The sequence below is a fragment of the Ruditapes philippinarum genome, unplaced genomic scaffold (genome assembly GCF_026571515.1).
Source record: "Ruditapes philippinarum isolate M1 unplaced genomic scaffold, ASM2657151v2 ctg1785_1_1_1_1, whole genome shotgun sequence".
Taxonomy (NCBI): Eukaryota; Metazoa; Mollusca; class Bivalvia; order Venerida; family Veneridae; genus Ruditapes; species Ruditapes philippinarum.
This window is the reverse complement of record NW_026854096.1, coordinates 359,960-432,048: the sequence shown is the minus strand read 5'-3', so window position 1 is coordinate 432,048 and position 72,089 is coordinate 359,960. Positions and strand designations below refer to the sequence as shown.

The window sequence follows — 72,089 nt, the reverse complement described above, 5'->3', positions numbered from 1 at the left end:
CTGAAACACAGTATTCACGTTATTATTAGAATTTAATGTTAATTTTCAAACTGCGTATTTTATGCCTTGAGTTTTACAAACATGCAATCTCATTACAATCATAATCCTATCTGTCGCTCAGTTACTCTTCGCCAGGTAGCTGATCGATGGTCTGATTTTCATGAGATTGAAAAACATGTATTTTTTCAACAAAATGACATGACTATAAAATGATTGTTTGCCCCTTTTTAACTTTATACACTTCAAAATTAAACAAGAAAACCTTAATGAGTAGAATGAAAACAAACATTAAAGAAGAAACATTGAAACTACATGACGAGTACATATTTGCTGTTTTGTATTTAATGACCAATGAAATTTGTTAAAGCATATAATAAAACATATTTACCTTGATGCTATAAAGAAGCTATAATTATTTTACAATTATTTCAGAATCACTATAAGTAAAGTATTCAATGAGGTAAGTACGAAAGACCGATGAGGACATTTCAACTTCACGAATTTCTGATTTCATATTCGTGAATTCACAATTATAACTTCCTGAATTCATTTTTTCAACATGTGGAATTCACAAATTCACGATTTTAGCGTCATGAATTCACGATTTTAACTTCATGATTTCACGATTTAAACTTCACGTATTCACGAATTCAACTTTATGAATTCACAATTACAACTTCACAAATTCGTGAAGTTGAATCGTGAAATCACGAAGTTTAATTTAACATTTTAAGAAGTTGAAATGTCAACAGCGGTCTTTCGTAGGTAAGTTCCTCTCAACATCATTTACCTATTCTTTCCATAGTTTTCGATTCTGAGAAACTTTCATCTGAAAACAAAATCATTAGAAAGAAATTTGTAATTTGACTAAATGATATAGAAAATGGCGTGGAATTGAAATATTGAACACTCATTGAATATAGTCATAATAATAAATCCTATATGATGACGAATTTTTATAAAATTGCAAATTTATATTTGTTTATAGTTGCAAAACATTTTAAGTTCATAGAAACCTCGTGCTGAAGACATGATATCCTAAACATTTTAAAACCATTTTTTCTTAATCTTCCTTATCCAATGTAAACTTCATCTAGATCAGTCTAGTTTCGAGAGGTTTTGATTATCAACATAGAATATGCACTGCTAAAATTATTACTTGTTGGAGAAGGGAGTTCCATCATCGACTTATCATATAAAAGTCCAAATTGGTTCATTACATCTGGACTTTACACAGTAGAAATGGTATACACAATAACGTGCACTAACCTGTGTCTCGGAGTAATATTACAGCAATGACAGCACCGGCGGCTGCGATGACGACAATCAGTGCCACTATGAGTACGGTTATCACTATACATGTACGTTTTGACGATGACGTATTGGAATATTTGTTGTCACCAGTCTCTGAACTATTAATAAAAAAATTGATTATTACTAAAAATAATTGTAATAATTGATGATGATGATGATGTTGATGGTGATGATGATGATGATGATGATGATGACGGGGGATACAAATTATTCCTTGAAAGCAGCGACACAGTCTACTTATAACACTTATATATACCATTTTTATGGTGGCTAATTTGGAACGCTTTTGTGCGTCGTGTTGTCGCTAGCGACATCACGACAAAGCGCTAAACGGCACGTTGTCGTACTTTCGTCTTGTCGTCCTGTCTCTAACGATGCACGCCAAACGGCGCGTTGTCTTGTGGCGTGTTGTCGCGATGTCACATTGTCGTTCGGGTCAAATCGAAGGATTGACATATAAGCCTAGCGTTAGGGCGACATCGCGACAACGCGCCGCACAACAACGCGCCGTTTGGCGTGCTTTGCTAGCGACAGGACGACAAGGCGGTCGTGCGACAAAGCGCCGTTTGGCGAGTTTAGCTAGCAACAAGACGAAAAGGCGATAACGATATAGGTTGTTTTGTCGCTATCGACAACGCAACGCGCAAACAGTACCAAATCAGCCACCATACATTTTGCATTGTTTTGGAACTTCATAAGAGTGCAGGTTTTAATAAATTACGTTTACAGATAAACTATCATTTTATCTTGAAAGATTCTTCAATTGGTCTTACCTCGGCCGAAATGTTCCAAACTGAGGATCTTCGACAGATGAACCAGTGTTTGATTTAGGGTACCTGTCACCTTGACCTTGTCTAGAATCATCAGAAACATAGGTTCCGTTGTCATAGGCACCGCCTATGTAAACTTCTTTATCTTTTGACTGAAATAAAAGCTTAAATTATATTTTTTTCTTGTTATCTTGTTTAAGTCAGAAATGAAATCGTACATTCTACTTTAGAAAAGGCAAACGTGTGTTTTGTGTTGTATTAATATATTTAGTGCAATTCAAATGCTTTTCATCTGTAAACGAAGTTGTTTCCGTCCAAAATACTAAATCACTTTATCTACAGAAATTTCCAAAATGCTTTAGAGACAAAAGAGGATTCAATTATATGTCAAATAAGTACTTATTTCGAAAATAGATACCGAAATTTCAACAACAATAAAATAAATCATTTTTCGGGCTTAATGGACATTTGGGTTCATGTTACACGTGCATTTTACTAATGGAGCACTACAGTACATATATGATTTCTTATTTCGTCAATACTGTAATCTTTTCTTTTCGTAGTTAAAAAAAATCATTTTCAAAATTGTTATAAAAGACGTTTAGTCATCAGCGCATGTACCTAAAGAAAGAAAACATGACAAGAATTTTGTTATCGAGTAAAATATTATCCATAAATTCGATAAGAATATCTACAAAGAATATTCGATAAGAATATCTACGATACGAATATCTACATTATCTGAAGAAAATGATTCTTAAAGTAAAAATCATCCTTGAAAAGCACAAGACAAATTTTATTTGCATTGGTTAAGTTGAAAATCACACTGACATTGTCTTTGTCTTATGATATGACATAAATAATATTTCTGAATGAAGATCTTAAATGCCAATCTGTACCTTAATGGGCGCGAGGAAGAACCACTGACCTTCGGAAGCTTTCTCAGAAGGTCCCTGAAAGGATTCGAACCCCCACTCATTTCTATGGGTTAAAAGCAATACATTAAAATGATGATGAAGTAATTATGAACGGAACGATACGTACACTCCAAGCCTTTACATTCTCTATTTGGATACGCTACAAAACATTGCCGATTTATTTAATGCAACTGACAAAAAACTGTGCAAAACGTATATTAAATTATATATTATGCTAATTTTCTTAAGACCAAATAACACTTCTTCAATTATACATGCTCATCATAAAATGTAAATGTTTTGACAACAAAATTCATTTGCATTTCATGCATTATTTGATATGAATGTATGTATGCAATGATTAATGCATGGAAATGAGTTACTGTCACCTTAATAAACAGGAAGTGTTAAAGTGCCATAATAATTTGCAAATTACCATTTTGATGATAGTTTGAAACATTTTCAATTTTGCAGTTTTAGGCGTTTCTTAAGGTTTCTATTTTTGACCGTTTTTAGAATTATTTTCAGAATAATACCTCTAAGTACTTATAAATATAGTCCACCTGTATAATACTAGATAGATAGATAGATTTAATTCGGCAAAGGAAGCATATACATAGTTGACAATATAACATAGGATAAAATAATAAGCATTATTAAATACTATATCACATACGAGTAAAACTATGACATGCTCACCAAAACCAAGGATAACACAAATAAAGTTTCCTTTTAAAAGGAAAGGCTTGCACAGTTGTGCCTTCATCCAAACATATTTATTTGTTTTTATTTTTGTAAAAACGAATATTTTTGTCAAAACGATTTGAAATCTATTCTCTATTGTATAAAACTAATAAAGAAAATAATCAATCGTAAAAATACTAACGTGAAGATCTATCATACTGAAAGGAAACAAGTGTGCACATTTCATTTAATTAATAAGCATGTTCCCAGATACGATGCGCTATCTATAAATAAACACGTGGTAAGGTTAATGATATGCATGGGCTATTTTTAGATTACCTCGATCATGCACTGTGTGATTTGGACCACCCTTTGAAGACGGAATACTACTACAGTCAACATCCTCTATTGTGTAAAACTAATACAGACAAAAAACAATGATAAAAGAAACTAACTTTTGCGTCTTGAAAAAGAATTGAAACGGAACAATTTCGTTTATAATTTATTACGGTTTAAATCAATAAATCAAGTAAAAATACGAATCCTATTTATATAAACAAACTGGGATTACCGAAGTAACTAAAATAGCTTAGATTTCCGTAATATTACTTCGTCTGATTCCGCAGTATGACGGAATCGCCTGAATTGTCACGATTGCAATCGGAAGTACATCGGCTATTATCATTAATCCGAAGAGTGACGGAAAAGGCCGAAAAGTTGCGATTGGCACGATTTCAGCTGGTTTCCCGTTCAATCATGCACTTATAAATGTAAGCAGAAAACCACCTAACCGGAACAGGTTTTCCAAATGAAATGGCTTGCAGCCGCAAGCCAAAAAGGGCAAAAAAGCTCTTATTTCCATTGTGGTCCTTTGTATTAGCGGCATGACATAGAGAGGCAAACCTTAATATAATCATGTTTAAAAATACTAATAAATCATAAAAATGTATATCACAGTCAAATCTTGAGTTAATGATACTCCTGTTTACAGCTAGGATTTAAAACACATTACTAAAATTGTAATAAGATAAATGGCAGACAATTTAAAATCCAGAGCCGAAACATGTAAAAACATGTTTAAAAAATTTTTTTAAATACTGTTCATAAGATGACTTTTGATGGCAACCTTAAAACTTAGTAACCTGTTGATCTCCGTTAACTTTACAGGTAAATCATTCCATAATTTAATACCAGAGAAAGCAAATGATTTAGAACCCTGGCCTTTGACCTTAGGTAGACAATATCCACCCTTTTGACTAAGTCTTGTACTATAATTATGAATGGAATCTTGTGAAATAAAGTGTTCAGACATGTAATCCGGAGATAGGCCATTTTTTATCTTAAAAACATGACACAACATTATCTGTTCAACTCTTTTGTGGACCGGTAACCAGTTAAGGGACTTAAAGTGGGATGGGTCAATGTGGGCTCTAGAGTCCAAGTCAAGTACAAATCTCATTATTTTGTTTTGACAAGTTTGTAACTTATTTTTTAAAGACTGTGTCAAGCTATTATACCAAACAGAGCATGCGTAATCATAGTGACACTGAATAAGAGACATAACCAGAAGTTTCTTGGTATGCTGAGTAAGGAACTCTTTCTTGCGGTAAAGAAATTTTAACCGAGAGTTGGCCTTCTTAAGAACAGACTCGGCCATGGCGCAAAATGACAGATTTTGGTCTATAGTAATCCCAAGATACTTGATAGATGAAGTTGATTCAATGGATGTACCAGAACAGGTTATATGCAGGTTAGATTGTGACCTAAGTTTTTGCCTGGACCCAAATAAAATTGACTCGGTTTTACCCAAATGCAATGACAACATATTGTCCACTAACCATTGGCTGACCAATTCCATATCATCTGTCAATGCCTTTTCAACAACAGATAAACTTTTACCAGATACAAGGATACCAGAATCATCAGCATACAAAAGCAATTTATTTTTGACCACAGCTGACATATCATTTACATAAATTAAAAAGAGAAGGGGTCCAAGGATTGAGCCCTGAGGAACACCACATGTTATTTTGGAATTGGAAGAATAAGTACCAGAGACATCTACAAGCTGCTGTCTATCTGATAAATATGATTTGAACCAATTTAGGACGTCAATACTAAGACCTGATGCTTGCAGTTTCATTAAAAGAATGGAATGGTCGACTGTGTCAAACGCTTTCTGCAAATCCAGCAGCACCATACCAACAACATTACCTTTATCATTTTCATACCTGATAAAGTCTGTAAGGTGAATCAGACAAGTATCAGTAGAGAAGCCACTCCTGAAACCTGATTGAAATTTATACAGCAGATCTTTATCCTTAAAATAAGCTTCAACCTGGTCATAAACCACCTTTTCAAGGATTTTAGATACAACATTTAAAATGGACACAGGCCGGTAATTACCAACAGACAATTTGTCGTTCTTTTTATAGAGGGGAACAACTCTTGCAGATTTAAGATCATCAGGGACTTGACCTTGGATAAGGGATAAGTTTATGATATGAGCTAATGGACTAGCAATAACTGGGGATCCATCTCTGATAAAACGTGAGGGTATACCATCTAAGCCAGTAGCTTTTTTGACACCTAATGAAGTTAAGTATTTAAGAACTTTACTTTCAGAAACAATGGAAAAAGAAAAACTGTTTGCAAAAACACCCTTGTTTGCATAAAAAGTATTAACAAAATTCGTACCAAATTTATGCATACTTTCTGGTAACTTTTCAAAAAGTTTACATGCAACTGTTGTATAAAATTTGTTAAATGATTCAGCAATAAGTTTCTTTTCAAAACACACATTATCATCAATATTTAAACAAATATTTGAACTGGTTGAAGATGAACCCTTCTTGGAAGGCAAACCAAGATTTTTAACAGTTTTCCATAAAGAGGTTGAGTCATTTTTGTTCTCATCCAGTGTATTAGTAAAATATTCCTTTTTTGCTTTGGCAACAAGATACTGAACTTTGTTCTTGAGAGACTTAAATGAATCATAATTATCACAGTTTCTATCACATTTATATTTATTAAAAGCTTTATCCCTTTCATTAATTACACTAAGAATGTCTGAGTCAATCCATGGTTCTGTTCTAATAGTACAAATAAATGTTTCAAATTTTTTTGGTTTCATTTAGTTTAAAATTCTAACAATGCATTTGAACATGATACTAAGAGTAAATATTGGGTTTAAATTCTTTCTTATATGCAACGAATGTAGTATACAGGTTAACCGGGTGAAACTTTGAAACACGCAATAAACTGAATCAATTTGATACAATGTTAATGAAATAATGCATGTAAAATTATATTACTTCATTAAAAGTGTGGCAAAATTTCCACCCCGAAAGTTGTCCCTCTTAAATACGTGTATGCTTCGAAAGCACGAACAATATATTTTTTGATTAGTTTAGTGTATATTTGAATTTAAATGACTCAAAAAATGTAAACTTGAAAGTTCAAAGTTAAAGTTTGTTTACTCACATTTTCTAAAACTGATCATTTCGTTCGTGTCATTTTGAAATACATGTTGATAGAAGTAACACTACATTTGTATAATATTTGAGGGCAACTGTATTTCGATATATATGCACAAGTATAAACGGCTTTTTTGTTAGACATTCGATATAAATAATTAGTTATTTGTAATTACATGGCATGCCCACCTGCTTATTAACAAAATTGATAACAATTAACTTGCTGAATTTATGTCATTGGTTGAAACCCTGCTTTGAATGTGTAACAGTCTATTCAAAGTTAAAGGTTTGTTTTGGGGCTTTTTTTAAATAAAAAAAAAAATATAAATTGAGCTGCCAACGGCTGTCTCCTCATTACTAGTGACAAAGGTTAATCACTCCCGGTTCAAACAATAGAAGAGATAATTTTTAATTATATAATTGCATAGAACTTTAATTCGCCGGGTTATTTTTACGTGAAAACCGCTTTACTATACTTTGTATATCAGTTTTATGCAACAATAAGTATAACAACAAATACTATAGAAAACTGAACATGACACATAATAGTAAAACGCATTTGATGTAACAAAATATTTTCATTTGTGATAACAAGGGCTATCTATTATTAAAATTCATTCAATCACGAAGACCTTCCCGAAATATGAGCATTTGATTGATGCGCTCTGTTTGTCCATCACTCTTTGGACAAAAATGGGTTAAATATACATGTTATATATATAATGAAAATAACACAAGATTATATAAAATTCTTATATGTACACAAGCAAACAAGGACACCGAAAAATAAAATATCGTAATAATGTAAAATTAGATGGATGAAGCTTTTTACTTTTTCATCTACTTTATTGCCTAACTGTCAATGGAATTGAGAGATATAGTTCACTTTCTCTAATACCCAGTTTAATATGTCCTTATGGCCTGGTCAATATTCTGACAGTACATGTATTTATGTTCAAAAACAGTCAACAATTTAGATTTTGCTTTGAATTACTATTATACCATGTGTACACCGACTGTGTGAATAACAAAAGAATTTATTTGACCGACCATTTAGTGTGAAATGCGTGTACAAAACAATCAATAAAATGTCCATCTAAATGGACATATAAATCTAAACTAACATATAAGTGAGGATTCAACCTAAAGTGTATGATTTTCATTATTTTAAAATATATATTGATAAATAAGAAGTTTCTAAGACATTTTAGGATGACATTTATACTTTACTGAATTGCTGTAGTCCATCACAAAGAGATTTTAAGAAAAACTGTATCATCAGATTTCAATAAATTTAACAACATTCAACTAAAGATTTAATTCGTTTTAACCATTTCTGAAACCGGAAGTTATTTTTGTTTGCCACAAGCATAGAGGCAGGTCAGTCCGCATGTCCGCGTAGTTTGACCAGTCTCCATCTTGTTACTTAAATTTCATTTCAATATCCCCTAATTTAATATTCTAACACGACATCCGTGGTCAATTCCTACACGCATGAAAACTCCAAACAAATGTAAAATAGCCGTTAAACGCCGATGAAACCGATATTATTTCTAAAATTGACAGTCGCAAAAGAAATGGAAGCTGGACAAGTGCATTTTGGGTTATACATAAGCGACGCTCTGGTTTCGCTCGTACCACAGGATTCATTGGACAGCCGAGCATTACTTGCGTATATGCATTATTTCTATTATTTTTATTTATTATTATTATTATTATTATTATTATTATTATTATTATTATTATTATTATTATTATTATTAATATTATTATTATTATTATTATTATTATAACAACTAATGAATTATATAGCTTTTAACTGCATATATAATCGGATTCATTTTTAACGAAACGTTTGGGCATTTAAAGAATGCATACATAGTACAATAGGCATGTATGTAATATATACATGTATGCGTGCAATATTCATGTATATACATTGATGGGGTAAACATGTTTTGTACTTAAGAATGTAATGATCAATGTACTACTGTTTTCAACTAAGAAATCACAAATAACAATCAATTCAATATCAAAATAACTAAGCTTTTTTGACAACTTAACTTTACTTTTTAACTGTATATATTAACACACAAAACAAAACGACAAAAATTGTAAATTAAACAGTCAAGACAGCCCACTTTCAATGACACTGCTTTATCACTACAAGAATATTTCATCACAAACTACGAACTGATTTACAATTAAGTGAAATGAACAACATTAAACTATACGACAATGTCATTCAATGTGTAAAAAACGAAAAAAAGGTAATAATATTTACCCGTTTCGGATGATCAAGACTGTATCCCTTCTTTTTGTCCATTTTTTGTTTTTGTCCCTGCTATCCGATTTCTGTTAACATTTTACTATCATTACATATACTAATTCAAACTTGTCAAAAACGTCTTATAAATACAGAATGAGTTATGTTATGATCCATAATTATGCAACTTTTAGTGTTCGTTAACTAAAGTGAAAAAGAATTTCTACCCGACGAACTTATACGTTAAGTAATACTATCTTTTTAAAGTTTAACTACAGTGACATTGCATCTACATGAACTGACAAATGCAGAAACTGTTTTAATAGCTTTATGTATAAAGAATAACTTGTGCACAATAATTCTTTATCTAAAATTAATTATTACTGCTAAATTTACAAGATAATTCGAAATTAACGTCCTTTAAATATGGAATTTAACTTGTATGTTTAAATTTTTGCACTATGTTTATAAGGGCAGTGGAGCGTAAATAAAGGTACAATACACGTTTTTGTATAGTTAATTGGACTGTGCCTAAAAATAGAGGGCATGTTAATCTTTGAATGCAATATAATAAAATCCAATTTTATATGATAAAATTTGTTAATTAGCTAACAAATCCGTTCAAATATGAATCATTACTGTAATATGATATGTGTATAGAATTTGACAGTAAAAATAGACATAAATTGTTCTTTATATAGACTACGATGTCGTACAAAATGAAAAAAATCATCAAATTTTCCTGATAAAACTTGATAAAGACGCAGAAATTTCTTTTAAAACGTGATAGAAAAAAACAATTCAAAAATATTTCAAAAGTCGTTTCCAGGGGCTCTGTAAAATACGATTATGGGGTATATACGTCTAACGTTTCTTTAACGTTTGAATATAAATTTTCCTATATCCCATCACACGAATCTACCCAAGTGACCAGTGCTGATTTAGATCAGCCGAAACACGAATGGATATACCCAAAAGTCCATGCGTAGTTATGAGTTAAGAAATATTAAAGCACCATACCTTCATTCGTATTTTTGAAGTTGTTTTTTTTTAAATATATTAAAAAGTAAAACTATTATCAACAGAGCAAAGAAAGTAATTTACACATTGCAAACAGCACTTTTAAACTAGGAGAATTACAAAAATAGATCAGATTATGCAAAAATTGTCCTATATTTTGCGTTAGTCATGCAGTGAGAAATACTGCAAAATTAGTCAGGAATTGCATAATTCATGTAAATTACATCTTTAATTTTGAATATTTTGTACTTTTTTTAAAGGTCTTAGTACATTTATATCAAGTTTGATTTTCTTGAAATAATTTGGCTCATATGTAGGCATGCATTTTAAGCCGTAACGTACGTTTTTATCAAGGTTGTTTTTCTTGAAACATTGTCCCTCATCTCGAGGCATGCAGCTTTAATAAAAGGAAATAACCTCAAAAACCAAGAAACATAAATTGTTTATTTCTTCTTATAACAACATCACAATGATGTAATAGATAATTTATAACTTTGTTGGGGTACCTGTGTATCTGAAAGCAAACAAACAAATTTATATAGATGTGAATTATTCATTCAGATTAAAGCAGAACTGTTAGGAAACTCAATATGCCTTTAAACCACAGTTTGTTTAGTGTTAAAGACAAGCTGAACATATTTTACATACTTTAATTGCAATTTTATGTTCCATCACGCGCTAGATATACGAAAACATCAAAATTTGTGTGAGTTACATCCAATAGTGTGCATGACGATGCATATTTAACGAGGAATGGCTGAAATATAATGTCATACATTAGAACTGAAGTGCATGATATGAACACGTGATATGAACACATGATATGAACACGTGCATGATATGAAATTAAGTACACGTACATGATATGAACTTATCGAAGTACACGTGCATGATATGAACTTAAGTACACGTGCATGATATGACCTGAAGTACACGTTGATGATATGAACTTAAGTACACGTGCATTATATGACCTGATGTACACGTTCATGATATGAAGTACACATGCATGATATGAACTTAAGTACACGTGCATGATATGAACTTAAGTACACGTACATGATATGAACTGAAGTACACGTGCATTATATGAACTTAAGTACACGTCCAGGATATGAACTGAAGTACACGTGCATGATATGATTTGACGTACACGTGCATGGTATGAACGGGAAAAACACGCGTGTATAAAAATGACATCCCATATATTCAGGCACCCAATCGAATACAATGTATTTTATTCTTTTCTAAAAGCTAACAATGTAAGCAGGCCATAATTCAGGAAGGCTGGATACATGTTTGCTTGTCACCCCTACCACCGCCATCATGTCGCACTATTGCCGCTAAATGGTGCAACCGTCGCCGATGTCTCCAATCTCCTACGCAGTGATCACCCATTATCAGTACAGTGATCTCTGCCATCACAAACATTTTTTATCAATATTTTGATATTTATACAGCACCACAAAGTAGAGTTGTGAAACAATGATTGTATAATTTGAAAACAACTGTTTTCTTGAGAAAAAAAATACATTAATGATTAGAGATAATGAGGATAAAAAAGTGGTAAGCATGATATAGAATTGGAGAAAGAAAAAACAGCCAAAATGGTATGAGCAACCACTTTAAAATATGGCATGTAGAAAAAAACTTGACACTCAAGGTCACAATCTCGTTTTTCTATTTCAATATATAGCCAGTTTTTTGCTTGACAATTCGAAGGAAAGAAACTGTTATTATCTAACCCAGACGATGGCATGGGTTACATACTTTGGTTAAGTTTTAATGTACAAGTTGTTACCTACAAAACTACTGAAGGAAGTTGAAATTTCACACACTTATTTGAGAGAATAGGAGGTAACTATCCAAGGCCTCTTTCTCTTATATTTTGACTGAGTTATGGCTTTTTTTATTTGATTTTATAAAAGTTTATCTGTAATTTATTTAACTGAAATGTTACAATTGGTAAAAGTCTGTTTTGTGAGCCAGTTAAAGGTTATTATGCTTCTTGGTTATAATAGTTTTGTTCTTGTTGTTGATAGGTTTTTGTTGTTGTTTTTTTTTAAAGAATTTTAATATTTTTTGCACAGGAATTTTTATCTAAGCTGAGTAGACCTTTATTAATACCTGACGACAAAATAACAAGATGGCATCCAAAGTTTCCACTTGATGAAGTCCCGGATATTTTAGAAAGTCCCTTACCTCAGCCCCCAGATGTACAGACTTATCAAACTGCCAAAGATGTCTTACAGAGTACAAGAAATCTTTCTCCAAAGGTATGATTACTTGAATATTCTTTAAGCATAGGTTTTAATTCTACATTTAGGACCTCCAGTTGCTTGTACATATGAAAAGGCATTTATTTACATGAATATTTGATAGCATTCAATTATAATACACATTGGATATTGCAGGTATTCTGTTTGCATTTCAAGCTGTTAGATAATAGAATATATAAAAAATATATATTTTAAATGCAACAAATTGAAAATACTCTGCAGTTCTTCTCAATTGGTCACACATGTATTGATTTTTAAGTTATCAGATCATAAATTGATTTGGTGTGGTTTTCTTTTGTCATTATTTGGTAATATTTTTGTTAAAGGTTGAGGCAGCACTAAGGGCTACCATGTTGTAACCGGATAAATCATCCATCCATGAACCAGTCTCGACCCCGAAGAAAGCCCCTGAACCCAAGCCATTATCTAATATGAAAGGTGTCCCGCTTTCTTTACTTGAAAAGATTCGAGCTAAGGAGTAGTCCTTGTATATCCGTAGCGATCCTTGACAATTTTTGAACATGCACAAAAATTTGCTACGGAAAAATCAACCGTAGCGTATCCCTACTAGTCCGTATTAAACCGTACTGATACGTACTGGTCCGTACGGAAACCGTACTAGTCCGTACTGATTCGTAGGCCTCAACCTGCTAGGGATTTCCACGGTTTGGTACGGAGAACTACGTATTTGTACGGTTACCCTACGTATAAGCTACGGTTTTAATACGGATTAATACGGCATTGTCACGGAAAGCTACGATCGTAATACGTTGTACTACGGAGAGGCAGGGATTAGCACGGTCTTACACGGTTTATTGCGTTGCAACACGAAACGGTACGGAATGGTACGGTCCACCACTGTTTAGTTACGGATAAACACGGATTTATATTACATATACTCGGTTCCTATAATATCAAGGGTTCTATGATATCAAGCTATATAAATTTTCTGTGACTGCTAGTAAAAGCAACACATGATGATGCTAATATTTGTAAAACTTGCACACTATATTCATTTTCATCTGCCAATAAATTTAATTTGATTAATAATGAATGTATTTGTGACAAGAAAACTATTTTATAAAACCTTCATATTTGACTACCATTTCCTTAATGGTTTTTACAAAGTCAATTAAAATATGTTATAAACACATATACTGACATAATTATAGTCTGTTCATATAGTTTTAATTTTATAGCAAGTTAACTGTTGGAAGTTTTTCACAACTTAACTTGAAAGTTTTGACCCATCTATCCTTCCATACTTGCTTTTTTGGGGATTACCTTGATACCGTAGTAACCTCCTCTGAAATTACCCAAAATGGCAGACATTGAAAATATTCTAAAAAATGTCATTTTTATTGGTTCTTTTGAAATAATTTTTTTGACAAACAGTTCTGGAAAAGGTTCAATTATAAGATGGAAGAAAATTCTCATTCATTTATGATATTTATATTTAAATATTTTCCGATAAACGTTAAGTATCGTGATATCATAGAACCCCGGGCTACATGGGATAAATTAATAGTATCATGTGCTTTTTATCATGTGCAAGGGTATAAATACTACCTTCTTGTTAAAATAGACATATTTGCGTGAACATTCAATAAATGATAATTGCCATTTACTGGCTGCAATTTTATATTGAAATAGCTCAGAATGCGGAGGCAGTGGTCGAGCTGCTTGATGACATACATAGAGGTAAAAATATATTTATATCGTACTACAATTCATAAGTAATAGAATAGCATTTAATGTTACATATTTTACAAACATTAATTTGGATCGTGAAATTGGAGTAAATATGTACATAAAACGAAGTGTCTCATAAGCCTCGGACGCTGGCCCTTGAGTGATAATAAGATTAATTAACAAGCTTTTTACATATTTTTAAAACATAAACATTCACGATAATTAATGTTATTGTAAAATGAACAGCAAATTTCAAAATCAAAAGAGAAGCAGTATTGATCAACATTTTTCTTTAATGATTACTAGCCCATATCTAATCAGGTAAGAGGAGATGGTGGACTAGAGATGGGCTATTACGAAGACCCCTTCATGTTTAGTATGAGGCTCTCATGGCCGAACCTGTTGAGGATCCGGCGTCCTTCACGAAATTCACTTTAATCGGACCTGATATGTCTCGGGGGTCGGACGCGATGAGGCCGAATTCTCTCCGCCAAAATCATTGAACACTGCAATTCGTTTTCTAAGTGTTCTTTTCTTGAAAATGAGCATGCAGGAGGTTTTGGACGGATATAATAGGTCCGTATAGGTTCGTGGCAATACGTTCTTCTCCGTTTCAATTCGTTCTTCTCCGTATCAGACCCGTACTAATTCGTACTAACCTGTGCTTATACCGTAGCAGACCGTAGTGTATCCGTAGTGCATTCGTCCTGATTCGTGTCGCTCCGTACCAAACCGTGTCGGTCTGTAACAATCCGTGTTTCTCTCGGGGCTTTTGGTGGTAAATCCGTCGAACTCCGTACTCAAACCACTGTGTGTCCGTACTGGAACCGTAGCGGCCTACGGAATTTCACATTTCCGTAGTAATCCGTGAACGATTAGACCGTAGCTCTTCCGTGGCATTATCCGTGAATATGTGACCGGGCTTTACAAGACAAGTATCGCACAAGGTTTGTAATGATTGATAACTATGTTTAAGGGTCATTTTGTCCAGTTTTCAAAGGACGAGGAAAAAATGTGCAGTCTGACCAGGACACGAACCTGAGACCTTCAGATTACTGTTCCTCGACTGTACCGACTGAGCTATCCAGCCACTTACACTTGTTTCCTGTAATAAGTAAACAGATTTTAACAGTGACATGTGCTGTTTATAGGTGTATTTACCAAAAATTTGTATGCCTTGATAATAGTGCAATCAGTGGGTATTTTAATGGGCCTTTATAGTGCTTTCTTTTGAATGCTGACTTGAAGATTAATTGCTTTTTATTTTCTTGTTCTTACAAATTCTTTTTATTCTGATTAGTATTCAAAAGCAGGTTATCCATTTTATGGAAAGTTCATGGTTTTACCCATACCCTGTTCATGCTACGAACAAAACGGAAGCTTGTATAGTCTGCCTTGCTTAAACAAGTTTCTCAAGCAAATTAAATGCTACATAGACACGGGGTGGGGGATCACGTGACTTTGTATAGTAATACCCACGAGAAAATTGCGACTGCTGAGCCCCGGTAAGTACCTTATTATGTTAAATTAAGGTGACAAACGTTTCTTAAATCAAAACAAAACCTAGCGTATCATATGCGCGGTAATTTTCTTCAAATGACAATACAAAGTGCATTATCCTACGTTTTGTGGTTTTTGAGAACATTGTTTGATTTGTGCAAAAATTTCACATTCAGCGATAGTAATTCGCACGAAGCGATATAATTTGGTACCAAAATAAATGAAAATAGACTTACTGTCTGCACTTCAGACACCAAATCAATCATTTTATTGACATCTGTTATCGTAGAAGTCCATATAAAATACATTTTCGAAGGTTTGTAGCCTACAAATGTTCTTTGCAAGTGTTTAGTAAGTAAAACGAACAATTTCTGGATAGTAAGTCGCACGAAAACAAAAAAGTAAGTTTCACGCACAGTTTCCAATAGCTGAAACTATTTTATAATTCTTTTGGTTACCAATTTGCAAGTGTGTTCCGTCTACGGTGACAGAGAAACAAATATCGAGAAAGTATTTTAATTATTTAATTCGAGAAAGATTAACATATGTTTTTAATGCACGTTTAAGAAATAGATGTGGTAATTTGAATGATGATATGTATAGAAATCACTTAACAAACTCCCCTGTTTGTGAGTTTTGCCATATCGAGGAGGATGCTGAACATTTCTTTTTTAATTGTAAACTTTTTGGTGTTCAAAGACTCCAACTTTTCACTTCCACTCGCCCTTTTCATCCATTAAATACAAGTACTCTCCTGTATGGAAAAGAAAATTTATCAGACGAGGAAAACTGTTTTTTTATTTCATGAGGTTCAAAAAATATATATATATAATACACATAGATTTAAATAATAACAAATAAGTACATGTAAAAATAACAATCGTTGTCCAAATTTTAATTCTTCTAATTCCCCTTATAAATTACATATTTTTACGGACATACAAACCATCACATACTGCAAGTGCAGGAAAATTACTATTATTTTTAATATTTAAAAAATTGATAAGCAAATGTTGTTTTTTTTCTTTTAAATTTAAAGTCGGATTCTATTTGCTACTTTGTTTTTGTATCCGTCTTAATATTTGTAATTGCTCATGTGTATAGAGTTTAAACATGTTTTCTTATAATGCTTAAGGGAAGGACAGTTACTAATGTTGCTAGAACTTGTTGTTCAACCATTTTGCCCTTTGTTAAAAATGTTGTTTTATGGAAATAATGTTCGAAAATTATATTCAAAGAGCAATAAAATACTACTTCTTATTATAAAACCCAGTGAATGATATAATGGCGAGAAAAAAAGGATGAGTGTCGAATTAACGTAGAGGTTCTACCGACGGATCAACCGAAGCATCCCCGCCGACAGAGTCCATGCTGCTTTAGTCTCAGATGAAAGAGTAAGATTTATCCACTACGCTACGGCTCACCCCGATATTTCACAACAATTTTTGCATATATATATTTACTATATATATTTACAAAAATCTATAAATAGAAATGATCGTATCGATTTCTTATTTATAGAGTTAGAATATCGATCAGATATAATGTTATGTTTATTTATCACACACCCGTGCCGATTTTGCGACTCCGTAAATATGGTATTGCACGGCCGTGCATATATTTTGACGTTACGTCATTAGCGTTTACAAACGCTAATGTAAAGCGCGCTAAATGTTAGCGTTATACTATAGGCGTGTCAATGAAAAATGGCTTTTTTTTCACTTTAAACGGTCTTTATTTTGAGTATGTGATAAATAGAATATTAAATTCGTGTAAGTTCCATACTGAATTTATTGCACCGTTATTATATACGAACTAAAAGTTGTGCAATATCGGGAGGTGGATAATCTTGATCTGACTTCAACTGAGACTTAAGCAGCTTGATCTCTGCCGTCGGAAAAGCTTCGGTTGGACCGTCGGTAGAACCACTGTGCTAATTCGACACTCATCCTTTCATCTCTTTTGCATGTGGGATTCGATATTCACACTTTTCTTACGCACGTGATAGTGCCTCATACAAGTGTAAGAAAGTTATAGATACAAGAAAGTTATAGATACCCTGAAGCGAAAAAAATTGATCAAATAGAAAACTTGTTTATGCCGGGAAAAAATCATTGACAAGTATTTTTTTATTAGATATTACATTTTTTGCTCTGTATATAAAGGATAAGTATAGAGTCAACATTATGGTTCTGATTCTGCACTCCTACTTTATTGTTCGTAACAGGTTAGATCTGTTTAAACAAACGAAAAACCGTAATGAGGTATTTCTATTGCGTTCAGATAGGATTATCCGTCCATTTGGAACCTGCCCATTCCGACCCGCAAACATACGTCAGATATTTTTTTTTCTTGCATATGCTACCATTTCCATCACATTTTTAATTTTTTACCTTAATAAAACAATTTACCATGGACACCAGTAACTATTTTCTTACAACAGTGGATGAAATTACAACTTCATTCATAACGGCGAAAAATATGTCATCCTTAGCATTTGTATTGTAAGGATCTGACATTCTAGCATGAAATGTACTTACAACAAAACTTATAATGAAATCCAAGTGGCATGGTGAAATCCTATAGCTTCATATTTTGTTGACTTCTACAAGAAAAAGATTCACTTACCTGATTGATCTGAAGGAACACTGTATTGACACTTATTGACTTTGCAATTTAAGCTGATAGAAATGTTAAACTAACCTTATTTTATAACAGAAAACTGATTTTCTCTTTACATTTTCTGTGTAGCAGACGTCCAATGACAGACATCTTTGAAATCTGTCACTTCATATTTTATATTGAAGATTTCTTATTGTTAATATCAATTTCAGTCAAATTCAATCCAAGAACGTAATTTATGTAAAATTTATGATTGATTAAGGTCAGAAATCCTTAAGTATTCACTACATGTTTTTGTATATTAATGATTTTCGTATGTAGATTTTATATGAGATTTCAATATGGCCGCCATTGAAATCCAAGATTTCAGATTCAGAAATCCGGCCGCCTGTCCATTGGAGGATTTCCGGATTTCTATTGTTTCATTGGTAGATTTCAAACATCGAACCTTATAAAAGTCGGAATCCAACCAATGTTGTCACTTCGGTCTTGACCTCCAAGTAATGTAAATAAAGTTTTAAAACCGCCAAAGTTCAAATACAGTAAACATCTTACAAACGACATTGTTATCCAAACTTGTAAGTTGGTATGTATTTATATCCAGTATTATCAACTCACTAGACACTGTTGTTGCCGAAATACTTGTTATAAACTTAGAAAACTGTATAAGAATTGTTGACATACGTTTACAGTATAGTACGCGACTCATCCAGGTGCAATTTCCGACAACAACAACAACAAAACTGGAGACAAATTGTAAAAGAAATAATTTTAATTAAATTCACTTAGCAGTTTTTTTACATTTTAATGTAAAAATCATGGACAGCCTATCAACGTTAAGACGCTTTATTTTTCAGTTATAATCAAAATGATTCTTTCGGCATTAAATGGGTTCATAGTTAGGCATAAAGAGACGCTTGAAGTTTAATTCTATAAAACTGTAACAGTTCTATGCATCATCCATTGAAACCGAAACAACAACTCACAATTAAAATTAAAACATGTAAAGTTTCCAACCGCTATGACATTGAAATTGTTATTTAAATCTCTATTAAACGCCCTTCTCTTGGAGTTAGTCTTAATCCTGCATTTTAAAATACAAACGTAATGTCAAAACAATGAAAACAATGCTGATTTCCCTTACAAACCTAGGAAGAAAAGGTTTTGAAAAATGACTGCTTCATAACTATAAGGGCATTCCATATTGATAATCTAAAACTTACCTAAAATGAGAGTATACATGTATATATCTAATGCTTGATAGAGACATAATGCTACTTGATAAGTCACGGTGGGTTGTATGGACCCCACTGTATGGAATGAGGCTATTCTCTTGCTTAACATTTGAGTTGAGACCTACTTGATATGCCTATCACCGCGAGTTTTGTTGACCCCATTGCATACATCAGGGCATATTTGAGTTCAGACCTACTAGATAGGCCTTTTACCGTTGTGTGGTTCCAACTGTATGCCTTGCGGCTATCGCCGTGATCTATATTTTATTACTAGATAGGCCTTTTACAGTGGAGTGTGTTGGCCCCACTGTATGACTTGAGGTTATGAATGTGGTTTATAGTTGAGTTCTGAGCTTCTATATAGGCCTATCCATTTGATACTAAAAGGAAAGACACAAAAATACACATTCGAAAATACACATACATGGACATACCAAACGGGTTTGGATATATCTCTTTATGATACATTTTATCAAAGATTTTCTTTTTAAATTTGGAACGCACACTATCGCAATGAATCATTAGGGATATGAACCATCTTTTCTTGCCTATCTGACTTGCGTTTCCGTTAGTTTTACCCATGCCGTAAATTCCACATGGCATGGGGGTACCAGATAAGTCGCAAGCTAGACAATGCCTCGTTACCCCCCAATGGGCGGATCCTCTCGTCACGGATATTTCGATCCGAACTACAACATATGGCAGATATGAGCTGCGTCACGACAAAACCAACATAATGGGATTGCGACCAGCATGGATCCTGACCAGCCTGCGCATCCACGCAGTCTGATCAGGATCCATGATGTTCGCTATCAGTTTCTCTACTTGTAATAGGGTTTGTAAGCGAACAGCATGGATCCTGATCAGACTGCGCGGATGCGCAGGCTTGTCTGGATCCATGCTGATCGCAAACCAATTATGTTGGTTTTGTCGTGACGCGGCTTATATTATTCTATTGATGAAATTTGTTGTGATTGTATATTTATAAATAAATGTAGAACATAAACACATTAACCTTGACTTAAGAGTAAAATATAATAAGAACTTAACCTGTCTGCCAGTTTGACAAGTGGAAATCACACTGACGATCTATATCTAAGAAGGAAAACAAAATAATTTTTTCTCGTTGAGGTATTTTGGCTGATTTCTGCCATCTTGATTTAATATGATCAATTTATCAGAGATTTTATTTGACAGTTCTAAATATCGATATAGAATCAAGGTTATCTAAGAAATTAAATAGGTTTACACGCTTTCAAAATAACAAAGTTGAAACATGTTTTTCTAATCTTTACTATATTATTTAAAGAATGTTGAAAATGAAAAGAATTTATATCCAAAGTCTTTCTTCTGGTCAGGGTGCTCGGCTGATGCTGGTATCTGAAAATAAATAAATAGACGAAATGAAGCGAAACGAAACGGAATGAATGAAATGAATGAATGAATGAATAAATGAATGAATGAACTTAGCTCTTGATAACAATAAAATTAGTATTCGTGACTATTTGTTCTTTGTGCTTGCGTATCAAATCATTTGCTGGAAAATCGTTCAAATGCATTTTAAGTTATACTTATAAAACATCAATCATTAGTGTGGAAAATACTTACGTTGTGTAAGTCGAAGTGTAGATCACTCTTTATGTAGATGTCCATGATACCAAACAGGTTATCATTATCGTCAACAATATCGTTGTATGTAATATATGTATCATCAATGTCATTCCTGGCTGCTGTTATGTCCACTTCATCTTGATCATCTTGGGGAACTATTGCTTCGATGTCTACAATATCGTCATCTGATTCTGCTATATCAACGATTTCATCATCTGCTTCTATAACTAAGACATCATCTAGTGTGTGACTCTCTAACATTTCATCAACTGCACCTATATCTATACTCATTGAATCATCTGACCCTATATCTAGAAAGTTACCAAACGTATCCGAGACTACATATGATGTATCGCTGTCGTTATCGGCTGCTCTATCTACAATTGTATCAGATAAAATTGGATCACTTTGGTCTTTAAATAGAACGTCTTCAAACACATTGCTGTCTGCAACTGTGTAATCTTTCGCTATATCTACAACAGCACTCGTCGGATCGCTTTCGGATACATCTTTGTTGTTCGCCTTTTCTTCTCTTCTCTGTAGTTACTGATACATATTCATCAAACATTTCAGAGCCTCGTTTTGATATTACAAAAACTTCATCCAGATATACATGCATATCTTCTTCAAGTGGAAAACTTGATCCTCTTTCAGTTGATGGCCAAATGTTAGTTGGTTTATAGATACCTGCCTCTTTATCAATTGCAATCTGTAACATTTCCTCCTGATAAGCTTTATCAATGGTTTCAAATGAAGTTGTCTTCTCTGCTTTAAAACGTGTTTCATTAAGCTTATACAAATGAATCTTCATATTTGTCCCAGCAATGGTTTGATCATCAAAACCTGGTGTAGTACTTTCAGCAATTTCTTTTTCATGCCTTGGTTCTCGACGTTCGTCACTTTTGATGTCAGATGTGAAAACTGTCCCTATCGTAGATTGAATACTTTTATCAGTGGCACTAATGTCACTTTCGATATTTAAAGATTTGTTTTCTTTCAGAGGTTTAGTGTCTGACATTGTATTTTTAGCATTTTTGGTTTCCATTGGTGACTTAACCAAAAGATGGTCGACTAGCTTAGCCAGCTGTCTATCAATGTCTTCCATACTTGGAATGTCTCTTGTAAACTTTTCACCACTTTCATCTACAATCTTCTCAATATCTTCACTTCTACTTGCTGTTAGGTTTTTACCTTTGTTTTTCCTTTGATTACGGGCGTCTGTGAACTTTCGGGTGGCATATTTCACTGAAGTTTTCAACTCTTTGTCATTCTTCACACCAAACTTCTCTATAAATATACCACATCCGTTTCCTATACCAATATGTAATACAGCTTTGTCGAACGTCGCACTCATTGGAATGATGACGTCATCATTGTTTGGACTTATGAGGATATCTGTAAGAAAAAAAGAAAAATAAAGTAAAGTACATTGGCGTTATCAAAATTTTGGAAACTTTTTTTTATTTAACACTGCCATTGACGACGGATTAAATATTTTTCCAGAGATGTACCTATTAAAGTTTATACCATATTGATACCTATTAAGTCCTCTGTATTTTATTTAGCGCGATATTTGAAACGATTAAGTTATCAAGATAAACAATGGTTCAAAATGTATATACCAAGAAATTTGCATACATATTTGCATAAATTTACTGCATACATTAACACCGGATTATATGCTAATAAAGCCAGGAATTACCCAGGGTGAACGAGGACTGTAAAAGAGCATCAATGTATAACAGGTTTCTAGACATACCAAGGAGTAAACGCGGACTGTATAATATGGCCATTGTTTTATATATACCTAGAAATGAACGAGAACAAATTTTCCAAATATACACACGAATGGATCATTCATCTTATTTTCTTTTGAATACAACAGTCTGATCAGGTAAGTTGAATATAACTACACTGTTTATAACTACAGAAAAATAAGGTATGTTAAAAAGCTTAATATCATTGTAGAAGTTATACCCTACTAGAAACCCATCTCCTTATGACAAGTAATTTGATCCAAGGTTATATAGTGAGGGAACAGACAAAACTCTAACTAAGTTTACGATTGCCATAATTCCTTTCAATTTTATTATAAACTTCGCAAGAACGATAAATAAATTCATGGGGCCCATTGAATATCCATCGAAATTTACCTGTAACAGTACTTTTTTAAACATATACAGTGAACAGCAAGTTTACATTTGCCATAATTCCTTTCCATTTTATAATAAACTTCACAAGAACGATAAAGAAATTCATGGGGCCCAAGGAAACATCTTTGAATATCCATCGGCGAAATTTACCTGTAACAGTACTTTTTGCGACGGACGCGCCCTCAGGCGCGTTCAGAGCTAAGTCATCTACACATGGGATTTCGTTGGCTACAATCGCGCAATGTGTCCTAAACCAATTAACAGCCCAAGAAATAGTACATGAATTTGATCCTTCAAAACTCCCATACTTTGTCTGGATATCTTAATGTCTTCCATATTTAGCCTTTTCAATTTCAAATTAAGTTATCCAATTTAAAATATGAACGTATATTATTGATAAAAACGTTGTAGTCCCGTAGTATTATTGCGCAATATGCAAATTACTGCTGAAACGATTTACCGCTGTCGAAAAAGTAGGACAGCAAATTATACTACAATAAAGGTGTAACCTCTGAGTTCCAAGACATTATTAGTAGGAAATAAATATTTCTACATTATACAAAACATTATTATTAACAAATCAAAAGTTTTTCGTGACTCTAGGATTACTCGCGCATTAATAAAAGAAGAACTATTTTCGTGACTCATACCGCGGGTTAAGCTGAATATTCAGCAGTTATTAATATATTAGATACAGTACAATGGTTAGTATAAATATCTATTTTTGAAAATGCATGTAAGAAGAGAGTTTTACAACACTTTACCGCCATGTAGTCTTTCATGGTAAGGAAGTTATAATATCAGTTCTACTTCCGATTCTTGTGGTTTGTTTACATATTTTACTAGGTCATGATATGAGTTAACCTTCGCTATTCTAAAAATAGATTCTGCTTCACCTGTTCTGATTTTTGGACAGGCGATTAGGAAGTACACATTAAACATGTAATTAATAAACCAGCGGATTACATGCAATACTTTTAGAAATTCTATACAATTGTAAGAAGCAAACAAGTTGAAAATGGAATTTAGTGTGAAGTTGAAAAGGACAACTAAACACTGTAGTGCTTAAGTGACATTTGAATTAAAATAAAAACGATGTGCTCTGGCCTCTATCTTTACCTTGTAAATAAAAAAAAATCTAAGAAATACACTATTAATTGCTGATGATTTTAACCAATTTTTTTTTTAATGAGACATATCCAAGAGAAATAAAAATACAAATGACTTATATTTTATTGTATGTATGCCCACTATGATATAACACGAAGCAATTCTAAATAGCATTCTCAAATGTATAATGTATTATGTTTGAAGTTTATTTGCCTGGATTTATTCTAGAAATATTTCGTTGATAGTTTTTTTTTCTATTTACATATCATTTCTTAGAATAAATCGATAAGGACACTGATTTACAAGTTTGACCAGAGTTTTTAGGCATAAATTTCATTCTGTATTTAAGTCCTTGAAAGTAGAAAATCTGAATTATATCATTTTGGGACACAAAATATATTGCTTTACAAATCTCGAACTTGTATGGAACAAATTTTCTCTGTTATATATTTTGTGTTTTGTTTTTGTTTTGTTTTTTTTGTTTTTTTTTCTAAAAGAAGCCTTAATGTCTCTCCGGTTGCATGTCCGTCGCATTCAGTGCTGCAGCACTTTGATTTTAAATATGTAGTCAATTCAGCTTAACAAAAAAAAAGCGTAATGTCATTTAAAGGTTTCACTGTATGGAGATTAGTCCGCTTTTTCATCGATAAGTCCAGCGTAACATGCCTGAGGATTGATCCGATTTACACGGCAATCAAATTACTATTAACTAAGCATAGTGCTAGTTCTTAAGTATCCCGAAAATCCTATCTATTTTTAAAAAAAAAAACTACATTATTCAAACAATTGTAAAATCATTTTAAAGTTATTAAAGCTAAATACCTATTGTCTGTAGTGTACAAAATTAAATGCTTAAATACTTGTATAAAAAAGTACAATTTAAATACCACATACATGAAATCGTTACTTAACATTAAAACCCCTTCTTAAGATCCTGCTACTAAACAGGCGTTAAAGTCCATAAAAGATTTATCATCAAATATAGAAATGCAACGCAAAAATAAACTAACCGAGAGATTTCTTTTTACAATAATAATTTTGAACGATAATTCAGATAATAATTGAAAACCTACCTTTGAATGTGCTTTTAGCTACACGTCGGTTATCATTTTGCGGACTTTCTTCCATTTTGCAGGTAATTTGTCTGTTAATAACTTTTATCAGCAGATATTCGTCAGCACTGTAAATGTGCGACATTTCAATAGCGGTTACTACGTTCTGTTTATTACGTCACAATCAATGTATGCGCCGTCCAATCATATTTGTAGCGACATGTGACGTCATGACGTCTTTCCGTAACATACGTTAATGTGTCAATCGGCGAATCAGTAATCGTCATGTTTTAACTCGTACAATGACTCATATAATTAATCATAATACTTTCACACTTGTAATGTATTGGTCGCAGTTTGGGAAAAGATGACTTTATTTTGGTAAATTTAATTAGTCAAATATTTGTAAAGAAGCATGAGAAAAGGAACATATTTTTTCTATTTCTACTTTCTATACATTAAAACAATATCGGATTACCCTTACAAGAACGACAGCACAAATCTTTTCTCCTTCCCATATAATATAAACAACAAATATATAAACAAATGAGCCGCGTCATGACAAAACCAACATAATGGGTTTGCGACCAGCAAGGATCCAGACCAGTCTGCGCATCCGCGCAGTCTGATCAGGATCCATGCTGTTCGCTATCAGTTTCTCTACTTGTTAATAGGGTTTGTAAGCGAACAGCATGGATCCTGATCAGACTGCGCGGATGCGCAGGCTGGTCTGGATCCATGCTGGTCGCAAACCCACTATGTTGGTTTTGTCGTGACGCGGCTCAAATATTAATCGCCATTTGAAAATAAATTTTACTTGGATGACTGATATATTAACAGAACCGGACGGATATAAAAACAAACATATTTATTTACATGGGCGATTCCAAATAAATGGGGAAGAACCATTATTTGATATAATATATTTTCAATATACGGAGGTTTGGCATAGGCCATTATACCACAGACATGTTTTGTTGTTGTTGTTGTTGATATTTTTCTCAAAAGCTTTATAATTTAGGTGTACTTAAATAATATCGTAAAAAAGTTACTAAATGGCCAAATACCTGAACCATCTTTTTCATCTGTTGCTTTTTGGGAATAAGTTCAGTTAAAGGAAATTATTTTACATTTATCTTATGCATCAAAATTTCTATTAAATCATTATTTAAACATTAAACAATTCATGTTTTCCCTTTCTAAAAAGGTAAATATTTATTTGTGTCTGGGGCAGAATGTTCCTTTTATAACTTCATAACGTCAGATTCCCTTTATTTGTTTTCTCGTTAAGGGCACACGTACTCTTTTACTTGGAGACCATGCGCCGTTGTCGTCAGACCAAACAAATAATGTTAGGGAAATTTCAGACCCTGATGCTGTTAACTGCAAATGCCGAAAGAAGTCCGCTTTGAAGCGGTTACTTCCCTTTCTATGTACACTAACAAATAACTTCACCGTGGCCGAGGAGTTTGCGCTTGCTTAGGAAGCAAGAGGTCTGGAGTTCAAATCCCAGTTAAGGCAACTGATTTTTTTTCAAATTGTTTAAGACAAATAAACATTGAATTGAATATCAGTGTTGCAATTAGTCTTATAGCCAATTTACTACAATTAAAACGCTGGAAAGTATTGGCTGCACTATACAAAAACAAATTGGTTTATATAATCTCACAACCTTCACCTTTCTGACATTCTGAGACCCAAACAAATTCAACGCCCTCTGTGCTTTGATTCATGGAATGGCACTACTGTGTCACATTGTGGGTTTCATGATAACCGCCGTATGAACACACTGCGGATGTTTTTAAAATCAAAATTTCACAATTTTTGTGTTTAAATTTTGAATTCTGCTTAAGCAGGTGCTAGGGGGCATGGACGGTAAATTGCATTTTCCAGTACCGTTTACGAACAGACTCAGTCAAACCGAGCCAGCAACATTTTTGCCGTGTTGGTCTTTCTTTAGGAATTCTGTTTTCCTCTATTTTAGGAAAAACTGCGAATACTACACATTTTGCGTATATATCCTGGAACAATAAAACATCACTATTAGTTGTACATCTTGGATTTCAAAACATATTTGAACAAATTAAAAAGAGATGTGTTTGATATTATATAACATGTATATCATACTTATCTTCCTCATATAATGCATACCAGAAAAGAAGAGAAACATTTGAGAATATAAGGTCGTCTATTCAGTAATCTTGCCGAAGTGACGAATACCTTTAATCTTTGTACGTAGTTTGAGAATATGAGATCATTCATTTGTCTGTCAATTCAGTTAATCTCGCCCAATACCTTTAATCTTTACCGTCTGAATCTGGGAGAATTTTGTACGAGTGTTTACGATATCATAGCGGCTCATTATACTAAATCTCGTTTTTCAGTAAAATTCTACAAAAGCTTTTCAAAAGATTGTTACACCGTCTGATACAGCTTAGAATTCCGGGTACCCTGTGCTTTATTTACAGGCAATTCAGCAGGTGACAACAAATTTCTTAATAAAAATATCACCTTTTTTCTCTTTACGGTATCCCAAAAGTCACGTGGGTTGGCTACAATGATTAAGGTGTTAAAATTAAATTGCATAAACTTTTTGTTGGCCATTGAATGAATAATGTTTACAGTTAAACATCAGAGCTGTCGTGCAGTGGTAACATTAACTGTCCACGAATCAAAGGGGTTGCAAGTTCGACCCCCCGCTACTCCACAAAAGACTACCAGTGGACAAAACGAAAATGGACACATACAAGGACAGACTGAACGAAAGAGCAGACATGACTAAACGGAAATACGCATACATGGATAGACTAAACGGAAATACACATACATGGACAGACTTAACGGAAACACACATATATGGACAGACTTAACTTCAATAGACACTCACGTCCAGATATGATCGGAATTACACATACATGGACAGTCTTATCGGAAATAGACATACAAGAACAGACTGATGGAAATACACATACAAGTATACTGAACGGAACACACATACATGGACCGACTTAACGGAAATAGACAAACATGGATAGACTTAACGAAAATACACATACATGTACAGACTTAACGGAAATACACATACATGTACAGACTTTTAAAACGGGAATACACAAACATGGATAGACTTAACGGAAATACACATACAGCGACAGTCTTAACGGAACGGAGTTCATTAATACATACATACATTATACATGCAAGCAAACATAACTGAAATATAAACATACATACAAAATGACGTCTTTGCCCACAGGAACATATATATTTATTTGCCGTGGTCGAGTGGTCAAAAGAGTGGACTGCCTTAACAATATAAAGCCCAAAAGCCTAACCCAAGAAATACATCCGGGAGATTTCCGCATGGCATGGCCATTTGTTTGGATCGCCGATATGTTCTTTCTGTATATAAATTGTATACATTTTCGGAAAATACACCATTTTCCATAGCCAACCAGTTAAACGTCATTTGTTTGATTCCAATGCCGATTCGATTTTGTACAAAATATGATGAACAAGATCAACAAGGAAAGGCGGCGTTCAATAACGCAACCCCAGTACAAGTTTGGAGGGACTTCTTTGCCATTTGTTTGGATCGCCGATATGTTCTTTCTGTATATAAATTGTATACATTTTCGGAAAATACACCATTTTCCATAGCCAACCAGTTAAACGTCATTTGTTTGATTCCAATGCCGATTCGATTTTGTACAAAATATGATGAACAAGATCAACAAGGAAAGGCGGCGTTCAATAACGCAACCCCAGTACAAGTTTGGAGGGACTTCTTTGCACATAATAAAGCCCGAAGCTCTAACCCAAAAAATATGCCCTGGCATGGTGTAGCGCCGATATATGTCCAAACATCGAAAAATGTCCAAACGACGATAAATGTCCAAAAATTGACGATAAATGTCTCAATCGCCGATAAATGTCCAAAACTCCTTTAACGATAAATGTCCAAAAAATAACGAAAAATGTCGCAACAAATTAGGTGCTCATTAATGTCCAAATCGGTTAACGATAAATGTCTCAACTTTTCATATGTTAATTTGTTATTTATTGTATTGGATACTGTAACAGTCTATCCAACTAACCCGTGATTTTACCCTCTGGTTTACCCCCGACGTAAAATGTATCATACATTATTGTGCATGGCCAGTTGCAGATCCGGATGGGGCGTGGGGGCATTCTTAACTCACCAAAGCAACACGTTTTAGCATTGTTTGTGTTCTTCAATATTTTTGTGCCCCATATAGCGTTGCCATTGTCCGTCCGAGTGTCTAAGTGTCCGTCCCGAAAGTTTGTGAACGGTATAGGGGCGTGGACAGAGTTGCATATTCCTTTACTGTCAAGTGGTCAAAAGTTAAGAAAAATATGCAACTCTATCTGGCAAACAAAGCAGTTAACCTGTATAAACCATGTGAGCTAATCAAGGGGTTAACTGCTTTGACAGTTAAAATCCGACCTACTGATTCAACAGCGAAGAGTGCAGACCTTGACAGGATGACGCATTTGCTTGTCGGGGGATATGGTTCGACAATGGTTATAAGCATATACAATGGGTTTGACTTTTCTCTTAAGTGCTGCGAAGACGGTCCTTCTCATGCTACATTGATTTAAGACATTTGTATTTGATTATTACTCATTCGCGCGTGGTGGACTGAACCCACTGCGGGGCCACCGCCTTATAAATACAGAGTTTTGAAAGGCTACTTACATGTATCCCTCCAGTGTCGACCCAAATCAGTTTGCACGCAAATGCGTCACCAGATGAAGGTATGCGCTATTAAACACCAGTAATTGGTAGTTAAGGTTTTGTATGTCCCTACAGTGTGGCACTTTCAAGATCAACCTACATGGTTATACATGAATATAATGTATATATAATCAAGTAAATGTTCAACTAAATAAGGGGAAGTAACTGCTATATACCATTTTACAGCTTCTGAATGGCTATAATTATGTCGTGGGAACAAGATAATTATTTCGTGGGAACAAGATATTATCTCGTGGGAACAAGATAATTATTTCGTGGGAACAAGATATTATCTCGTGGGAACAAGATAATATCTTGTGGGAACAAGATAATATCTCGCGTGAACAAGATAAATAAAGACACCCATGTGTCACATCTGTGCCACCGTAATAGACACTTGACGTAATAGTATGTTTTCTTGCTGTGCTGGTTGGATACAAACATGTACATTTAAAAATTACTTATATGTCAAATATTAACTTAACAATATTATATAAATAACACATGGCTGTCATTTTGCATTATGCTAACTGGTTACTAAAGCATTATCGTTTTTATCAATACAGAGTTATGTAAGAGTTATGTACCCCAGGGTGATATAAGAAATATTCCCCGGGAAATATATTCTAGGAGGGTGATATTCGATCAGAACACATTGTAGGCCTATGGGAGTTTTACATTGAAGGATATATTGAGGTATAATAATATATAAATAACATATTGCTGTCGGGGTGATAGAGGATATTGTCAACCCGAGAAGTTGTATATTACCCCGAGGCGCAGCCGAGGGTAATATGCCAGTTCAAGGGTTGGCAATATCCTCTATCACCCCGACAGCCATATGTTATTTATTTTATTATACCGAAAAAAACCTTAGGATCCAAAACATTCATAAGAGAAAATACAGATCAACACTTCAAAATTACAGCGATTTTGATCTGTAAACACAAAAATGTATTTATAAAAAACAAGACAAACCGACAGACAGACATATCGTCATTTCTTCATTAGAAAATAAATAACAACAACAAAATCAAATTATTATAATTATTATTAATGGATGCAGAATTACAATTATTTTTAATCATTTATATATAAAATTTTCATATGTAGTAATTTTTATACACGTGAACATGTACAAGCTTGTAACGGTTTCGCACGAACTTTTCGCTTTCCACGTGGAATTCTTTGCTAAATAAAGATTTTTTTTATAAACTATTTAAATTGTATTAGTATGCATATTTTTGCATTATGTTAACTGGTTACTAAGGCATTATCGCTATTATGAATACAGAGTTATGTAAGAGTAATGTGCCCCAGGGTGAGATAAGAAATTTTCCCCGGGGAATATATTCTAGGAGGGTGATATTCGATCAGAACACATTGTAGGCCTATGGGAGTTTTACATTGAAGGATATATTGAGGTATAATAATATATAATTAACACATGACTGTCGGGGTGATAGAGGATATTGTCAACACGAGAACTGGTATATTACACCGAGGCGCAGCCGAGGGTAATATGCCAGTTCAAGGGTTGGCAATATCCTCTATCACCCCGACAGCCATGTGTTATTTATTTTATTATACCGAAAAAAAAACCTTAGGTCAGCAGTCTTTGCCTGAAAGAAAATACAGATCATCACTTCACAATTATAGCGATTTTGATCTGTAAATGTTCGATATACACAAAAATAGTATAATGTATATAGATAAAAACAAGAGACAGACAGACAGACAGACAGACAGACTAGGAAATAAATAATAGTATGCTAACTGGTACTAAGGCATTATCGCTTTATGAATGAGTTATGTAAGAGTTTTGTTGCCCATATGACCAACGTCCCCTGAAGATTGTTAGTATATTATTTTTCGGGGCATAATGCATGATACAGAGGCGACCCTGGTTCTTTTAAGTGCCCGGTGTAAAGCACCAGTACAATGCACCTCGGTTTAATTTTTTCCCCTTTTAATTGTAAGGGAGATAGACTGTATCCAACAATCAACTTATTTTCAAATACATTTTTTAAACTTTTTTAACAATCTCACAAGCATCCCGCTAGAGTCCCAGTGGTCGGTCGGGTGATCCAGGAACGACCGGGGTACGTCCGTAACTCTGTCGGCAACGTCCGGGATGATCAAGGGCTCTGCCGGGGCTCTACCGGTGATTGTCGGCACTCTATCTGACCGTACCGGGGCTCTGCCGGGATCATCCGGGACTCTGCCGACATCATCCGGGGCTGTGCTAGCATGGATCTCAGCTTTTATGATCTCTTTGATCGAAGACTTAACAGCGTTTGAATATCGTGTTAGGTCATCCGTCGTCCATGTACTATCTGCATTATCCGTAGTTTCAACTGGACTCTGCATGGATGGCCCGGAGTTCATCCTGGTTGTTATAAGTATGGAAATTGGGTATCGCCGTAGTGCTACCGGGGTTATTGAGACTGCAAAAATATTTTCATCCCGGATCGTCTGGGGTGGTCCTGGGCTTTGCCGGGATGCTGGTGAGAACGCTACTTAAATCGGTACTTTTAATCCCTATGGAAACCTTTATAACTGGCTGATGCATTACTGTTGATCATAGAAATAAGTGCAATTAAAATATGAAAAGTTGAGACATTTATCGTTAACCGATTTGGACATTTATGAGCACCTAATTTGTTGCGACATTTTTCGTTAATTTTTGGACATATATCGTTAAAGGAGTTTTGGACATTTATCGGCGATTGAGACATTTATCGTCAATTTTTGGACATTTATCGTCGCTTGGACATTTTTCGACGTTTGGACATATATCGGCGCTACACATGGCCATTTTTTTTGGACCGGCGATTTTTTCTCTCCATATATAAAGTGTATAAATTTTCGAAATATACACCAACCGTTTAAACAACATTTGTCTGATTCCTATGCAGATTCGATTTTGTACAAGTTTGGAGGGTCCTCTGTGCATAATGTAAGACTCCAAGCCCTAACCCAAGCAATGTGTCCCAGAGATTTCCGCGTGGCATGGTTGATTTTTGCTCCGGCGATTTGTTCTTTCTGTATATAAAGTGACTGTATAAAAAACACCATTTTCCTGAGCCAACCGTTAAAACACCATTTGTCTGATTCCAATGCAAATTCGATTTTGTACAAGTTTAGAGGGTCCTCTGTGCATAATATAAGGCCCAAAGTCCTTACCAAAGCAATGTGTCCTAGAGATTTACGCGTGGCATGGTCCTTTTTTGATCCGGAGTTTTGTTCTTTCTGTATATAAAATGTATGAAAAAAACACCATTTTTCTGAGCCATCCGTTTAAACACCATTTGTCTGATTCCAATGCGGATTCGATGTTGTACAAGTTTGGAGGGTCTTCTTTGCATAATATAAGGCTCAAAGCCCTAACCCAAACAATATGTCCTGGAGATTTCCGCGTGGCATGGTACAGATCCAGCGCCAGAAAAGTAATAGCAAGATGTCCCATGAAATTGTTTTTGTACCGGCGATGAGGTCATGCACATTTCCTTAGAGTATAATGAAGAATACGTACATAAAAATGTAATTATAAAGTTAACAAGTTGATTGTATCAGTTAGGATGCTTTTCTTCACAGCAATATCAGGCTCAAAGATCCCTAGCTTGACTGAGTTGTCTGATGCTATGACCGCCGGTTTTATTGCCACACTAAAAGGTATATCACCTAGGTTTTGACAGCTTGATTGTGCTTCCTGAGCCTATGGTCGCCGGTGGAGTTCCCATAAGCATCCTCAAAACGGCCTATCACTGTGGATTGTGTCAGCTTGACTGTGTTGCCTCATGCTTTGAACTCCGGTTTTATTTCCGTAAGAACACTCTAAAAGGTATATTTCCGTGGTATGTGTCAGCTTGACTGTGTTGCCTGAGGGTATGACCGCCGGTTTTATTGCGCTAAGAAAACTCAAAAAAGGTCTATCGCCCTGGATTGCCTCAGCTTGACTGTGTTGCCTTATGCTATGACCGCCGGTTTTATTGCCCTATGTACACTCTTAAAGGTCTAACCCCGTGGATTGTATCAGCTTCACTGTGTTGCTTTATGGTATGACTGCAGTTGTTATTGCCATATGAACCCTCTTAAAGGCATTTTATCGTGGGTTGTATCAGATTTTTGTCATGTCATGTATTACTTCCGATGTTATTGCCATAAAAACACTCTAAAAGGTCTTTTACCGTTGGTTGTGTCATCTTGACGGTGTTTCCTGAGCCTATGACCGCCGGTGTTATTACCATAAGAACCCTCAAAACGGCCTATACCCGTTGATTGAGTTGCCTGAGGCTTTGACCTCCTGTTTTTTGCCAAAAAAACATTCGAAAAGGTCTATCACCGTGGGTTGTGTCACTTTGACTGTTTTCCTGATGCTTTGACCGTCGGTTTTATTGCCATAAGAACACCCGAAAAGTTCTCTCACCTTGGACTGTATCAGCTTGACTATGTTGCCTCATGCTATGGCTGCCGTTGCCTTTTTCATAAAAACCCTCTAAAATTCCTATCGCCGAGGGTTGTGTCAGCTTGATTTAGTTGCCTGAGGCTATGACAGCAAGTCTTTTTCCCATTAGATCACTCTAAAAGGTCTATAACTGTGGATTGCGCCAGGTTGACTGTGATGCCTCATACTATGACCGCCGGTTTAATTTTCCTTAAGCACTCTGAAAGGTATATTTCCGTGGTTTGTGTCAGCTTGACTGTGTTGCCTAAGGCTATGACCGCCAGTTTTATTGCCATAAGAACACTCTAAAAGGTATATCACTCTCAATTGTGTCAGTTTGACTGAATTGCCTGATGCCATGACCGCCGGTTTTATTGCCATAAGAAGTCTCTAAAAAGTATAGCGCCTTGGGCTGTGTCCGCTTGACTTTGTTGCCTGATGCTATGACTGCCGTTGTTATTACCATAAGAACCCTCATAAAGGCCTATCACCGTGAGTTGTGTCAGATTATTTTGTGTCGCCAAATGGTATCACTGCCTGTGCTATTTCCATAAAAACACTCTAAAAGGTTTATTACCGTGGGTTGTGTCAGCTTGGCTATGTTGCCTGAGCATATCGATGCCGATGAGATTGCCATAAGGACCCTCAAAATCACCTCGGATTGTGTCAGCTGGATTGAGTTGCCTGAGTCTATGAGCGGCGGTTTTATTGACATTTGAACACTCTAATAGGCCTACCACCGTGGTTTGTAACAGCTTTACTGTGTTGCCTAATGCTATGACTGCCGTTCTTATTGCCATAAGGCCCATAAAAGGCCTATCACTGTGGGTTGTGTCAGATTTGTTTGTGTTACCTAAGGGTATCACTGCCGGTGTTATTGTCATAAAAACACTCTAAAAGGCCTATCACCGTGGGTTGTGTCAGCTTGGCTGTGTTGCTCGAGCCTATGGCAGTTGGTGGAATTCCAATCAGCACCCTAAAAACGGCCTATCTCCGTCACACCGTATTACCGGCGCCAGTGATGGCAGTTCACTGCAGTGATGGCAGATAGCTGAAATTTACCGCTCAGTACAGGTAGGTTATAAATTTGGTTGGTATTATTATATTACACAAATACGGCCCATTTCATTGCTATGAAACTATTGTCCATTGACTGGAGATACTTCTCGTATTAGGTAATTTTGGACTCGTTTTTTTCTGTTTTAAGACTATTTTGAGCAGGTTTAAAGTGACATCTTCGGAAAAATCCGTGAAAATGTCTGTTTTTTCTTCAAAATATCTCAAGTTTTAACTAAATGGCAGGATTTCGTGTTATTAATATAGACGTTCATCCATTTGGGTCACGCAAGCCAAATATCTACCCCGTGAGTCTTTTCTTGAAAGTTTTACAGACGTTCAATCTGGTCCGGTCGAAGAAAAAATGCTGCCGTTGTAGGCCTGATGCTATGACTGCCGTTGTTATTGCCATAAGAACCCATGTAATTGCCTATCACCGTGGACTGTGTCAGCTTGATTGTGTTGCATGAGGCTATGACCGCCGGTTTTATTTGCCATGATGACACTTTAAAAGGTATATCACCGTAGGTTTTGTCAGGTTGACTGTGTTGCCTGAGGCTATAGCTGCCTGTTTTGTTGATATACGAACACTCTAAAAGGCCTCAATCTACTATGGATTGTGTCAGTTCGATTCAGTTCTCTGATGCTATGACCGCCTGTCTAATTGCAATAATAACCCTCTAGAAGGTCTATCACCGTGGGTTGTGTCAGATTAGCTGTGTTGCCCTGAGCCTATGACCGCCGATGTAATTGTCATAAGGACCCTTAAAAAGAGCGTGTAACCGTTGAATGTGTTAGCTACAATGACTTGCCTGAGGCTATGACCGCCGGTTTAATTGCTTTAGGGAAACTGTAAGAGGTTTATCACCGTGGGTTGTGTCAACTTGAGTTTCCTGAGGCTACGACCGCCTGTTTTATTGTCATTAGCACCCTCTAAAAGGCCTATCACCGTTGGCTGTGTCAGCTTGATTGAGTTGCCTGAGCCTATGTCCGCCTGTGTAACTGACATCAGGATCCTTAAAAGGCCTATTACCGTGGAATTTGTCAGCTTGATTGAGTTTCCTGAGGCTAAGACGGCCCGTTTTATTGCCATTTGAACATTTTAAAAGGGTATCACCGTGGTTTGTGTCAGCTTGACTGTATTGTCTGATGCTATGATCGCCGATGTTATTGCCATAAGAACACTCTAAAAGGTCTATCACTGTGGGTTGTGTCAGCTTGACTATGTTGTCTCAGCCTATGGACGCCTGTGTAATTGACAAAAACACCCTCAAAACGACCTATGAACGTGGGTTGTGTCAGCTTGACTGAGTTGGCTGAGTCTTTGACCGCCGGTTTCATTGCCATAAGAACACTCTAAAAGGTCTATCACCGTGGATTGTGTAAGCTTGACTGTGATACCAGATGCTATGACCGCCAGTTTTATTGCCATAAGAACATTCTTAAAGGCCTAACACTGTGGGCCGTGTCAGCTTGATTGATTAACATAAGTCTATAACCGCCAGTTTCATTGCCATCAGAACATTCTAAAAGGTATATCACCATGAATTGTGTCAGGTTGACTGTGTTGCCTGATGCTATGACCGCCAGTTTTATTGCCATAAGAACCCTCTAAAAGGCCTGTCACCGTGGAATGTGCCAACTTGACTGTGTTGCCTGATGCTATGCCTGTCGTTGTTTTTGGCCATAACAACACTCTAAAAGTCCTTTCATCGTGGTTTGTGTTAGCTTAACTGAGTAACAAGAGGCTATGGCCGCCGGTTTATTGTCATAAGAACACTTTTAAAAGTCTATCATCTTGGGTTGTGTCAACTTGACTGTGTTGCCTCAGGCTATGTCCACCAAGTTTATTGCAATAAAAACACTCAAAATGGTCTATCACCCATGATTGTGTCAGCTTGACTCTCTTCTCTGATGCTATGACCGCAGGTTTTATTTTCATAAGAACCCTCTAAGAGGCATATCACCGTGGGTTGTGTCAGCTAGAATGACTTGCCTGAGGCTTTGACAGCCGGTTTGATTGCTATAGGAACACTGTAAAAGGTCTATCACCGTTGGTTGTGTAAGCTTGGCTGTGTTGCTTGAGCCTATGACCGCCAGTTTTATTGTCATAACAACACTCTAAAAGGCCTATCACACTGGATTGTGTGAGCTTGCCTGTGATGCATGGCGCTTTGACCGCCGGTTTTATTATCATAAGAACCCTCTAAAAGGTCTATCACCGTGGGTTGTGTCAACTTCATTGAGTATCCTGAGGCTATGACCGCCGGTTTTGATGTCATTAGAACATTCTAAAAGGTTTATCACCTTAAGTTGTGTCAGCTTGAATGTATTGCTTGATGTTATGATCGCCGGTTTTATTGCAATAAGAACCCTGTAAAAGGTTTATCACCGTGGGTTGTGTCAGATGTTTGTGTTGCCTGACGGTTTCACTGGCGGCATGGCCGAGTGGTTAACGCTTCGGACTAGTAATCTAATGATCGCTAGCCGCTTTGGTTCAAACCCTGACAAGGGCAATATGTTGTTTTCTTGAGCAAGAAACTTTACGCTCATTGTTAAGTACTGGTTTGTTCCAGGAACGGATTCGAAAGTCGAACTAAAATAAATTTTGTATAAACCAACAGTGAGTGATACAACAGATTACGTACATACATAGGAAAATTTGGTCGTACCGAATCTTGCCTTATCCTCTCGATGCACCTTTCACATTAAAGATCCTATAACACAGATTTTTTATGGTTTTATATTATAAATATGATGCTCAAATTAAGATTTATCAATTTTGTAAGTTCCAAAAAGCATTTTTTATAAATATATAACCGAATTTAACATTTCATGCTAATAAAGGGAGGTAATAAAGTTTAAGTCAAATTTTTCAATAAGAAATGAATGCATATATTTTTATGATTACATATATGTACAAGTATTTGCAGTACATATTTTACATATTCTCCGGTGTTTGAAAATTCTTTTATAAACATAATTATATACATATATATAATTTCACTTCAGTGTGGTATACAACCTCAATTACAACATACAGGATCTTTAACTTTGTTTTGTCATTAGATTGTTTTTACAAATGGCAGTTTAAAGCCTCTATTGCTGATAAATATGGTGGCTGATTTGTGCCATTCGTGTTTTCGCCCCGCGACCCCGCAAGGCGAAAAGTCGAAAATTAACAATTTAAAATGGCGGGAGCGCGGAGCGAAAACATGCTGATTAGCGAGGGCACGGGGCGAAGTTTAATAAATAAAACAGTTTTATATTTTCAACTGCGCCCTCGCTAATAAGCGACATTTAACGGTAATATTGTGACAAATAACGGTAGGGAAAATGGCGCGGCATTTAACGTCATCATTGCGACATTTAATGGTAAAATTATTTTGAGACATAAAGGGGCGATTGCGATCTTTAGCGGCAATAGTGCGACATTTAGCGGCAAGTACGACATTTTACGTACTTGCCGTATAACGGCACCACACGCATTCTTATTATGACGTTTTCTTATGACGTCAATATACGTAACAAAGTAACATCGTTGACACGGAAACACAGTAACGTCAGTTAAGATCGAAAGGAGACGGAGAGAGAAAGAGGTGCTGCAGCTGAAGTACTGAAAACAAACATAGCTTCAGATTTATCTGGTATGCTTTAGTTTTATTATGTTGTTTGTTGTTGTTGTTTGTTGTTGTTGTTTTTGTTTGTTTGTTTTTTTGTTGTTGTTGTTTTAGTTCGTAACTTCATGCGAACTGGTATAGGTTTGTCTTTTGACAAGTTAATCAGATAGATTCTTCTCAGGCGAAAATGTAATGCGATATGTAATACATGGGGATATCGGTATAGTTTTCGTTCGTCGCTTTATTTGTTTAATCATCTATTTTATCTATGTAGGTAGTGTTTATGTTTTTGATCTAATAGTAACATACTTCCGTTTTCCAAAATAAGGTTGCATCATAATTAGTGCAGACACTGAGTTTATATCGTTACCTGACATAATAAGATGTTAATTTAGATGAAATGTGTATACTTTTTCAGGGGAATTGATGTCATACACTATTTTATACGTTAATGCTTAGGCATACCAGTACACATTTCGCGGAATATTGTTACATCATAAATATAACGGCCACTGAGTCGTTTTCATTATGCTTCAACCCCCCCCCCCAACACACACAAAAGTCTCAGACGTTAAATAGAAATGAAAATTTATATCTTTCAATAAAATAACATATAATTATTATTTGAATATAAAATTTTGGGTGATCCATGTAATTTTTTAGTCTTCATCTTCAGCGGTATATTGATTTAATGTACCGATACGTATAGAATTATACCTGTGAAGTAAACAGCGGCAAATCAGGTGAAAACTCATTGCTTCAAATCGGGGACTAACGCCCCAAACCCCCTGTCCCCACTCTTCCTACAACGGCCCCCACTTGAAAATGGCGTACCGGTAAATTGCATTAATTCGAAATCATCGTGTATTATTATTATCAGCGTTTATTATTATTATATTTGTTATAATTATTATTATTATTATTATTATTATTATTATTAATATTAATATTATTATTATTATTAGCATTATTATTATTATTATAATTATTATTATTATTATTATTAGCATTATTATTATTATTATCATCATCATCATCATTCATCATCACCATCATCATCATTATTATTATCATTATCATCATCATCATTATTGTGGTTGTTGTTGTTTTTGTCCTATTTTTGTGTTGGATTCATAACCTTCAAACATTGATTGCATCATAACTAGTTAGTCATTATAATATATTCATTGTCTGACATAATAAGATGTCATTGGAGATGCAAATCACTAGTATATATACAGCCATTCCCGGAAAGATATCTATATTCAACAATTTCATTGTTTAAATGCAGGCATGTCACAAGAATGTCATTTTGAAACGAGCAGATGGTTTGTCTTAATAAAGGCTATCATATTTCAACTCCACTTAAGTTTTGTATTTTATTCTAAATAAGAATTTTCCTAAAACTAGAAGATGGGTCATTGACTGTTTAAACGGGTAAATTCTTTGTCATGTAAACTATGAATCATTTACGAGAAAGAAGTCTTATTATATCGGTTACTAGGTTTTCCTTTTATAATATACTTTAAATACATTTTGTTGAAGTGAAAAGTATGGTAGCCGGTTGCGGCCATTTTAAACCCGCGAGATTTTTTTTACGTTTTGTCAATAATTGTCGCGTGAAGCTTACAAACCGCGTAACAGCAATTTTTAATCTTGACTTTTATCGTTACCCGCGACATTTTATAAACTGACGGTAATATTTCTCGCGGTTTTAACATGGACACTACCGGCCACCATACAAAAGTATGAAAAAGCATGATATATCACCTTTCAATGTTAAAATATAAATCAAAATGATAAACACAATAATTACTAAAATTTAAAATTAATACAATTATAATATACTCGTATATAAAAACTCCTTTCAAGAATTATTCAATAAGACGTAAATGTAAATTTATATGCTAATAATCGATTAATGTAACAAGAACAATATCTACAAGATTGATGTGTCATAAATTTCTTTGAAAGTCAAAAGTTTAAATACTTCTGAGCTGTTGTTTTTTGTTTTGTTTTTTTTAACTTGCGAGATAAAAGAAATATTTTCATCTGGCTGAAATGTGCGCATTTCCGCATGCGCATGAGGACTTATTATCCTCGCGCTAAGAAATTATATACATGTAGATATCCACGCAATGATTCATATACATATGTAACACTTTTTTGTTACCTGGCTATTAAATGGGCCAAGTAAAAGAATTGCTGCACCTACTTTCGTTTGTAAGATTAGTTTAAATCTTGATAGTTTAAATAATATATCGTCTTTACCCGGAAAAAAGGTATAACTATTTGAAATACACGTGAAAAAATAAATTTCGATATTCACTGGGACACTAGTCATTGGTACCTGAAATTTGATATGAAAAACATTTTAAATACAGTATAAATGCATTTAGATCTTATTTCGATTTGATTTTCTTTGTAGATGGATGTTTGTTGTCGTACTTTACTGCATGCACCGCACGTGACGACTTGAAGCCATCTTCAATTCTTTGGTAGGTAATATTTTTTTCTTTTTATATATGAATTTAACGCAGATTTTTATATTTTCTAGACTGTATATTAAAAGGGTGTATCAAATAACCGTGCTGATTTTGCGGCTCCGTCAATATGGTATTTCACGGCGTGCATATATTTTGATTGTAAAGACGCGGTTGCTAGCGTTATACATGCGTCAATGAAAACTTTAAACAATCGATAGATAGAATTATGGAACGCCGTGACTGTCTTATGCTATCAATGTTTTTGCTATCTTGTGAAATGATGATATTATTTTGTCATTTAAGCATATTAACATGTGCAATTTACATCAAAACTTGTCTAAAGACAAATGCTGACTTGTTCAAACACGCATGTTAGCTTGTCGAATAATCATTATGACATGTGCAGACAAACATGTTAACTAGTCAAAAGTATCATGATGACTTGTGCAAACGACATGTTAACTTGTCAAAATATCATGATGACTTGTGTAAACAACGTGTTAACTTGTCAAAATTTCATGATGACATGTGCAAACAGCATGTTAACTTTATTGTTATGACATACGGAAGCTTGTATGTACCCCCGCTATGAAGACATGAAGTCGTCTCCCTCGACTTATAGAACACAACAAGTTGTCAAAATTACGACGACAAGTTTATATATACCATGTCATTTTGACAAAGTATATGTCATCAGTCGCGGATACGGTATCCCCGACTTTCATACGTTAATATATTTGTCGACTAGAAAATAAGCATGGATAGTAGACATTCATGTTATTCAAGTCGACAAATTTATTTATGTAAGAAAGTCGGGGATGCCGTACATCTCGACATAAATGACATATATTTTGTCAAAATGACATGGGTATATATAAGAACTTGTCGTCGTAATTTTGACGACTTGTTGTGTTCTATAAGTCGAGGGAGACGACTTCATGTCTTCATAGCGGGGGTACATACAAGCTTCCGTAATGACATGCACTCATAATACCTTAACAAGTTAACATGTGTTTTGCACAAGTCATCACGATTTTTTGACAAATTAAACATGTGTCTGCACAAGTCATCATGATAATTTGACAAGTTTAACATGTCGTTTGCACAAGTCATCATGATATTTTTGACAAGTTAACATGCATTTGCACATGTTATCAACACGATACCTTGACAAGTTAACATGTGTTTGCACATTGTCATCATGAAATTTTGACAAGTTAACATGATAGCTTGGACAAGTTTAGCATGTTGTTTGCACATGTTATCACGAATGATTGACAAGGGTTATCATACTGTTTGTCACGTGTCATCATGAAATTTTTGACAAGTTAGCATGGGCATTGCACAATATCCATCATTATACTTGGACAAGTAACATGTCGTTGCACAAGTCATTCATGACATTTTGACAAGTTAAACATGCTGTTTTGCCATGTCATCATGGAATTTTTACATGTTTTTGCATGGCATTTGCACAATTATCATAATACTTTGACAAGTTAACAAAGTACGTTTTGACATGTCAGCATGATACAAGATAACATGTCATTTGCACAAGTCATCACGATTCTTTGACAAGTTCACATGTTGTTTCAACAAGTCATCATGGTTATTTTTGACATGTTAACACGCCTGTTTGCACAATCAATCATGATACTTTGACAAGTTAACATGCTGTTTGCACATGTCATCACGATAATCGACAATTAACATGTCGTTTGCACAAGTATCATTACTTTTTGACAATTTAACCCCATTTCTTTTGGCAAAAAGTCATCATTATCCCTTTGAAAAATTACCAGTCATTTCACAATTATCTTTAAACCCTTTGAAAATTTTTCCCATTCTTTGGGGCACAAGCATCCCCAAAAACTTTGACAATTTTAGCTTTGGGTCGACATTTTCATCAAATAATTTGCCCAATTAAAACATGCTTTTTTGAAAATGTGACCATGTTCCTTTGACAAGACATGTTTTAAACTGCCCCATTTAACATGCTAAATAACAAAAAAAATATCATCTTTTCCCCAAATAACAAAAACAGGAACAAAGACAGTCCCCGGCTTCCCATATAAATTTTTAAATATTCTTTTATTTTCATTTGAATTTTTTTTAACTGGTTTGAATAAAATAAAAAGTTTCTCCCAGGGGCTCGCAATTTTAATTTTAAATTAACTCGTTCAAAAAAATTTCCAAAAATTTAACCCACACTTTTCAATATCACCTATATAGAGAAATGTTATAATCGCCATGTAGCAGGCTTTCAGACAAAATGGACGAGTTTTTTATGAAATGCAACGGATAATAGAAAGCCCCACCCACGGGGAATAGCCAAGAACATGTGCCATGATTTTAACCCTTCGTCTGTTCCCGGACTGCGGTCACAATGCGGTGGTTTCATTTTGGCGTTAAATAGAAATGGTCGAGCATTGACGGGACATTTACACCATCTGACTGGTATCGCACAACAGGACTTTTTGCTTGGGTTTTAGCAATCCAAAAGTCCCCGAGGGTGTGTTGGGGAATGGGGGCTGGTATATAAATCTGTACCTGTATAAGATGACAACGGATGAACAAGATAATTTTACTACATGATATAATAGAGCAAAAAAGGGGAGATATCATTAGGAGTTGTGCCATTTTTATGATGATATGTATGCGTCAAGAATATCAAAAATATGTAATGATGAACGTTAGGGCTTAATCAGGCACTTATGCAATGATGACGTACAATGCAATCATTATCATTGTTGTTATTACCGTTGCTGTTGTTGTTGATGTTGTTGTTGTAATCATTGTTGTTTTGGCTAACGATAGCCCAAATACATTGTACAATAATCCACACATTCCCGAACACTCTTTAATGTACACAGCAATTGTTGTGACCTCAAATGACGTCATATTGGTTCGAAAGTACCATTTATCCCGTTAACATTTACTCCGGACCAATTGCGTAATACAATTATACATGTATAATATTCCTCTATTCCGATATTGATCACGTACAATAACGGTACGGTTCACAGTGTCAGTTACAGCTTTTATTACTTATCTGTTACTGTGCAACGATACTTTAAATGGGTACAATTTTACGTGCATTTAGTATGTAAAGTAAGTTTGGCAGCGGTAAAATTTTTAAATGATTTTTTGAATTTTATATATTAGTCACATGCCTAATTAATACTGCCAGTCCTCTTTAACCCTTTCCCCCATGAGCATATTGTGAAAAATGGCCGTTTTCACTGAAAAGCCTCCTGTTACAAGTTCAAACTGCTATGAACTATGAAAAATGCTTCAATACTAATCAAACTTGGCACAAATTTTGACTGGACCATTGCCTTTGTAACGACATGCCTCAGTCCTAAATTCCTGTTACCATGGCAACGAGGAGAGCATCTTCAAATTTGCCAAAAATCACTATTTTGCCTCGATTTTTTTCCATCAAAATTTATTCAAAGCTGCTGCAACTTCTCAAGGATTGAGATAAAGTTCAAAGGCTTTTCAGCGTTGGTTACACGTTACATTATGATCGACCTGGGGTCATTTTTAGCCTCTCACAAGTCCAAAATTTTCTTGGCGATGAGGGGGACTCCGCCCCCCTTCAAACCCCCCTAACATATTTGACATTCACTATTTGAGGCCTAAAAAAGGGGGGGGGCGAAAGTGCGGTGTTTCGCGTATATATGAGGTAAAGGGTTAAATACCGGTCTTGACGAAAAAGGTCCAGCTATTGAAGATATGCGGTCTCTCAAATAAAGCTATTTTTGCGATATGATACCGGCACTCTCTTAAGTATAAATAAAAAACAGGGGCCTTGATTAAATGTTTATTTTAAATATGTATATAATTTGGTCTTTAAATAAGGCACATCTTAGATTCGATTTTGTTTATGCAATATAATAATGTTAAAGGTACAAATGTATTATTTGTGCTACACCTCTACAAAAGACAGGGACCTCGGTTAAAGGTTTATTTCTAAATATGTATTTAAGGTGGTCTTTAAATAAGGTCCATCTATAGATTTGATTTTGTTATGCAATATATGTTAAAAGTACAAATGTATTATTTGTCTGCACCTCTACTCATATCTTTTTTTTATCATGTATTATTAAAATGAGGGAAATTAAATGATATTTTGTGGTTGAGGACTGTGCTTTAACCACTCACCTTATATTCCGTTAAAATTTCCTGCTGTTGCATTTATATCTCTGCAGAGTGCATACCCATTCAATACACGGAAACTGATGCGGTTATTTATTTTCCTGCGTCGGTATCTTCCGATCGATAACTAACCGTTACATATTAAACAATAATACCTGACTGATTATCTGGTCAGTGTCATCAATTAATAAGTACATTGAGGTGTAAGCACGTGCAATAAACAGGCGGGCAATTAAAGCTAGATTCCCAGGCGGACTTTACTCTTGTGGTATATCACGGATATAATAACAACGTGCATTTCTGAATTAGAGGTATGATTTTTTTTCTAAATTTGTTCGGAATTAAACTAGAGATACATGTACAGTTCAAATGAGATATTTTTGTTGATAAAAATAGTAATTAAAAAGGTCTGTTACTCATAACAGATCGATCTTTTTAATATTTTAAAATGTTATTATTATAAAAAATATTTGAAATATTTGCATATCATATGTTGATTCGTGAAGTATTTTAATGGTTTCTTTTATTCCCTCGCTCCCGATGATATTATTTTTCCTTTTTATCCAAGAATGTATATTACAAACTTCGAAATCACGTGTCATTTACATTGTTTTATTTATCTAGGCCGTGTAAAATGTTCTCTTTAAAAAAAGGTATACAATATTGTCTGAGGGAAAAATAAAACACAGACAAAAGACTAGAATTCGTGTGCCCATGTCAAATATGCGACTATTTGACGAGAAAATAACACATATTAACTTAAGGACTACTTCAACTATCCCCACCCCAGATTTTTTTTACATTTTTGTATTTTATGACTGAATATAATGAAATTTACAGGCATCACGTATGAGTTACCGATTTATATATTCTAAATTTTAATGATAATGTTTTTTCTAATATCCCGAATATTTTACATATTTTCTGTAGTGTAAGACGTACATAATGTGACTATTTTATACGTGAAACTTATCTGATTTTGCAGTCAAGTTAAAACCATAATTAATGTTTATTTTTCACAAGAAAGTAAGCGCGATTTCAAAATAATAATAAAAATAATAATAATAATAATGATAATAATAATAATAATAATAATAATAAAAATATTAATAATAATCATCATCATCATCATCATCATCATCATCATCATCATCATCATCATCATCATCATCATCATCATCATCATCATCACAATGATATTGATATTAATATTGATTAAATTAAAGTTTAAAATTGTCTACAATCAAATTTAAATAAAAACAAGTTACATGACGTGTATATAAAACAATGAGTTAAAAACATTTAAAAGTAATATGAAGCGAGGAAGAAATGAAAAAAAAATGAAAAAACAAACATTTTCACCGAATAATAAAGTAAATTAAAAACAATAGTTAGTATTGATTTTTACATCCCTAAGCCACTCGGTTTCAGGGTTCGAATTCCGCCAATAAGTTTTATTTTGTTCGCGTTAAGGAAGGTGGGTGCGTGTATCTACTCAGGTTATTCTACTTCCGCTCACGTACAGAGGGTATCTGAGGGTTTTCTTCGTTTCCATCTTTTGCTGGCTTGTTGCCATGTTAACTAAAATATATGAAAAACGAAACAAGGAAGAAATTTGTTTTTTTAATTTCACGGAATTTTAATTTCACGGAATTTTTCTTGTCATAAATAACGATATCTCTAAACACTTTTTATTCATTCTAAATAGTGTTAAATCTTATCTTAAACTATAAACCTGTATGTTTAAACGTCATATACTCATAAAAACAATCGATGCACTGTTTTCTATTAAAGTGGATTGTGAAAATTATTTTCCACATGTTTACTTTAAAGGCACATTATGCCTCAAGAAAGATTTTTTTCTCCATCTTTAGAAAGGGCAAAATGAGTTCTAAATGTTGAAATATTGGTTTTAGCTACTTATCACCTGAAGTAAGTAGCACTGAATGATATTTTTTGTCATAAAAATAGCAAAATGTAAACAAAGTAGTATTTTGACTTCCATACAAAATACCAAATAACTATAACTACACTAATTAACATAAGCAACAGCGGCAAAATATAGTATGGGTACTTGGCCAATGAGTAATATTCTAGAAAAAATAGCAAGATACCAAAAATAAAAATCTTTTGTGAAATAAAATTAAAAGAATTTCTGGGGCATAATGTGCCTTTAAAGCTACACTACACCAGATAATTATATTCTGTTATCAACATTTCAAAATCTCATTCTAAATAAAAAATATGTTAACAAGACAAGGAAGGTATATATATTCACAATTAATGCGACATTTTAGGCAAGTTTTATACAAAATATGATTCTCCGTATTTCTAAGGTCACATAACCCAAAACAACGAAAACACGAAAATACCACGGTGAAAATTAGAAGAGACGGTGATAAAAAGTTGAAAGAACAATGTTGAAGAGTCAATATAACGAAACCATGACTTCACCGTCGTATTTTTAGTGTGTTCGTTGTTTCGAGTCATATGTGTGTCGCGATGGCCTGTATTATTTCTGTCGGTGAGATAGTTACAATATCATACATTTTACTATTTATAAAGTTAAAATTAAGATAAAAAGAGGGCTTGATTTTTTTTTGATTTTTTTACCATAGGAAATCGATCATATCGAGGTATATTTAAAAGGATTATGTGATTTTAAAATATTTTACACTGCGATGTCAACATTCTTGTTCTACTTTTTATTCTATTTTCGCGATTTTACCACCAGGCAAAAAATTATTAGTTTACCCCGACACGCGCAGTGAAAATACAAATATATATATATACACCCGGTACTCGATATCTTTTCGCTTCAATTTGCCATATTCACTATAAACAAATAAAAACCTCGTTATCGATTGCCGCGCGTGTTATCGATTAATTTATCGCATAGATAATGAGGTATATGGAGTCCTGGGAGAGATATCATTATAAAAGATCATGAATTAATAAATATCTTTAGTACACCAGATAACCGGACTCGGACAGATACGTTTAGCATTCTGGTGAAGATATTATCCCAGTTCAACTTATGATAGTTCACTCCTTATTTTTGGCTTAAAATATACAAGTATGTGAATGAGTAGCTTAAAGATTTTTAACATGTTGCATAACCCAGTCTAAATCGAATTGCAAGGTTTTAATGTACAAATGGTTTCTCTATTGAAAATGGTTCATTTCTGAATAATTTTGCTGCTGCCGTGTAGAAAATAATTCCACATATTAAAACAACATAGATCTAATTGCGAAGTGAAATTCGACGATACGAGTACATACGAGTTCTTGTTGTTTTTCTTCTTTTTTTTTTTTAGATATTTTTAGTAGAAATGAAGTTTATGTACTGTTTGGGCTGAATTAGAATAATGAGAATTGTTGGTAAAACCGTAAGGAAATGGTAGTTAACAAGAACTTACGAATCTTTTTGTTACTGAAAGTATTACCTTTACAAGGCTTCTTAAATATTCATACGATATCTATCTATAAATTAGGAATGTTTACACATTTGTACTTAGTTGACAAAACGTACCAGTATTTCTATTGTTTCTTTGTTTTGAAGTAACAAAATTTATCCTTAATTAAAGTAGGTTACCTGTTTTGTTTGTCAAAACGTTTAAACGACGGAGGCGTGTTTATTTTTGCGAAAGGTTGTATATTTGTAATGAACGCAATTCTTACCCAAAGTCTATAACAATGGCAACGAGAATGTATGTTTAGTTTGGAAAACCAGTATTTTTTAATAATTCTTTTTTTAGTTATCTTAAAAATGTTACCATTCGATTTTACTGGTTTCACGTGATAGGACTGAGGTCGAAGTTACTTCTCTTCTAAAATCATTTAGTACATACTATAATTATGCATGTCAATCTTTAAAGTGGATTGGTCTACAATGGTCATATTTTCCATTAAGTATTTCAAATATTGATAAAAACAACACGCCATAGAAATGTAATATTTGGATATTATCATAAAACATTTCTTAAAATAAATGTTATAAAAGTGATTTATTTGTGAATTTTATATGTTGAATAATAATATTTTGGTCTAGAACACTTTATTATCTGCTATATAAATAATATGTAATATTGAATTATGTATCTCACACTTACCAACAACATCTATAAATAATTGTTTGGTGGTTTGTTGTTATGTCTGATACTTGAAGCTATCTTATGTACTTTATTGTAGTGTTAGAGATCTTCCATTACAGACCAGTTTCACTTTAAGGCACAATATGCCACAGAAATTATTATTTATTTATTTTTATTCATTTATTTTATTTTTATTTATTTATTTATTTTTTTTTTTTTTTGATTTTTGAGTAATGTCAAACATGAGTTTAAATAATGTTTTAGAATTGTTAGCAATTCAAAGGCATAATGGGCCTTTAACTCTTACTGTGCTTTAGAGAATATTGCTTGCCAATCCTTTGCTATTGTATATAAGTGAAAATAATCTCGGACGATGAGCTTCCAATTTTCAAAGAAACACTTCCCTTCAGTTTATTATGTACTACTTTACTATATTAAATATTCTTGGACATGGAAAACTTCGTGGTATTAACTGCTTTAATTAAAGTTAGTTTCGATTCGTCATAGCTACCTGGATTTTATTTTTATGTTTATAAGTTATACAAAATCAGAACACTTTTCCACGAAGCTTTCGAATAAAAGGGAACATTACTTGTATCTATGTCATACGCTCGTTGTTTATAAAGATAAGGCATTGATATGAAAGTGTGTGTGTGTTTTTTATTTTTTATTTCTAAAATAATGAGCTTTTTAAATGCACACGTACGTATTCGTTTATCTATATTCACTCGTTTTCACTGGTATTTTACTTGTGCCCTAGATAGTGCGGTTGCGAGTTTGTTCGTTCATGTTTTTTGAGTTGTATATAAATAAAGAACTTATGAAGTTCAATTTGTATTTGACTCATCTGCGTTGCAAAAACTAAATAGTGTCAGGTTTCTTTACAAATCCATTTTACGGAAAAGGTATGTATTTTATTCTTGGACCTGACAAGAATATGAAGGATTTCGATGATTAAATAAGTTATGCCGGCTTACAAATCTGAATCTTTTTTCTGAACTTTTCCTGAAAATTTGGTTAAAGTCAGGATGTTTCTACATGGGTATGAGGGTGGAACACTGATTGTTTACATGTATAATAACTAAGAGTGTCCGACAGATAAAAGGGGAGGGTCTCAGACTCACAGTAAATGAGACTGATAGCATCTTCATCGACGAGATTTTCGCGAAAATTATGTTAAATGTGCATTCCGCTTCTTATATTAGCCACACCCTGGTCAGTGGTAGTATAACTGTTTTAATTTAATTATTAATTAATTGTTGTACCAAGTTTCGTTTGTCTTAAATTCTATTAAATAACGCTTTGTGAAAAAAATACTCATTGAATACCATGGTGAAACGTGAATGATTAACATTTATTTCCCTCGAATCAGAACAGAGCTTAATTTTATGATAAGTTGATGATAATTTTTTGAAATTATCATGCGTTTTGTTGCAAAGTTTTCAAAGGAGCGTAACGTCACGGCTTTTCTTCTTTCTTTAACGGAAGCTTTTCTTGGAATTAGGATATAAATAACTCTGTAGGAAAAATTATACCTGGGTCTCGCGCAAAACGTGCGCATATCGCCACATGCTGTTCATATAGGTGGAACAATCTATCATAAATAAAACGCTTGTTTTATTGCTTTTTTCCATCTCGGAAGCTACTGCAGCTGTGCTTTTACCTGGGAAAACGGCATATATTGGTTTCTGGCGGAGAATATTTATTTATACGCCTAGTAATATTATTCAAAATGGTGGATTCCGTATTGATCTGAGCCCTGTGAGAATATTTTCCGATGCACAAGAAAATCGAGAATATCACAATATACTGTATAGTCGTATAAAAGTATGGATTATTGAACTTTCTGGTGAAACTATTTCTCACAATATTTACTGTAGTTGAGTAAAAGTGTATTCATTTATGTTAAAGGAATGCTAAAGGAATATTTTTCAGTATAAAGGCTTTCCCTATTATTTCGCAATAGTGTACATGTATTTAGGAGTCTTGGGATCGATAGAACAGCTTCTGAGGTGTGTTTAGAGAAAGATAAATGGAATGTGTTTACAATTTACGATATAATCTTTCACATAGAGCAAGGATTTTTAACGAAATCATTTGTAATTAAAGGAGTTAAATGGAATACTTTGTGTAAAAAGTCATATGTGCGTGGAAAAGATAGATTAGATTAAAGGGATATTCAGGCAAAATAATGACAAAAATATTAAAATGATCTTATGTACTCAAATCAGGATAAAATGACGTTTCTTGAAGTTTCAGCATGAATTTCTGTTTGAATTTTATATATTTTGGGTTTGAAAAGTAAATATATCTATATATGTTGAACAAAATTTTGACGGCAATAGAATCACCAAATAGTTTTAAAACAAGTCAGGTGTCTTGAACAAACCCTTTAAGTTACAATTACAGATATTTTGGATATTGTATGATTGAAACAAGTCTATGTTATTAATTTGAAATGTTCTTTAACGTTTCCAGAGTTCACTTTGACAAATATTGCGAAATCATAGCGCTCTAACCTGAACCACGCGGGTCAAGTTAGGAAACCACCATTTTATTCTTTACATATAGAAAAGTTTTGTTCCATTGACTGTCTAATATATACATTTTGAGGGCATTTACAGAATAATGAATGAAAAATTCAAAACTAAGAAATGAAAATTTTGCCTGTGTCTCCCTTTAAAAAACTTTAATGCATTTGAAATTTTAATTTCATGAAAAGTAGAACGATGTTTCATGACTTTTGTAATAACAGATGAGGTCTACTAATTTACTTTCATCAGCATCATCATTATCTTTTCATCGTCATCATCCGTGGTCATCATCCTTATCACAGACATCATCATCATCATCGTCGTCGTCGTCGTCGTCGTCGTCATCATCATCGTCATCATCAATACCATGTTTATGGTAATTTCACTAAAATCGTTTGATAAATATTGCTGTGTTTGGTTTTCATTATAAGAAATGATCATGATAATTTACTGTGATAAAACATGATAATTATGATATTGAAAGAAGGAGTGGTATTATCATAGATTTGTTATGGTGGTGGTGAATACCATCATCATCATCATCATCATCTTCATCTTCTTCTTCTTCTTCTTCTACTTCTTCTTCATCATCATCATTATCATCATTATAATCATCATCAACACCATCATCATCTTCTTCTTCTCCTCCTTCTTCTTCTTCTTCTTTTCTTCATCATCATCATCATCATCTTCATCATTATCATCATTATGTCATCATAATTATAATACAATGTAATCAAGTTGTCATATATCACGGTACTGAAACTTGTTGTGTTTTTTTTTTTTTTGGTGTGTTTTTTTACCGATACTTAGAAATTGTGTTTCAAGTTTAATTTACTTTCAAGTACTTTTAAACATAACAATAAATTAATACGTGCACGTGCCCTTGTTGGCGACGCCGGTGAGCGGCGTCGTCTATTATGGAACGCTTTTTATTTTTGCCTATGGAAGGAGCTGTTATTATTAGCAGTTAATTTCATGTTGTGTTAATTAGTTTTATTTTGATTCGTAAAAATCAAGTAAACAAATGTGTTATTATATTTGTATTTAATAACTTTTTATAAAAAGCATGTGCATTGTGATATTATTTTCACGAAATTTCAGGTTAAGTTTAACAGCTTGTCCCTTAGTTTTAATGACAATACTAAAACCCGGATTTCGAATATCGTTGTGGTCTAGATTGAGGCCGTATCAGTTCATTCATTCATTTATACATTTTCAAAAATTTTCCTACAAGAAGAAAGTTCACCTGCAATTGAGTATAAGGATAGGTAATGGAACTGTTGTAAACGATTATCCTATTGATTTTATCCTTATTACATTTATCTGTTGCGCAGAATGGTTGTTTTTACAAAGTGTACCAGTATCCGGATGTTGAAAGCTATCCGATTTTCTGCAATTACTGCTGACACATGGCCATCTATTTTTTTTATGAATACATTAACATTAATTTGCATGGCTTGATAAAACTGAACCTGCAGCATTTCATAATTTTGCTGTTTAGGGTGTTCTTTTTGGGTTTCAGGTTTTCTTTACTTTAAGGGGAAGTAACTCATGTTTACTAAATTATTTGTTCTTTTCTGTCTATCTTAGGTATTACTTATAATACTATTTTTGTTGTATATAATTCACCAGTTGTAAGGTCATCAAAAGCATGTTAATGTTAGGATTTCATATTTATTTAATATAAACTGGGAATTATTAATGTTATGTGCATACATGTATATCTTAGACAGTAGTATATTGATATATTGAGACTTATATTTTCTGCATTTAAAGAGATACAGTTATGTCATTATTATTAAAGGGATGAGACTTTCATTTAAAGTTATAAATGATAAAACATGTATTGATTGAAAATGTCCTTAAACTTGGATCAAGCAATGTAATTAATAAAGTCTCAAAAAATCATATTCTGAATAGTTATTCTATTTTTTTCTAACATGTGCATAGTTTGAAAAAAAACAGCTTCGGTCTTATCTATTTGTAATGAAGAAACACCGGTCTCAACCTCCAGGTCTCCTGCATCAACCCGACAACAGACTGTACATAGAGTAGATTGTTACTTGCCCTTGAATAAATTTGTGCACTAAATTTATAGTGGGTGATTTGTGCCACATGAAAACCAACATAGTATAAAAAGTAACTGGGCGCCAGATGAAAACATGAAAATACAATCTACCACAAAGTGGTTTGTTTGTTGCATTTTCATGTTTTTGCCCGGTGCCCTTGATGCAAAATACATATCAGCCTTCGTAAATTTCTTATGTTGGTCACAGGTTTGAGTTCTGGTCAAGCTCAAAGTTTTTCTCATCCTGTGACTGCATATAAGCATGAGTTCAATTTCCTATGCTCTGTAACATAAGAAATTCACGAACACAAATCGATATAGTGGGGAAATATGTTGTGGTTTAGAACTGTTTCATTATTAAAGAGAAAATGTGTAGCAGGCCGGATAGCTCAGTTGGTCTTCTGAAAGTCATGGGTTCGAGTCATGGTCAGGCAGTTTCAGTCAGGGTTTAGAAGTGGTTTTTCAACTGACACATGTTTGATTCATTTAACAGATTGCATTATTTGAAATGGACAAAGGCAGTATTGCATGATACTTTTAGATCTACAAAGGCATACAGTTGAACACACTATACTGCACATCTGGGATGAAGAAGTTGTTTTTCTTCTTCTTCATGAAACTTCAAGCATCTGCCATATATAATGACATTCTTACATGGTTTAAGTCTTATCTCTGATAGTAGCTGGTTGATGTGGCTGGTACTCATTCTACTACTGCTCTGGGAGTACCTATGCTGTCCCCCTGATGTTCATTTTAGGTCCTCTTTTATGTCTAATATATGTCAATTACATGTCTTCAACCCTAAGCAATAAGCTTTTATTATAATGCACAGGCACGAGTATCAGACCTTGGAAGAAAAAATATGGCCAGATTGATAGAAAAAAACCTGGGTTCATCTTAAAAGTGTCAACAACCAAAATAAAATGTAAATAATGACCCCTTTAAAAATATACTTCAAGTTGATAGTATATTTTTAAAGGGGGATCATTATTTACATTTTTTGTTTTGGTTTTTATAAACACAGTTTTTTTATCAATCTGGTCATCTGGTCATATTTTTTCTTCCCAGGTCCGATACTCGTGCCAGTGATTATATGCTGATGACTCAGGAATCCTTGTGTCTCATAAATAAATCTGAAGAAATTTCTTTCTTATAGCATAAGTCTTATAAGATTGCTTAATTGACTATAAATTGTCTTTGCATCTTGGCAAGACAGAGTCTATTCTTCTTTTTGGTTTAAGTTTCAACTTAAACTGGCCCTAGCCTCCAGGTCACATGTAATGGTACTGCTATAAAGTACACATCTTTTGTTAAGTATTTAGGTGCAAATCTGGATCAAATTCTTTTGGCGTCGCCCTTTGATGCTTTGCATCAATGATTTTCTTGTATTTAACTGTATTTGTTTCCATTGATATTCCATTGAATATTTTATTGAAAAAACGTAATAATGCGTAAATAGTCACCTGTTTCCCATATCCTTTATCTTATGTTTTAATAATAAACGCACGTGAGATTATTGTTTTGGTTTATATCAATATTCTTTCACTTGCTTTATTTACCTAACGGGCCATTATTTTATTTCATTAATTTTTTTACTGTACTGCGGAAATACTTGTTTATCAACATCAAATGAATTTAAAAAGGTGTAAAGTTAAGATCAAAGTTGTTTACGGATGCTAATACCAGGAATATAAATATATACCAATACTCATGTATAATAAATGATTACATACGATGAATAACCATTTGGAACACATCTTCGATTTCCTATAGTCTGTTACCGAAGTTTGACGGAAAATACCGAAACATTACGATAGGGTAAAAGAAAAGTTATTAAGTGAAATATGTTTTAGTTCTGTTGGGATCGTCTTTATTTTTTATATCACTATCTCGAAAGATGAAATTGCTTGAAATTTACAGCGATCCGAATTTCCGGAAGTACTTCAGAATTTCATCAGAAACATCTAAAATATTGGATATCTTAATGTCCGTTTCACCTTCTTCATTGAAGAATCTCAATAATTGCATAATGCTTTTTTATTTCAGGTAAAAGCTCGTGAAGAGCATATTCTAAAAAAACAATAACAATGGGATTATTCGACTTTACTATTGAAAATTCCACCCTGCCCTCCGCGGAGGCGTGGAGGTTCGGCGAGGATTACTGGGCTTCATTTGAACTTTACCCAGAATGGACCGGAAAATTCTTATATGGCTTCAAAGTAAGTTATTCCTTAAATAATAAAATTGAAATCTAACTTGAAACTATGACAATTTTAATTTATATAATAAATATATCTAACAAACGTTACATGTTTTAGATAAATATGCACACGCAAACAATCACGTACTGTTATATTGAGAGAAAAAAATGTACTTTAACTATTTAGCAAGCCTAATTTTTTTAAGTAGTATATCTAGAAATGATGCAGTATTGTTTGGTTTTTATTAACCCCTGTCAATTACATACTGATTACACGGTTCGATGCACACAGTATATTATTCTTCGGTAGATGTTCGGTAAGTTCCCGTGAGATGTACGCTACGATGGAATTTTAATTTTAATTTGTATCTCTAAACTAAGTTACTTCAGCGTTATAGCGCAACAGGGTAAATCACGAGTTTTTAAAATAATCTAAGTGCCACTTCGTGTTTTAAGTTGCGAGCCGCTTTTGGCCCATGTTTTTTTCTTATTAATACTTTCAACATTATTTGAATCTATATATGATTTTTTAACTGTTGTTCGTTTTTTATTATGTTTTACTTAATTTGTTATGTTTATATACTATTTTTAAATAACATGTTTTTTTAAGAATCCATGTTTAAAATTAAAACGGATTAAAATCAATAAATGTCTTTTCAATGCCGTAAAACACACTACAAATCTGTTCCATTAAAATATACTGCAAAAATAAAGAAAGAGTACTAAAACAATGGCAACAGTAAGGATCGAACCACAGGCCTCTCACTTATCAGGCATTCTCTTTACCGACTGTCCTATTGTGAATTAACGAAAACCTTCACATTAAGCTGGCGTGACTTTCAATCCATGACTAGTATACTCCACATTAATTTTCGTAAACTACACGGACCAAACCGAAGTGGGATCGAATATTTAACTGAGTCCTATGATGTATTCATAATTGACAGGTCAATAAAATCAGACTATAACATTTGAATAGACACAGTGTTTGTTGTTGTTGATGATGGGTTACATGTCCGACGTAGAGTATTTCACTGTTTATAAGATCAGTTGTTTAACAAATTTTATAGTGCATTAAAAGATTTCATAGTGCATAACGAATGTCATAATTATGTAGCAATTAAGAATTTCAGATATCGCAATTACAAATTTCATAAAACGCAATATTACGAATTTCATATAACAATGACGTACTGCAATGACAAATATCATAGACTTCACAGTGCAATGCAAACTTGATACAGCAATTACGAATTTCGAATGACGAATTCGTGTTATTGTGTAATGACAAACTTATTTTATCAGTGCAAGTACTAATTTGTCCTTGTCATGTCCGTTATGATGTTCTGGGTTATATTTCCATTTATTTCAAGGATTTGTCAAACTTTAATTTCTGTTTGAGAACAGCTATGAACTCGCTTGAAAAGGGTTTTTCTCCTTTCTATTTTTTGATATACAAGCTAAATAAAGTTTAAAGAAATGATATGCTCATCCTTGAATAAAATATTTTGATCACAGAAATTTATTGAAATCTATGAAATTCTTACTGAATATGTCTTATCTGGAAAAAAGAATGAATAAACTATGTATTGGAAGCTGTGTTAGTTACTACAGGTCGAGTAAAGTTAGTCTTTTCTTAAAAAAACTGCCCGTTTTTTTATGACATATATATTCATATTGTGACCACCTATAATGTGTAGAATTCTAAACATATCTATTTTGTGTGAAGTCAAAACATTTATTTATATATTTTATATTTACAAAGAGACATCAATATTTTCTAATCTTAACTTTTCATATGAGGTTATGTTTAATTTTATTACAGGGGATGGCATATCATCAGAAGGACTATTTCTCCGGCACGATGGTGGTTGTCAAGACATTCAGACACCGAGTAGGCAGCGCGATTGATTGGACGCCGTACAAAGAATGCTGTGACGTAGCAAGAAAAATGGCGGCTGAATTCAACAAACATTTAGCAACTATTTCCTGCAATACAAAGGTAAGCAGGTGTTCTTTTTGTGTAATTTTGGTGAAAAAAATGTGAAAGGGACCGTTTTCAGTGAAAATTCAATATTATTTTCATAAAACACAACCCAAAAAGAACGAAGACCCGAAAGTACACACACAGACACACGCACACACACAAAAAACAAAAAATAAATGAGCAAAAATGAAAATTTATGAAACAAAAAATAACAAAAACACATGATTATCGCATTAAATATGTGCGCAAACATTTTTGAGTTTTACATGTGAAAACATTTTAAACTTGATACATGTAACATAAAGTATGCTTTAGTGCAATCCAGTTTTCATGTTCACAAGGGTCTTGTATTGATTTTAAGAGAGAGATAAGTTTAATTGTTTAATAGTATCGAAACTTGCATATGTGTCTATTTGGATGAGATATTTATAAAATGGTACCTGTATTATCAACTTAATAAAAAGATTCAGGCTACTCAAATATATAAAAACGATTATTCAGGCTACTCAAATATATAAAAAAGATTCAGGCTACTAAAATATATAAAAAAAAGATCCAGGCTACTAAATATCTATATTTTTTGTGTTTGTGCATATTTATTAGTTACCCATCATGCATTTTCCCCTGTTTACAGGAATTTAAATAAAACTTGATTTTAATTTCGTTCTAGGAATTGTTTGTGATATTTGTGATAAAAACGGAAATTTAAATGACATGGTTTCAAGTTTCTTTTTTAATTGCTCTAAACGTATCAGGTCGATAAAGCTTTGTTACTTTGACCCGATACATTCTTCACATAGCTTTTCAAATTCAATGTCATGGTTAATGGTTTTAAGATATACTTTTAAAATTTTTAAAAAAATCACTAAACAAATCAACAAAAAAGAACAGACAAAAAAACAAACAACACACATGCACAAACCAGACATTGGCCCACATCTGGAGTGAAATGAAACGAAAATTTGTTTCGTTATTAAATTTTACATTTATATGAAAATATAGCAAAATGTTCAACCATGTAGAGTAAGCGATGAGAATGTGCACATCTGACGTCACTTTACATGATATTAAAACCATTTCTATGACAACAAGATTGTATGATATATATTTCAGCTAATTGTACTAAAACCAATAGACGCCATTATGGACAGCATATCAGATGTGATGAGAATCACGGGAATTTTCATGCGATTCGATAAGAAATTCGAGAAAGACGAAGTTGTTTTATTTGAACAATTCTTGGACGGAGATTTTAAAACATTCGTCTGCACCAATGGACTGGCAACCGGAAATGGTTCTGAGGCGTTAGACGCTTTTTGCCATTACACATATCATGCATCCGAAGAAAAATTAGTAGTGTGTAACCTTAAAGGAATTGAGGAAGATGGCGAGTACAAGCTGAGCAATCCCACAATTCACTCACGTGACGGTCGCTATGGTGATAAGGACAAACGCGATGTTGGAATCATCGATTTTTTCAGAAACCATTCTTGTAATGCCATGTGTGCAACTTTTGTTAAACCAGAGCATATACACGTTGAGGAATGTTTTGAAAATCCAAGTTCACGATCCGTCTGCTTTGGCGAAAACACTCTCACAAAAGGAAAAGAGGCGGAAAATGCAAACTTATCAATGGAACAAAATAATCATGAACCGGGACCAACTCGTCTACCAGCGTATACATCATCAGACCCATTTGGTCCGCCATCTTACGACACGTGCATGAAGGATAGTTCTTCATGACTAAAGCATTGAGCGCCAAAATAGCAGTACGCGAATTTACATATATGTTACATGTATTATAATGCAATTTTGACGCATCTAAGCGATCACAAAATAGTATTTTAGAGGATCAAAGCAATTTCATGATTAGACTATTCCAGCAGAACACAATGTATTAGTATATTATTAATGAAAATACACGTGTCTGACGTGGAACGCCGCGCGTGCCTAGAACTTCAACAAAATCGAAATGGACATGGTTCCTAAATATAGTATTAATTGTTTTTTAGTAACGTATTGGATTTTGTTACAATTGTTAAATAATTAAATTTTTACTCTGATAGTTTTACAAGCAATCATGTTATATCTACATGTGATAAAATCAAAACCTTATTACAAAACAAGCGTTATTTTATTGAAATCCTTTAGTTTTTTTTTTCTTTGTTAGATATATATCCTTCGTTAATCTATTGTATTGTTTAGTGTTCACTTTATTTATAAATTAAAGACTAAAATAGGGTATACCTGGAATGTAGTGTTAGCATGTTTTTGATATATATATATGAATACGTTTTGTAAGAGAGCCGTAAGTCTCTGAAACAATATATCTTTTTTAATCAGTGTAATTTTTGTAATCTGAGAATTTTGAAGAAAGAGTAAATACCTATCTCATTTATTAATATTTAGAATATTTGTTTACTATCTTTCAATCACATAAGTATCTTTTTACTATTTTGAAAGTGGAGAATAATGTTTTTAAAACGATTGTAAAACAATGTTACTACAAATATGGCGTCATCCCTTTTAAATCTGACATATCGCAGAGAACGGTGACGACCGAGAATTTGCGATATCGAATGTCCGTTTCTTATCTCTCTCCGTATTTGTAGATATAAGATTTTTAAATTGTTTTTAAACCAATTTTAAAATTAAGGGCACTTTGAATCTTAGCTTAAAAGATTATCGTTTGTTAGAATTCTAAACAAACCATGACGCTATAAAATAGACTAATACAATTTTCATTAGGAGTAATCTCCCTTCTCGCGAATCTCATGCTCACTGCATGGACTATATTTTCTATGCTGTTTTGATATATTCATACCCATAGCTGGCTTTAAATGTACATTCCTCTACTGACAAAGTGCAATATTTCAGGGGTTTTTTTGTGTTTTTTTTTTACTTTTATGTTTTTTTGTCTTTAAATGATCAAGTTAACAAAGGGATGGTGAAGTTATTACAATTTAACTACAGCTTGAACAATTTTATATAAAACATATTTTTTATTGTTATTAGTATAAGTTTTATTTGTATTGATTTTTTTTCGGCCATCTATTTTGCTATTCGTCTCATAATGGATAATGGATCTCATAGTTTTATTCGCGTTTCTAGATTACAATTCATGCTTATTGTCAGTAAAAAACTTTAATTCCGTAATTATTTTGCAATAAGCAATACTATAATTATGCATCATTTTATGTTGAATTAAACTTCATTCTTGCAAATTTGAATGAAATTCACATGCAATACAAAACGTAAGATAAAGTGTGTGTACTACAGAATGTAACTGTAAAATGTGATTAAAATAATATTTACTGAAACAAATAAAACTTCGTTAAAACTTCATTGTACAATACATATAGATAACAAACTCTTCTATGAAATTCATTATTGTGATTTTTTTCTATCTTCTTATAAGTGATTAGATTAATTTTTTAAATGGCAAATTTTAATATTTACTTTTATTTATCATATATAGTTCATTAAATATATACATTATTTATAATATTCGCATGTGCTGTTGACCTTTTTATTATTTATTACATGTATTTATTAACCCCGTGAAGAATCTAGCATATCCGTTGCCTGTTAGTTATTATGGTTAGTTATAGATAAAATATTTAAATATTATTTATTTTTGTTGTGTTTTGTTTGTAGTTAAATAGTTAAGGTTTTATAAATTATATTGTAGCTTTAGTGTTAACATAAACCTGAAATGAAAATAAAAAGTTTGAAGGTAATGTATAAATAAGCGATAAGCAAACCTCTTTAAATGAAAGATTAAAAAAACCCACACACATGAATGATCTGTTTTTAGATATCACAAACCCATTTATATATGTAGAACAAATATGATATCATACTTATTTTTTGTCAGTCTTTTTATGGAAAAAGCGTAACGCAGTACCTTATCTATAAATTTTAATTTTCAGTACTGTGTTCTTGTGTATATTTATAGACATGCGAGTAAACAAAACCGGTAGTAACGCTTTTGAAACATACAAAACCAAATTACATTTTCACTTTTGTTTTAACTGAATGTTTAACTTTTTTGACATTTTTGCAAGCATTATTTATTATCAAATCTGTGTTCTACAGCCAAATGTTTGCGCATCCCTTTATCAAGAAGTTATCTCATAAGCCTTTATTCTAGTAACTTGCTATTGACCAGCTTAATTTCAGATAATCAAGGGTGCTCTTATATAACGCATGCTCTAAAGTCTTAATAAGAATGAACATATAAATAAAGGGTACTATTTTTATGGAACATATATTTTATTGCTACATTTTCATATCATATTTGTTTGTATTTTTTGTCATTTACAATATCATAGCTGGGTATTTCATGATAACCATTGGATATAGAAAAAGAAAATGCCAATAAACTGTTGAAAAACGATATTATCTTGGTTTCTCTTTTACCAGTCCAAAGTAGTTTTGTACCTTTTAGGACGAACAATACGTCACGTAACGTAAAGAGGAACACACTAACGTTAACGTCATGTGACTATACGTCATTTATTTGTGCGATTTTTTTCATCAGTGGTCATATAAACCAGAAGCTGTCAACACGCGAAAAAGAAACTAAGATGTTATTTTAAACTAAAAGAAACAGTAATTAGGCGGTTAAGAAATGAAAAGTTAGGTCTCCACGAGGACGTGCCGTACTGTATGTAAACCATAGTGAACAAATGACGCGAAAGAATGTGTAAATACCAAATCTTGAGAGCAAAAAAAGCCTACATACATTTATTATTATAAATATAATCGACTACATATTCACAGAGAAAGTATGGCATACCCGGGATACGAGCACACCAACTCAAAACCTTTAAGCATAAGGCTCTCATTGTTTTAGCTGCACGTGTTCATTACTTAGAGATAAAAGAGGATCAAAGAAAAAAATTATAACTCATCGAGAACGTCCAACCGCCTGTCCGTCCGTCCGTAGACAATTTGGTTTTCGCACGATTTCAAAATATTGTGTTTATACTTTTCATTTAAGTATGTTATAGCAAAACACACGATAATATCATATTTTTTCTGCAATCAATGTATAATTGTTACATGGGTGGCTTTCGCATGATAACTTTCAAAGGATTTTAACGATAGTGTTTGTGTATGACATGTGAGTACGCATGTATGTAAATCAAACGACAGGTTAAATTAGATTTTCATTGCAATCAACATATTATTGAAAGAGTTATGTCCCCTTTTAAGCAAATTTCCAGCGAAATTATTTGTTTTCTAAGCAAAACGTTTGAAGGCTTACAATGATAATGTTTAGATTTAGCATACATGTATGTTTGATTTTCTCTGCAATCAATTTATTATAGACAAATCTATGCTTCTTTATATGCAAACAATCTGTTGCCTTAAAAATAATTAGACTCTGTACATTCGGCGAAACAAAAGTCATCATTTGTGCTATTTATAACAATAAATGAGCCGCGTCACGACAAAACCAACATAGTGCGTTTGCGACCAGTATGGATCCAGACCAGCCTGCGCATCCGCGCAGTCTGATCAGGATCCATGCTGTTCGCTTACAAACCCTATAACAAGTAGAGAAACTGATAGCGAACACCATGGATCCTGATCAGACTGCGCGGATGCGCAGGCTGGTCTGGATTCATGCTGGTCGCAAAACCCACTATGTTGGTTTTGTCGTGACACGGCTCAAATTTGCTCTCTATCTTGGAGGCATATTTTTTGTCATAATTTGCCTCAGATGGGCTCTTGTTACTACTTTATACACAGCTTTATACTGGCTGCCAGACAGTTTGACACTTCGCCCCCTACAAGTTAATAAACTTCTTTGCTTTTTGATCAAATATGCAACAAGATGATTTTCAAATACATTTCGAATTTGTGCTTAAAAGTGGCAAGCACAGTGCAAGCACTAATCTAACGTAGTAAAGTTAACACGCACACCTGTATCACCATGTGCACACCTGCTACACCGGACAAAAAGTATGGATCATTGTTGATATATATACTCTTGGCATGAAACTGTCGGAAGTTAACTCAAGAATAATTTTATCAAACTTTAAAGGTAAAATGCCTTTGAAATTTAAAATGAGAAATCTTTATCACGTTACACCTGTTTTTCGCAGTATTTGTATTTTACACTCAAATCATATATTCTTAAGAAATAAAAAAATCCACACATTACAACAGTAGAAATAAAAGGTTTAGCTACGGTTTTCATTTTGAAAAATATTTTATAGAAATTATCTAAATCATCAGCAAAGAGGACTGTCTGCCTTGATCTTGTTCAATAGGTGAACCGAAAATCGCACATCTGATTTGAAAGCGCAGTACAAATGGTGCTAAAGGTGGGCACTTGCAGAGTGTGCGATTTTAGATATACGGAAAGAGCATAGTTATAGTATAATAAAGTCATCATTATGAAATTGTACCTTAAATAACTCAAATGAAAAATACCCCTTACGTCACTTGCATTCACAATGCACATATATACTAGGTAGGAATATTCTGAATATAGGTTAAACAACTGAGATGGTTTGGCGTCATTTTAATAAACAACAGAAATATAGATACTAATCTTCTTTCTTTTTTTAAGTTTTTTAAAATTGGTTTGAAAATATTTATTTAAGCTTGACTGCGTAACAAGTTCTTGCAACTTATCTTAATCAATCACTTTCCAATCCGCCTCCTGGAACCAACCAGTACTGGTGTCATTTGGAAAAAAATATGGTCCGGTTAGGGCTCGAATCCATGATCCCTGGGTTGCGGAGCAGAAACCTTAACCACTAAGCCATCGCTCCCCCTTAAAAATTCATGTCATTTGTTATATAAATATGCATTTTTAAAATATAAAGTTTTAGAGTTTAGAAATAAATCAAAGGAGAAAACAGCCGTTATATGGTTTCAGTAAACAATTGTGAATAATAAATCACCAATGGTGTAAAACGAAAGCACTAAAAACGTTACGAAAAAGTTACGAAAAAGGCCATAAAGATAAAATATCCTTACGCGACAGAATAAGATAAATGATCTAAAATCTGTTGAACAGAGATAAATCACCAAGACAACAAAATGAAAGTACTTGGAAGACACAACATGACAAGTAACCACAAAATGTTTGAACATGTTTCAATGACTATTTTATTTATTTTACCCCATAACCTGCTGTCAATAAGTATCGCGATATCGATACATCATCGATATTCAACAATCGATAGAATATCGATTCACTATTTAGAATATAAATACAATTTATAACCGATTTCTTCATGAAAAATATCAGTCTACTTTGATTAAAGGAAAAACATCACTTTTATCCCTTTTTCTTGCTGAGGTCTGTGAAATAACATCGGCCTGAGAGGTGTATATCGGCTATTTAACACCGGTTTGGATTTTTGATGCGTAGGAATTGACCACGAAGGCCGTAGATAATTTCTACAAAATTTTTAATCAGTTCTGAGAGTGATTAGCCTTTCCACCAGAATAGAGCCAGACCAATCCGAACATTTGTGCAGTCTGGCCAGGCTCGAAGCAGTTCACAGTAGGGAACGTGTTCCAGTATTACGCTTTCTGGTTTAAGTATTGAATTTTCAAGATGTCCATACTACAAGAAGTTACGTTTCTTAAAGCGCGATAATGTAACATGTTCCCTATGGTGCAGTTAGCAAACTTAAATTTTCTTTTGATATTATTAACAGTCTATAATGTTCAAGCTTTTCAAGTCGAGTCAAGTATGCCTCCAGATTCATGCTTATTTTCATGAATGTTTTTTAATGTATTTAAAAGTTAAATATCTTTCAAGAGAACAAAAAAAAGTTATTTATACATTTGAAAATGACACAAACAATATATAAAAATAACAAAAAAGTCAGACTATGTAAAAGTAGCTCTAACTGCATGCCTGAGTCACGCAGTAGAAATGTGGTGATGAATACTACAAGATCAATCTTTAATTTCGTAAATCATGTAAATTATTTCTTAATTTGTCTATATTTTTACTTTCCTTCAAATCTTGGTACATTTTTTTTACAAAACTGACTTCTTGAATTTGTTGGGCTCGTCTGGTAGCATGCAGCTTTAAGTCAAAATGTCTACCATTTTCCTGAAAGCGCTAAGAGAGAAAAAAAAAACGGTTAAAAAATCTCTAAATAAACAAACCCAGCAATGCCGACGACGGTGATAAGATAGCGCAGTTTCGGGATTATAAATGGCACAAAAAACGTATATTATGTCAGATACACGGTCATGCCTTTTATTTTCAAGGTCATTTGTAAAACATAAACTATCGACTTGAGATAACCGGAATTTAGCAATTTCGTGGAAAACCTCGCATATTATTCATCGATTCTGAAAATATCGTGTTTCAGGTTTTTGGTGATTCCCCAACTTGTAAGGAATATTAAGCAAGCTGTAACTTTAAAGCGAGATCACGCAATATTGTCGTTACAAAGCGAAATAACACTATTAATCTAAGGATTGCTGGTCGCGCTTGTTCAAACCCTTTCAGTGTTCCTTGAGCAAGTAACTTTACACCCATTGTCTAGTACCGGCTAGTTTCCAGGAATAATAATAATAACACTAATAATAATAATAATAATATCTTTATTTAAAAAAGGTAACACATGAAGATATTTCGTCGTGGAAAACAAATAACATATCTTAATTTTAGATGTGGCCTTCTAAACAATTTATAGAAAAACAAAACACCAGAAAACAATAACAACAGTTAACTATTCCATTAAGAATCTCCCGCTTATTAATTGTTTTACGTCAGTTACAATAATTAAATGCTGCGGATATTTTGTTGTTCTATATAGAGCTATAAAAGGAATAATCTCATTATATTGTTAAATAAAAATATATTAAATGAAGCGTAATGTCACCAAAGGGCACGAGTTGTATTTTGAAACTATAACTAAAACACTGACCTTGAATTTGTACAAAATATATACATATGGGTTTATATCAAACATTTATTTTCGTTTCTGAGAAAAAAACACGTCAATGAGCATGTAGGTTAACGCTCACGTGGATTATACTTTAATCTTTATTTGAACATTAGGTTATCAGTAATAAAAAACAGCCCTTAATAAGGTAATAAATTACGTGAAAGCATTCTTAAAGATAACAAAATTTTTATTTTTGTATGTCTAGCTTCTTCATAAAACCCTTATTCTAAAATAAAACCAAATCACAAGCGAAACTCGCTGTAAATTTTGCACTGAACTTTAGTGTTGTTTAAGTTTTAGAGGACTATAAACGGGGTATAAAACGTGCAGTGCCAAAACGAATATGCTCTAAATTCGTGGAAATATACACTTTACGATATGGTTGGTTATGAGTTCAATCCATCTCGAGACGCTTGCTTTATATTAGAGTACATGTTAGGATTTGGAAATAGCATGAAACGTTAAGAGAATGAGAATAATCACGTGTATATAGAGGAAAGCAGTTAACAGTTTACCTAAGAATAAAATTACATTTCTAAAATTGTTTATTATGACCAGGAATCTTCTTGTTCATTCATCTCGATATTTTGTTTCATGATTTTGATGTGCATAAAAATGTTGAAATTCAGAGTTTGCAAACAGTTTTAAACAGATTGAAACAAATCTGTTAAATTTAGTGGAATAATTCATACTTTGTCGGACTAGTAAAATTCTTAGATACAAGTATTAAAAAAAAAATTGTATAGAGTATTGTTCCAGGAAAACCATTGCTCAGGGGCAATTACACGGTTTCTGGATACGAGATACTGAAGGTAGATTTTATATATAAACTCATTAGTCAGTTTTTTTCGGAATGGGGGAGATGGGCTGAAGGGGTGTGGGGTTTTAGACTTTAAAACATTGTAATGGTCATATGACGAGCTTAACTGGTGGAGGAAAACCTCAGACTTATTTCAGGCACCAGTCACTGAGTAGAACCAGCGACGTTTCGTGAGTAGCAGGGGATTCGAACCGATAGCGTTTTTAGGCAACGATCTTAACCACTCTCGACCAAAGACCCCCCCCCCCATCAGTCTGTTCAATCAATATATTTTGTATATCATTGTGTTTTTTAACTAGGGTACATTTCATATTTTACTTCCGAACAATAACCTATTTGCTTATCTCGTATTATTAATATTCTCTTTTTAAACCCTATTTAAATTTCTCATTACTCTAGGGGTAATATCTGTAAAGTCGGTGAACGTGCGTAAGCATGAAACTTGCGATTGCTGAACTTTGACCCGGGATGTCAAAACTTTCCGATGATTTGGTGGTTTTCCAAATTTCGAATAAAGTCTATATTTATACATCATAAACATACTACATGTATATAGTACAAAAAATTATAAAATTTATCTGCAGTAGAGCACCCTCTCAGGTACATTAGTATGAGAAAAATAAAATTAAAGTAAGAAAGAAAAAGATTAAAATTTGACAACGGTGTATAAGTAATACAGGCAGAGTTTTAGTTATTTTGATTACGTGAAATGTGTGTTTTTGTGTGACAGTAGAAATATATATTCTTAATGTGAGTGGATTTTGAAAATAAAAATACTTATCGATTTCTCAGTTTGAAAACAGAATACTTTTTCGGATTTTAAAAGTATGTCTGTATAGTTTTATTATTATTTCAAAAAATGAATGATGATGAATGAATGAATGAATGAATGAATGAATGAACGAACGAACAAACGGACGAACTAATTGATTGATTGATTGATTGATTGATTGATTGATCTATCCATTTATTCATTCTTTCATTCATCCATTGTTATTTATTTATTTATTTATTTATTTATTTATTATAATTATTTATTATGATTATTATTATTATTATTATTGCTATTGTTATTATTATTGTTTTTATTATATTTTTTTAGACAAGCCAAAGCAAAATCTATTTCTTTCCGCCATTATTACATTGGGATATACTATATCAAGATACAATTTTATGACATAACTTTTAACAAACTTCCGGTATCACTAATCAGTGCTATGATATGTGTTTGATTTTATTTAAGATTTTTTTTTACTCCAGACATCAACATACATAAACTACCACAGATAATAAAGTACATGATGGGAACGACCAATACGACACTATCTTCAAGACCTTGGAAGCATAACTTGACTCACTGGGTAACATTTGAACTTTACCCTGAATGGACAGGGAAAACATGTTATGGTTTTAAGGTAGGCTGTTTAAGGATTGTGAGTGCACGAATACGTACGTGCGTTCGTTCGTGCTTGCGTGTATGTAGGTGTAAGCGTGTGAATGTGCGTGGGTGTGTTCTTTTTACGTTTGTTTTTGTTTTCATTATCATATTGATTAGACAGATGTTGTTATGACAATAAACATTCATATGATATATAGAAAAGGAGTTTCAGAAAAATGTGTTTCTTTAAAACTTTAAATGTATTAACAGAATGATTTAAAGTCTTAATTCTATTTTCACGATTGTTTTTTTCCCCAGGGAATGGCTTATCACAGGATTTACTATACCAACGGTACTATGGTTGTTCTTAAGGCGTTTCGGCATCGGGAAGGCACAGCAAGTGATTGGATACCATACAAAGAACGCTGTGACGTCACAAGGAGAATGGCGGCAACATTCAACAAAATATTAGCAAAGAAGACATGCGATACAAAGGTTAGACATATTTATGCATCATGGGTTCAACAAAACAAAATTAAATATACAGCAGAACTCAACGAAAGAGGTTCCGTATAAACCGGCCATTTAATTAAAAATATTCAAATATGGAACATTTTTTACACAAAAGGTAAGGCAATAAAGTAGGTCTACTAGATTTTTAATATGTATTACAACGTCTCCTAAAAACTGTTAAGTTTTTGCTGTTCTGTTGGCGGTTGTGGGTTTTGTTTTTGGTTGTTACTTCTTCTTCTTCTTATTATTATTATTCTTATTATTAAGGATGGCAACGAATACCAAAATCAATACTCGAGTACTCGGTCATTTTTCCGATCGAGTACTCGGTTACTCGGACGATTTCCAATGATCTAAATACTACTTTAATTATTATATCATAATAGCAATACGGCCCTTTGTTGTTTTCAAAAATGTTACGTTTAAACAAGATTCGGGTACAAACTGCGCTGTGTTACAAAATTAAAGGTTACTAAATATCATAAGAGGCCGGATGACGTAAGCGACACATGTGCGCGTGTCAAACTGTTGATCGCCTCATTAAATTTATAGTATCATTTTCGCACCTATGCAAGGAAGTTGTGATTGCATTTAACAGGTATTTATGAAGGTATATGCACATCTCTGAATTTCTGAACTAATTGGATACACCAAACTGTCTAAATAGCAAATAAAATAGAAATTATACATTTTTTCCGAGTAATCGAATATCAATTTTGTTAACCGATATTCGGACGTTCGATCGAGTACTCGGTTAACCGGTTACTCGTTGCCATCCCTACTTATTATTATTATTGTTATTGTTATTATCCAATGAAAACCAAACTTAGATTATAATACCAAACTTATTAACAATTGCGTCCGATCAAATATAATTTAAATATGATTTGTTTATAAAATATTAAATTGAAATTAAAAATATACGGCGTTATAATTTCTGTCAGGTGGAAATTGAACGTAAAACTCTTTATTTACAGATTAACGTAATGAAACCAATAGATGTGGTCATGGACACTACGTCATATGTTATGCTATTCATGCGAATTCTCATGCGTTTTGATAAAACATTCGGGGAAGACGAAGTTGTGCTATTTGAAGAATTTCTAAACGGTGATTTCAAAACATTTGTCAATTCAAGTGGACATACAACCGGTAATGGCCCTGATGTTTTAGACGCCTTTTGTCATTTCACATACCACGAATCCGAAGGAAATTTAGTGGTTTGTAACCTTAAAGGTATTGCAAAAGGTGATGAGTACAAACTGAGCAATCCCACAATTCACTCACGTGACGGTCGCTATGGCGATAAGGACAAACGTGACG

At 33.5% G+C, this 72,089-nt stretch overlaps 4 protein-coding genes across 8 annotated transcripts in view; 2 read left to right on the top strand and 2 right to left on the bottom strand.

Annotated features, from left to right (window-relative positions):
- The window catches only part of LOC132738912 (uncharacterized), a gene marked incomplete at its 3' end in the record, with an annotated part of 51,108 nt that extends 41,250 nt beyond the window's left edge, over positions 1–9,858 (bottom strand). The window contains 4 exon segments of the mRNA XM_060726525.1: positions 791–829; positions 1,270–1,412; positions 2,088–2,236; positions 9,446–9,858. Coding sequence (XP_060582508.1) covers positions 791–829; positions 1,270–1,412; positions 2,088–2,236; positions 9,446–9,487 — 373 coding nt within the window.
- An 11,196-nt stretch (positions 9,859–21,054) lies between these two features.
- Positions 21,055–25,881, bottom strand: LOC132738913 (uncharacterized). Its single transcript, XM_060726526.1, has 3 exons — positions 25,723–25,881; positions 21,384–22,781; positions 21,055–21,155 (listed from the first exon to the last, which is right to left on the bottom strand). Exons 1-2 carry the CDS (start codon positions 25,844–25,846, stop codon positions 21,817–21,819), a joined length of 1,089 nt encoding a protein of 362 aa, XP_060582509.1. The 5' UTR covers positions 25,847–25,881; the 3' UTR covers positions 21,055–21,155; positions 21,384–21,816.
- Positions 25,882–39,468: 13,587 nt separating this feature from the next.
- Positions 39,469–63,512, top strand: LOC132738923 (alpha-protein kinase vwkA-like). 3 transcript variants are annotated; one of them, XM_060726539.1, is made up of 5 exons: positions 39,469–39,610; positions 42,012–42,081; positions 56,976–57,148; positions 58,955–59,131; positions 60,230–63,512. In XM_060726539.1, exons 3-5 carry the CDS (start codon positions 57,017–57,019, stop codon positions 60,857–60,859), a joined length of 939 nt encoding a protein of 312 aa, XP_060582522.1. In that variant the 5' UTR covers positions 39,469–39,610; positions 42,012–42,081; positions 56,976–57,016; the 3' UTR covers positions 60,860–63,512. The 3 variants fall into 3 exon arrangements, with proteins under 3 accessions (XP_060582522.1, XP_060582525.1, XP_060582524.1); XM_060726542.1 differs by lacking the exons at positions 39,469–39,610; positions 42,012–42,081 and adding an exon at positions 46,389–46,541; XM_060726541.1 differs by lacking the exons at positions 39,469–39,610; positions 42,012–42,081 and adding an exon at positions 51,998–52,151.
- Positions 63,513–68,176: 4,664 nt separating this feature from the next.
- LOC132738922 (alpha-protein kinase vwkA-like) overlaps positions 68,177–72,089 on the top strand; it is a 5,031-nt gene continuing 1,118 nt past the window's right edge. Inside the window, exons 1-4 of one of the 3 annotated variants that reach the window (XM_060726538.1) lie at positions 68,177–68,200; positions 70,136–70,290; positions 70,572–70,748; positions 71,744–72,089. The exon at positions 71,744–72,089 is cut by the window's right edge and continues 1,118 nt beyond it. In XM_060726538.1, coding sequence (XP_060582521.1) covers positions 70,174–70,290; positions 70,572–70,748; positions 71,744–72,089 — 640 coding nt within the window. In that variant the 5' untranslated portion in view covers positions 68,177–68,200; positions 70,136–70,173. Of the gene's footprint in view, positions 68,201–68,575; positions 68,868–69,510; positions 69,626–70,135; positions 70,291–70,571; positions 70,749–71,743 lie in introns of those variants that run through there. The other 2 variants (XM_060726536.1, XM_060726537.1) reach the window with 2 other exon arrangements.

What these genes read in the sequence shown, in the direction of transcription:
- LOC132738913 (XM_060726526.1), bottom strand. Translation starts at nt 25,846, where the DNA reads ATGTCGCACATTTACAGTGCTGACGAATATCTGCTGATAAAAGTTATT. An exon ending in AGCTAAAAGCACATTCAAAG is followed by an intron (nt 22,782 to 25,722) that starts GTAGGTTTTCAA and finishes TTTTTCTTACAG; the next exon opens with ATATCCTCATAAGTCCAAAC.
- LOC132738923 (XM_060726539.1), top strand. Translation starts at nt 57,017, where the DNA reads ATGGGATTATTCGACTTTACTATTGAAAATTCCACCCTGCCCTCCGCG. An exon ending in AATTCTTATATGGCTTCAAA is followed by an intron (nt 57,149 to 58,954) that starts GTAAGTTATTCC and finishes ATTTTATTACAG; the next exon opens with GGGATGGCATATCATCAGAA. An exon ending in CTATTTCCTGCAATACAAAG is followed by an intron (nt 59,132 to 60,229) that starts GTAAGCAGGTGT and finishes TATATATTTCAG; the next exon opens with CTAATTGTACTAAAACCAAT.